The sequence below is a fragment of the Sorghum bicolor genome, chromosome 5 (assembly GCF_000003195.3).
Source record: "Sorghum bicolor cultivar BTx623 chromosome 5, Sorghum_bicolor_NCBIv3, whole genome shotgun sequence".
In the NCBI taxonomy this organism is placed as follows: Eukaryota; Viridiplantae; Streptophyta; class Magnoliopsida; order Poales; family Poaceae; genus Sorghum; species Sorghum bicolor.
The window spans coordinates 66,422,515-66,485,396 of record NC_012874.2 but is presented as its reverse complement, the minus strand read 5'-3'; the positions used below and the strand labels follow the sequence as shown (position 1 = coordinate 66,485,396).

The 62,882-nt window shown below is 43.5% G+C and overlaps 7 protein-coding genes and 1 pseudogene across 8 annotated transcripts; 3 read left to right on the top strand and 5 right to left on the bottom strand.

Moving 5' to 3' along the window:
* LOC8074384 (disease resistance protein RPM1) lies at positions 8,034 to 11,663 on the bottom strand. The gene is made up of 2 exons (XM_002449783.2): positions 10,296 to 11,663; positions 8,034 to 10,161 (listed from the first exon to the last, which is right to left on the bottom strand). Exons 1-2 carry the CDS (start codon positions 11,441 to 11,443, stop codon positions 8,175 to 8,177), a joined length of 3,135 nt encoding a protein of 1,044 aa, XP_002449828.2. The 5' UTR covers positions 11,444 to 11,663; the 3' UTR covers positions 8,034 to 8,174.
* Positions 13,738 to 17,333, top strand: LOC8066707 (disease resistance protein RPM1). Its single transcript, XM_002451051.1, has 3 exons — positions 13,738 to 13,950; positions 14,312 to 15,096; positions 15,206 to 17,333. Exons 1-3 carry the CDS (start codon positions 13,738 to 13,740, stop codon positions 17,331 to 17,333), a joined length of 3,126 nt encoding a protein of 1,041 aa, XP_002451096.1.
* Positions 21,244 to 22,137, bottom strand: LOC8066706 (BTB/POZ and MATH domain-containing protein 2). The gene has a single exon (XM_002449782.2). It carries the CDS (start codon positions 21,721 to 21,723, stop codon positions 21,280 to 21,282), a length of 444 nt encoding a protein of 147 aa, XP_002449827.1. The 5' UTR covers positions 21,724 to 22,137; the 3' UTR covers positions 21,244 to 21,279.
* Positions 22,470 to 27,475, bottom strand: LOC110436008. The gene is made up of 5 exons (XM_021462150.1): positions 27,460 to 27,475; positions 25,739 to 26,164; positions 23,568 to 23,630; positions 23,386 to 23,484; positions 22,470 to 22,901 (listed from the first exon to the last, which is right to left on the bottom strand). Exons 1-4 carry the CDS (start codon positions 27,473 to 27,475, stop codon positions 23,480 to 23,482), a joined length of 510 nt encoding a protein of 169 aa, XP_021317825.1. The 3' UTR covers positions 22,470 to 22,901; positions 23,386 to 23,479.
* Positions 28,086 to 28,745, bottom strand: LOC8066705 (BTB/POZ and MATH domain-containing protein 2). The gene has a single exon (XM_021462149.1). The coding sequence runs from the start codon at positions 28,743 to 28,745 to the stop codon at positions 28,086 to 28,088; it is 660 nt and encodes a 219-aa protein (XP_021317824.1).
* Positions 33,754 to 39,473, bottom strand: LOC8074383 (annotated as a pseudogene).
* On the top strand, positions 43,202 to 46,832 carry LOC8066704 (disease resistance protein RPM1). The gene is made up of 3 exons (XM_002451050.2): positions 43,202 to 43,328; positions 43,425 to 44,407; positions 44,535 to 46,832. The coding sequence occupies exons 2-3, from the start codon at positions 43,443 to 43,445 to the stop codon at positions 46,801 to 46,803; spliced, it is 3,234 nt and encodes a 1,077-aa protein (XP_002451095.2). The 5' UTR covers positions 43,202 to 43,328; positions 43,425 to 43,442; the 3' UTR covers positions 46,804 to 46,832.
* LOC8074381 lies at positions 54,621 to 55,751 on the top strand. 2 transcript variants are annotated; one of them, XM_021461607.1, is made up of 2 exons: positions 54,632 to 55,396; positions 55,478 to 55,751. In XM_021461607.1, exons 1-2 carry the CDS (start codon positions 54,897 to 54,899, stop codon positions 55,533 to 55,535), a joined length of 558 nt encoding a protein of 185 aa, XP_021317282.1. In that variant the 5' UTR covers positions 54,632 to 54,896; the 3' UTR covers positions 55,536 to 55,751. The 2 variants fall into 2 exon arrangements, with proteins under 2 accessions (XP_002451094.2, XP_021317282.1); XM_002451049.2 differs by having other exon boundaries at positions 54,621 to 55,751.

Here is a 62,882-nt window from a genome sequence, read left to right as displayed (position 1 = left end):
CCATCCAGCTGCAGCAGACACCTCCATTGCTGAAGTTCTGCAGCTCCCTCTCCTCTCCTTCCTTCCATTTCCCAGCTGCTCCTCTGTCCCTTCCGGCTATCTCCCTCTCTTCCTTTGTAGCTGCTGTTGTAGGAGCCCAGGCCTATAGATCCAACGGCTGCACAGGTCTTGCAGTTCCCTCTCCTCCTCCATTTAGGTTCCCGATGAAAGGCCAAGTTTCATTTTGGATAATTGATAAAACTCAAAGTACTAACCTCTATGCTAAGTGTGTAGATTAGATGAGATTGGTACATGCCAAATGGTGGAACCTAGAGGATCATGATGATGATGGTGATGACCACAATGTGATCAAGTGCTCAACTTAGAAAAGAAGAAAGAGAAACAAAATCCTATAGAGATCAAGGCAAAGGTATAAATAGGATTTTGGTTTTGATGATCAAGACACCATAAAAGGGTGTGATCATATTTAGAATAGATAGCCATACTATAAAGAGAAAAATTCTCTAGCTAAGTGGTTTATCGAGTGTCACTAGGTGTTATTAATTATGTGCATGCATTTAGAACCTAGTGAGAAAATATGCTAAGACACGTGCACAAGGTGGTACACTTGGTGGTTAGCACATTTGAGCAAGGATTGAAGAGTGGAGAGGAGTTGGGTATCTCTCTCCCTCCTGTCGAGCTTGCGAAGCGGGATTCAGTGCTTTTTGTGAAAATGAAATGTTGACGCTAACCTTGGAAGCTTCGGACATTGGGCCAACGTCTGACACGTGTTGGCATTTCTGCATGTTTCTAGTAGGTCATCGACGCATCCGATCCTCTGACACCGGACGTGGTCGGAACACTGTTGAGCATCCGGTGTGTGCAGTGATGTCAGCAGGGCCGCGAGCGAGGGTTTCAAGTGGTGTGCGCATCAGACGCTGGCTGTTTCTGATGACCTACCATCGGACACGTCCGACACACCTCTAAGAGTTTCTACAACTCTCTCAGTACCATCCGATGTGAGGGTGGAGCATCCGGTGCGTAGCACCTGAGCTGTTGTTGGAGCAGCGTCAGATGCTAGGCTACGTCTGACGCCCTCGATTTCTGTGCAGTGAAAGAGCCAACAACTCTATTTCTTTAAGGGTCTTATAAATACCTGGTGGACAGCTCAAGGGTGTCTCTCTTGGCACTTTGACATACTTGACATCCTTATAAGCCTAAGCAAACACCTCTCACTCATCTCCTTCATTGATTCATCATTATAGTGAGATTGGGAGTGATTCTAAGTGTATCTAGTGGAACTTGGGGATTGTTGTGGCTGCACAGTTCTTGTTACTCTTTGTGGTTACCACCACCTAGATGGCTTAGAGCAGCGAAGGAGCATTGGCACGAGTTGGTGATTGTTCATGGCCATCTCTAGGTGATTATGAGGGGTTCTTGTGCCTTATCTAGTTGAGCGCTAAAGACAACTCTAGTGGATTGCGTGTGCCATTGAGCTACCTCACTTGTGGGTAGGTTCTTATGGTGTCCTACGTGAACCTCAGGAGAAAAATCATTTTTCTCATCTCTTATGTTTGATTGGACACCTCTTAGCCGCTAAACCACAAGTGTTGGTCGATACAAGAGGGACTAGCGTGTCGGCAAGTATGTGAACCTCGGGAGAAAAATCATTTTTCTCATCTCTTATGTTTGATTAGATTTCTCCTAGTTATTGGTCTTCATCATATTGATTGGTTCACTTGCCTCTACACGGCGGCATAAAGGTCACATCCTCTATATTTATATTCTCGCAAAGTAGTGTAATTAGTTTTAGTTGCTAGCTTTGCCTTGTGTAGTTTAGTTCACTAGTGTAGCTTGTAGTGATATAGCTCTTGTGTGCCTAGTGATCTTAGTAACTAGAATTGTTGGGATAGGTGGCTTGTAAACCCTAGCTAGAGCAAAAAGCTTTCGCTTTGTTATTTACTAACTCCTTGCTCTAGTGGGTTTGTAGAATTTTTAAATAGGTTATTCACCCTCCCTCTAGCCATATTAGGACCTTTCACCTAGCTGCTACTCCCTCCCTTTCAGCTGCCTTGCCTCTCTTCCTTGCAGTTGTTGCAGGCGTGCCTACTATTGGTGTTTCTTAGTGAAAGCAAATAAGTCTGCAAGAGCATGGAAAATACCGTTGTAGTACTTCACCTGGAAGTATTCAGAGTATCGTATTTTCCTAAAGAAACGGTATTGTAAGCGTCTCTTCTGCTAGTATACCTAGAGAATTGGATAAATGATAAGTTGGTAGTGAGGTTAGTCTAAAGGTAGAAACCCTAAGCGAAGATAACTTTGCTACCACCAACTTACTTTGGGCACCGAAGTACACCTGAACTCATAGGCGATGCCAGCGTGTAGCACTACGTTGTACTATCACCACCTGCCGCCTACCCCTTAACCGTGGAGTATGGGTCAAATGAAGGTAACATGTAGCTTAGACACCACGTCTATGCTAACCATTACTACTCTAGCGTCGGCCAGGAACATCCGCCTCTATCAGGAGTCCTCTACTAGAGCATCTGCCACGGGAGACGGATGATGAACCCGCAAGTAAGTAGTAACAACGATAACTTAACTTAGTGATTACCCAATAAAAGAACACAAACTTCTTACCCCAAATAGTAAGATGAACACAGAGGTGCAAGTGTAGAGGGAGCTGACAAGTCTGGCACTCTGTCCACCTAGCTTCCCAAGCACCCTAAGTAGAGCGAGTACTAATCCGCTCTTCTCCACTCTTTGCCTCTCTCACTCCCTACTCTAGACTAAGAGCTAGTGCAATGGAGCCCTTCTCCTCTTCTCTTGTGTATGATGGTGTAGATATAGATCGCAATGGGCACATTACCTGCGGGTGCGAGATATATAGACCCGCACTCGCAGGTTGAATTCCAAACCCGCACCTGCACCCGTAACCCGCCACGGGTAGAAGTCTACACCCACGCCCATACCCCGGGCACAAAATACTCGCAGGCGTACCCGTAAACCTACATAATAATAAATTAATAATACATGCATAAATTATAGAAAGGAGTTTAAGTATGAAAATCAAAACTACCTAGCATTATACCAACATAAAAATGGTTCTCTTATATATAAAATAGATATGAGGGAGGAAATCATAAAACTATGTTGCTTTCTTTATATATAGTATAAGAAGGGACCTACGTATCACGAGGTTGGAGCGGGTTTGTGAAAGCCCTAGTTTGGTTTTGGATAATTGATGAAACCCTAGCACTAACCTCTATGCTAAGTGTGTGTAGACTTAATGAGGTTGGTACATGCCAAGTGACGGAGCAAGTGATGATCATGGTGATTATGGTGATGACCACAAGATGATCAAGTGCTCAACTTGGAAAAGAAGAAAGAGAAAAACAAAACCCTATGGAGATCAAGGCAAAGGTATTGCTTAGGGTTTTGGTTTTGGTGATCAAGACACCATAGAGGGTGTGATCACATTTAGGATAGATAGCCGTACTATAAAGAGGAGAATTCTTTGGCTAAGCGGTTATCAAGTGCCACTAGGTGTCATTGTTCTTGTGCATGCATTTAGAACCTAGTGAGCTAACTTAACTCCTTCGAAGAAAATGATTGTGAAAATGCTAACACACGTGCACATGTTGGTTTACACATATTGGCACACTTTGAGAAGGAGGTGGAGTTTGAAGGGTAGAGAGAGGATGGGTGTCTGAGCGTCCGGTGCAGACAGTGCCTGGCCCAGCTAGGGTAAGGCACCGAACGACAGGCACCGGACGCAGTTTGGAAAGTCCGGTGGTGTGAGTCCGGTGACCTGAGCATTTTGCAGAGCTCTCTGAGTTTAAGTCCGGTGAGCACCGGACGCAGCTTGGAGCGTCCGGTGGTGTGCGTCCGGTGACCTGCGCGTTTTGCAGACCTCTCTGTGTTTAAGACCGGTGTCCACCGGACGCGTTCGGTGGAAACTTGCTCAGCGTCCGGTGCTCTGCAGGTTACCGTTAGACTCTAACACGTGGCTGACTTTGGAGTACCGGACGCAGGTGTTGAGCGTCCGGTGTCCCTTTAAGAGCGTCCGGTGACCCCGTGTTCAGCCCAGTGAAAGAGCCAACGGCTCTATTTGTTTGAGGGGTCTATAAATAGTTGTTGGTCGGCTTGGGACTCACCCTCTTGGTATTCTAGCATACTTGACATCCTTGTGAGCCTAAGCATACACCTCCCACTCATCTCCTTCATAGATTAAACATCTTTGTGAGATTGGGAGTGATTCTAAGTGCATTTGCTTGAGTGATTGCATCTAGTGGCACTTGGGGATCGATTTGGCTGCGGTTTTCTTGTTACTCTTGGTGGTTGCCGCCACCTAGACGGCTTGGAGCAGCGGAGGAGTTTTGGCACGAGTTGGTGATTGTTCGTGGCCATCTCCCGGTGATTGTGAGGGGTCTTGTACCTTCCCTGGCGGAGAGCCGAAAGATAACTCTAGTGGATTGCTCGTGTCATTGAGTTACCTCACTTGTGGGTAGGTTCTTGTGGTGTCCTAGTGAGGACGAGGTTTGTGCTACACCTCTTAGCCACCGAACCACCAAGTGTTGGTCGACACAACGGGGACGTAGCGTGCCGGCAAGCACGTGAACCTCGGGAGAAAAATTGGTGTCTCAGTTGTGTTTGATTGGCATTCTCCCGGTGCTTGATTGTTTATATTGGTGATTGGTTCATCCCCTACACTGCGGTATAATTATCTCGTCCTATCTTTACTTACCGCAAACTAGTGTAATTAGTTTAGTTGCTTACTTTGCCTTGTGTAGCTTGGTTCTCTAGTGTAACTTGTAGAGACTTAGTCCTTGTGTGCTTAGTGGTTGTAGCAACTAGAATTGTTGGGTAGGTGGCTTGCAAACCCCCTTTAGAGCTAGAGCAAAAAGCTTCGCTTTGTTATTTACTAACCACTTGCTCTAGTGAGTTTGTAGAATTTTTAAATAGGCTATTCACCCCCCTCTAGCCATATTAGGACCTTTCAGTTTGCGGGTTTGTGGGCACGGGTACAAGTTTTCTATGCGCATAAGTTTTTATCCGTTGGGTTCAACTACAAACCCGCACCCATACCCGCAGGCACAAAGTTGTACCCGTACTCTCACTCTACACTCTACTAGGTTTTTACCTGCGGGTACGTGGGTAATCTGTACCCATTGCCATCTTTAGGTGTAGAGGTGTGTCTTGAGTGAGGGGGTCTCTGTGGGGGTATAAATCCATATACCCTCATGGCTCAACATGGGCCGCACCATCGGAGGTGGTTCAGTCCACAAGATGAAGACGTGTGGCGCACGACACTGGTCACCGTGTACCATAAGGCTACAAGAAGATATTGTACCAAATATAATACTTTACTTGTAACTCTGTCTCTTTACAGTATATAAAATAATACAATCAGACACATGACGTATGTATTACGCCATCACGGCGGCCGAACCTGGATAAAATCATTGTCTTTGTCTTGTGTCACCATCTAGTTCATGGCTTGCGCACCTGTCTGCCGACAATTTACTACCTTGGGCATACCCCTAGGTAGACTACTGACTATATTTCGTCGACTGTCTCCATCCTCTTATATAGGGAGCTTGGCAGGTCGGTTTGGGGGGAATATTCGACGGATACACCCTCGCCTATTCAATGCCAAAACGCCAGAGCGAGGTGGGCCTGAGGGGCGCCAATTAGGGTGCGGGCGCGCTTGGGCTGGCCCCCTCTGCCCATCCTTCGCTTGGCAAGTTGTTAGCTGGGTCTGGATTGCCGTGTAGTTGTGGGTTGGCCCAAGTTTGCATTTCTGGTTGGGCTTCTTTCTTTCTTCCCCTTTGTTTTGCTTTGGGCCAAATATGTTTTGTGATTTCTTTATTCTTCTCCACACTTTTGGCCCGCTTTTGGTATATTTCTTTGTATGTCCTACAGAACAAGAGAATTCACCAAAACTATAGAAATGGTTAGTTTAAATCCCTATCTATATTGTTTTTGGTGAATCATTCAAAGTTGGCAGGGTAAGATATGAATTAAGAACTGCCAACACATGCATATCCAGCGCGCAGAGCTGTAGATCCAGTCTACTGTTGTATGTGTATGATATAATGCATATTGTAATATAACTAAATAATATTATATATATGTTATATATTGGTCCCCCATATGGGACGAACAGGACGACTAGGGGACTCGTCCAAGGTCGACTAATCATCCTGGACGACAACTAATCGTCTTGGAGGGTCCCCAGGTGACCAGGGTCCAGGGTCAACCCGCCATCCTGAAAACATTGCTCCTATCAACATCGCATGATACTGATTACTGAATATTGATCGATATGACAAAACCTGCAGTTGCAAATTGTGGGAAATGACTGTGTTTGGTCTGTGACTAAACCAAAAATTGGTGCTGAACTGGGGGCGTTGTGTTATGCTTGATCTTTCCATAACTTTGGCTTTATATTAAGCTGTCAAATTTTGATTGGAAAAAGTCTACATAACCCCCCCAAACTATCTAGGGTGGACTACTTAACCCTCCGAACTATTAAACCGGATATTTTACCCCCTGAACTTTCAAAACCGGTCAAATAACACCCTCGAGTGGTTTTGGAGGGTGGTTTTGTCTTTTTCTTTTTTATTTATTTTTACTGAATCTTTAAAAATCATAAAAAAATCATAAAATGAAAATTTTAATTTTGTTGGACTCCTGATGAGTTGATCTACATTGTGAATATATAACATGGTATACTTTAGTACAAGTTTTTGCTGTAACTTTAAATCTATGTTTTACTGTAATTAGTTTGAATAATTCATATATGCAGTTCGTGTGGTCCAATTGTGGTAAAATTTTTATGGTGGGCTCATTATTATATGCTTGAACTATGGTAAAAATTTCATACTCATTGGATCACGTATAACTTAGTTATAGATAAAGCATAGATTTAACAAGAATAAAGCTAAATAAATTGATAACTAAGTTATACGTGATCCACTAGGTACGAAACTTTTACCATAGTTCAAGCATACAATAATGAGCTCACCATAAAAATTTCACCACAATTGGATTATAGGAACCGCATATATCAATTATTCGATTTAATTACAGAAAAACATAGATTTAAAGCTACAACAAAAACTTTATACTAAAGTATACCATATTATATATTCGCTGTGTATATCTACTTATCAGAAGTCCAACAAAATTAAAATTTTCATTTTATGATTTTTCTATAATTTATTATGATTTTTCAAAGATTTAGCAGAAATAAATAAAAAATAAAAAGACAAAACCACCATCCAAAACCACTCTAGGGGGTTCTTTGACCGGTTTTGAAAGTTCAGAGGGTAGAATATCCGGTTTTATAGTTCAGGAGATGAAGTAGTCCACCCTTAATAGTTTGGGGGGTTATGTAGACTTTTTCCAATTTTGATTTGGTACATGAGGACATCAGACCAAACAGCCCGCAAAGGTAGGCATCGCTGCATGGAAATTGACTCATGTGAGGCAGTCTGAAGAAAATGACTTTGCATGATTGATAACAGTTTGCACTAAATATGTATTAGTGTGACTCAGCCTTTCAAGGAAGAAACTAGTCTAATACTGTTATTTGGCAGGTAAGGACAGAGCTTGCTCCACCTAATATTGAGATGGATGGATACAGGCCAACAAATTCGAATCAACAAGGCAAAATGCTCTTTTAAGAGGTAGGCATGACACAACTGGACAACATGATGATTGCATCCTAGTAACAGCCTGTACCAGAAATTTTAAAGTTTTTTTAGTGTCCTCGGAGAGGTACCACTAATGGTACCTAGGTAGCAAATTTCAAGTTATAATTTTCATACTTTGTATGGATCGGATACTGTTCTCGAAAAGTGTGGGTTTCCCATGCTACTGATAGTGCTAAACAGCTCCCTCAACTCTTCTGGGAGCTGTGTTATTGCATTAAGCAGCAAAACAATCGAGTTTTCAACATAGACAATATATAGTTGTACGTGGCCTAAGCGAAACAGAAGCACACAAAGAACCATATCCAAACATGTTCGCTGGTATAAGCTTGCAAATTAGTTCGACGAGATCAGATCTTCATTTTTTTATATTCTGTAAACAAGCCTGCTGATTTTGCTAGTATTGAAACAAAGAGAAAAGGCTTAATGCAACAATGCATCTTGCACATATTAGGGATAGTGGGATACAATCATTTGTTATCCATAGTACTCATCAACTATGACTGTGGGTTTGTTTGGATGCATGCTTAGTGATCTTCTGATATCAGACACCTTTACCCTCGTAGTTTCATAAGCCTGTTGGCTGACTCTAAGAAGCACTTGCTGGAGGCTCTCAAGGTTTTCAACACCATAGCAACCTTCCAACACCTTAAATCTCAGCTCAAGCCTTTGGAGCTTTGGCATTGCACCTTCAAGGAAGCTTAGCAATGGCAGCAATGGTGCGGAGAAACGAAGTAGTTTGAGACTGTGGAATCCTTCAGAAGGGAACAGGACCTTCCCTCCTGAATCTGTCATGTTGTTCATCAGGATCTTTATTACAGTGCTCTGATGTTGGTGGCTTGCTGCATTTATCGAAAACGTAAGAGAGAATAGAAAAGGGAGCTGAGCAAGAACGAATAGGGTGTATGTACTCAGTGAAGTCAAGGATAATGTTAATTTCTCAAGGTTTTCCAGTTCAACCATCCATTGAGGCACTTTAGGCAGTTTGCCGGAAAGATCAAGCATGTGGATGTATTTTGGGGGAGTTGATAAAGAGGCCACTGAATCAAGAAAGCCAGTGAAGCCATCATCAATTGCAAGAGACCTCAGGGAGCAACCGCTTAGGTATTCGATGGCAGAGAGTAAGTCACTATATCTCCGGTTGCTATCATCGAAGTCTTTAAGGTTGTAGATGCTGAGCTTCTTCAAATTTGTAAGATTGTGCATGTCTGCAAGTGCTGCACCTGAGCTCCTGCAGATCCCGATACCGGATAATGTTTGTAGTCCTATCATCTTTGCAATTGCTTGTGTGAATGTCAAGGGAAGGCGAGTGGATTTGTTGCCTCCTAGTAAATGAACCATTTTTTGAAGGTCAGCAACAGATGCTGGCAGCTCCTGCACATTTGTCTCCCTTATATCCAGAGTCTCCAAATACTGTAGCTTCCCGATTTCCGATGGGAGGTTCTTGATGCTCGTCTTGCGTAAGTTCAGGTACTTCAGATGGAACATCTTGCAGATCTTACGCAAATGACTAACCATCAAGCCCCTGCAACCTTCAAGATCCAACACCTGCAGTATCCCAAATTTGAATGAAAAAGATTGCAGACGCTCTAAACTCTCAAACGCTGTCAATGATCTGACATGTGACAAGTTCATGCTCTCTATCGCAGCTTTTGCATGCTCTGGGTCACTGCTATGCAGGGAGAGCCGGCGAACCTTGTTGCTTGGCATTGCCATGAGCCAGTGGCCACCAGCTACGGTGATGAAATTTTCTTCACTTGACTTGGATACAATATATTCAAGGATCATGTCATGAACTTGACAAGTCTTCACTTTTCCATCACTGCTGTGGTCAACTGGCCGAATTATGTTCCTACTAATGAGTTCGTTAAAAAATTCCCCGGCAACTTCTTCAACTGTGTTGCCATGCTTCTCAACAATGAAACCTTCAGCTATCCACCGTCTGACCAAGCGCTTCCGGCTGATGATGTAACCCTTTGGGAAAATGCTCAAGTACAGTAAGCAATTCTTTTGATCGGCCGGCAAATCATTGTAGCAGAGATTAAGTATCTGGGTCACTCCTTCAGGGTTGAGATTCGTCTCCAGCTCTGATCCCAGAGAGTCCTGCACTTTCGTCCAATGTTTAATTGACCTCGGGTCCCTAGCCAAGAGCCCTGCTACTGCAACTATGGCTAAGGGTAGGCCTCCACATTTCTTAAGAACCTTATCCTTGGTGTCTCTGAATTCATCTGGCCATGGATCACTACCGCCAAATATCCTCTCAAAGAAAAGGCTTTTTGATTTGTCTTCAGAGAGCCGGTCAAGAATATAGATGGAACCCACTTGTTGGCGTCTGCTGGCCTCAGCTACAGACTTGAATCTTGTTGTAACCACTATGCTGCTTCCATTGCTATTCTTCGGCAAAGATACCCAGATGTTTTCCCAGGCTGATACAGACCACAGGTCATCGATTAAGAGGAAATACCTGTTGGAAGTTAGAACAACGTGTGTAAATAAATTGAATCAATGGCATACTAACATTGTTTTTCAAGGGATTATTTCCCTACTTAATAAATTGATTGAATCCTTGGTGTACTCTTTTTTTTTTTTTTGGTTTACCTCTTTTTGTCCAAGTGTATTTTGAGCTCCTCTTTAAGCTGTTTCTCGCTCAATCCTTCGATCCCACTGAGTGTGGTGGCGCCACCTTGACGGTCCTTGTCAGGAACCTGCGGCATGACCTGCCTGAGGATGCTTCTCAGCAGCGCTGCCAGATTGAGCTTCTGCGACGCCTGCACGCACGCTCGGGAGTCGAATTTCTCGCCGAACTTGCGGTGCAGTGCCAGCGCCAGCGTCGTCTTGCCGAGTCCGCCGAATCCCAGGATGGCAAGAACCCTCATGTCGGTCGGCTCCGCGGTCAGCCACGCGCCGAGCCTGTCAATTTCTTCCTCCATCCCCACCGGCTCCGGAGTGCCAACGAGCTGCCGGCCAGGCTGCGGACGGTCGCCGACGTGGTAAGATGGCGCGGCGGCTCTACTGCTTGCCGCGCTAGCGGTCGCGTCCGGGCCCGGCGGCCCCGGGTCCTTGACGCCGTACCTCGTGCGGCGCTCGCCGACGCCCTGCGCCCTGTTCCTGAGGTCGACGATCTGCGCGGCGATGCCGCGGCGCGCCCAGAGCGTGGCCATGGCGTACCACGCGCGGCGGAGGTCGGGCAGGAGGCCCTCTCCGCGCGGCTGCGCGCCCAGGCGATGCGCGAAGTCGTCGATGCAGTCCTCGATGTCGTACGCGACGTCGCGCACCTGCTCCATCCAGTCCTTGGTCTGCTCGTCATGGTGCTCGCCGGCGGCGTGGCCCAGGTTGCGGAGGAACGCGTGCATGCTGGCGAGCTCGTCCTTGATGTACTGGATCTCGCTGCGGACGCCGCTGATTAAGGTATACTCCTGGGCAAGCAGGCTGCCAAGCTTGCCCAGGAGGGACTTCATGGCGCTATCCGAGGCGCCCACAGCGAGCTCCATGTTCTTCCAAACTTTTTTTTTTTTGGCTCGTCGCCTGAGAAATTTTTCAGACGAAGACGGTGGAAAGTTGCGAGCTTTTCTCGCAGGCTGAAACGAGCAGGGCCCCGGAGCAAGCTCGATAGTGATTGCGGTAGGCGATAAGTGGAAAGGCAACTGTGCCAAGTTGCAAATAATTCTAAGTGTGCCAAATTGCCAACGGCGGACCAACGTCACAGACGTGCCTCGTGATAGTCCCAACCCAAAAACTCGCAACATTTATAACTTATTAGGTCTCGTTTAGATACGAAAATTTTTTAGATTCTGATATTGTAGCACTTTTGTTTGTATTTGGCAATTATTACCCAACCATAGACTAACTAGACTCAAAAGATTCCTCTTGTGATTTTTAACCTCACTGTTCAATTAGTTATTTTTAATTTATATTTAATGTTTCATACATATACTGCAAGATTCGATGTGACAAACTTTTGAATTCCAAGAGAAACTAAACAGGGCCTTACTACTAATAGATTATATAAAATATAAAATCATGTTTCTTAGGCTTGTTTAGTTTCAAAAAATTTTGCAAAATAGGAATAGTAGCACTTTCGTTTGTATTTGACAAATATTGTCCAATCATGAATTAACTAGGCTCAAAAGATTCGTCTTGTCAATTCCGACCCAACTGTACAATTAGTTTTTATTTTTCGTCTATATTTAATACTCTATGCATGCGTCTAAATATTTAATGTGACGGAGAATCTGAAAAATTTTGTAAAATTTTTTGGGAACTAAACAAGGCCTAAATAGATTCTTTTTATACTAACAGTGCCAAGGATGCAGCGTTCTGCTTCCTCTTCCATCTGTTGGTTGGCGTTGGTGGCGGCAGAATAGGAACTATCAGAATAGGCTCCAACGACAAGATGCCCGACCACTACCAGTAGGACGAGTCCTCGTAGATGACAGCCGCTGCGTGCCACCCGAACATGGCGAGGATGGCAGCGATGGATGCAGCCTGGAAGGAGTCGTTGGCCGACGGCATGGGTGCAGGCTCCGCCTCAGCGCCTAGCACAAGGAAGAGTAATTAAGCTTGTGAAAGAAAATAAAATACAAGGATTTTCTACAAATATAAACGTAGAACAAACGAAGGAGGGTATCGACTCTTTATGCACCGTTGATTAAGGTTTTGGACTTAAAAAATGCACTTTCAAAGCTGATGAACCAAATCGACACACCCTCACAAATTAATGAACTATCAATGCATTTTACTTACAGGAAATCAACACTAGAGATACAATATCATATAAAACATAATGATGAAAAATCCATAGTGCATATTCTAAAACAAAATACAATATATCTTATCACCTCATAAAATTTGAAACTAAAATATAATTTGTACATAGAGAAATAAAAAATAACAATCTCTTTAACGTGTTGGTTGGACAAACTGAAATAGTTGGAGGAAATAAATTAAACCAAATGTTAGTTTAGAGGATTATTTAAACATAGGCCAAACTTGGAGGGAATAATATGGATTTTTTTCCTAAGTTATACAAGCTGTGACATCAGTTATCCAGTTGCGTCATAGATAGCACCAAGCTGCATCAATCATTGTTCCTGAGCCAGAGCAGAAAAATACAAAATGCTGAAAGATGGCACCAAGCCGCATCACTCATTTGGCGATCGGAATCTGAGGGAGAAGGCTGTTAGGGGCACTAGACATGATGCAATTCGGAAAAGGCCCACCATAAGAGACAAATCCAACAAGAACAAGGATGGAAAGATATTTTTTTGGTGAAGCTGCCTGCTTCCTTTACCGATGCAGACTCGCCGATACACAAAATGTTATCTGAGTAGGAGTATATACAATTTCATGTTAACATGTCTAACACAGGAATATTCCATACAACCATGCCTCATAATAAAGAGCGAAAGTACATGTGTGATTGGTCAAACGAGAAGTCTAATATAATGGGGAGTCATCAGTTTAGACATAGAATACTTTTTATAATTTTATTATTTCCCACTCTATAAATTCTCTTATAAACAATGCTATAGAATTTCTGCAGCAACACACAAGTTATCATCTAGTAAATAAAGAGTGAAGCTTTATTAGGAACGTGTGGATGAGGATTGACCAGTGATTATTAGTAGATAAATAGCGATGATAATGCGGCTATGGCAGATCGACCAGGTTGCCGCTTAACCTTATATCCGGAGATTTAGAACACTGGATAAGAGTGTGGAAAAAGTTTAAAGACCCATCTTACACATTCCACTTTTTTTCTATAAATAAATTAGTAAAAATTAGATAAATTTTAGTTAATAAGGCAAGTTAGAACGGCAAGTTAGACAGGGGATATATAAACAACCCATGTGACGTGACTAGTAGGTGGGTGGATGGATACCTGATGTGTAGGTCCTGAGTCGAACTGTACTTTAAACAAGAGATTATAGCTCTACCTCTCCAGCCTCCAGAACATCATCCTCGCCAAGATTGTCCCAAACTTGTACTGCTGGGGGAAGAATAGATGAAGACACTGGATGAGAAAGAGGGAGACACAGAGATGTCGGCAAACTTGTCTCATATTTCTCTTCCAAGACACGATGATGACGAGAAAGAGATTCGGAGACTACTTGCAGAGGGAGATGAGAAAAATGATAGAGAGATAGCGCTTGTGCGAGCTCGGGTGCGAGCGAAAGCACGCGAGCTCCAGCAAAAGAGGGAGACTGCAGCGGCAAGGAAGGCAGCGGTGGTGGTGAAGGAGGAAATGATGAAGGTACTGGAGCTGATGGATCCCTTGCCTGCAGGGACGAAGCCAGAAAAAAATTTAGGGGGAGCTGAACAAAAATTCTACATCGACCTAGCTCTACTATTATCCCTCGTAATAAAAAAATATATTAGTTTAAAGTAGTCTTAGATTAAAAATATAGACCAATAATGAAATTCACAAAATATATCTAAAAAAAAAAAGTTCTCAGCCCACCCTACTTTATAAATTTATGTCTAAAATTAAAAGAAAAACACTAGAAATTTCACTAGGCCAGCAGCGGTAGGGGGGGCTGGAGCCCCCCTAGCCCTACCGCTGGCTTTGTGCCTGCTTGCCTGGAAGGATCTCTGAGTTGGTATCTCGTTCGAAGGTCCGTCCTGGGCACATCACAGTTGAGGATGGCGACCAGCGTGCCCTCGCCTTCTTGGAGAAGGAGCTGCGCACCATCGTCGCTGCGCTGCGCCAGCTTGCCGTGTCGGCAGTGCTAGGGCAGGAACAGGACCATCATATTGACCCCATCAAGGACCAGCTGGCGCACCTGAGAGACCTCGCCGACCGGATACAGGGCATCCTCAACGCTGGCCGCGCTCCCCGTCGGGCTGCAGAGCTTCCGGAGCTGAACCTCGCCTGGATAGAACAGCTCCTGCTGGCTGACGGTTTTGCTGGTGGTCATACTCATACAGTTGGTGGCTCAGATATGAGGATGACTGTTCTGCCAAGCAAGCATAATGACAACCACCCTGAGCTGCTGCTGCAGCCTGAGCCTGAGCCTGGCTGCAAAGGAAACCCCCATCTTATTGGCATCGACGGCCCGAGCAAGAAGTTGCTCAGATGGCTGGTCTCAGCCGCCAATGGCGAGCAAGACGAGAACAGCACCCTGAGAGTCATCTCAATCGTTGGGCCTGCCGGTGTGGGCAAGACGACGCTGGCCATGGAGCTGTACCGCCGAACAGGGGAGCAACACTTTCAGTGCCATGCTGTGGCAAGGATGTCTCGGCAGCCGCCTGACACCGGCAAGCTTCTCAAGCACATCATGTCACAAATCATCGATTCAGCAGCACCAGAGACGCCCAAATGCTCAGAGACCATAGCCGCGTTGGAGGGTGACGAGCACGAGCTGGCGTACGATCTGAAGAAATTCCTCGAAGATAAGAGGTATGCAATCAATGCTTCATCCTGACGCTGTTCCTTTCATCTGCACAAGATAAGCCTCCAGTGTGGAGCAATGTATATTATTGATCATTTGCAATGCTTGCCGGCACAGGTATCTCATTTTAATTGACGACCTGTGGAGAGAGACGGATTGGGAGATCATCCAGGACGCTTTCCCACATAACAAATGTGGCAGCCGGATACTGATAACGACCCGTGTTAGAAGCATAGCTCGCTCGTGTTCTTCTGACAAGGATGGGCATCCCAACTCGCGAAAAAGATGGGGCAGAGACGGGCTTCTGCATGAGGTGAAGCCTCTGGGCGAACTAGATTCTGAACGGCTGTTCTCTAGGGTAGCCTTTGGCTCTGGGGGCAGCTGCCCATCCGACCATTTCAGGCAGGCTTCAGATGAGATCCTAAGGAGGTGTGCTGGCATACCGTTGTTCATCATTGTGGTGGCTGGCTTCATCTCCACCTCCACGAGACAAAATCAAGCAGATGGGTTGGACAAGACGGCAACATGTTGGCTGGAACAAATCCCTGAACTCATACTGGCAGAAGAGGCACTGTCTCCGAGCTTTGACGATCTTCCTAACGAGCTCAAGCTTCTTTCCCTATACATGAGCACGTTACCTAGGGGCTACATAATTGACAGGCACCGCCTCATCAGGAAATGGGGAGCCGAAGGGCTGATTGCACCTGACATGTGGACAGCACCTGATGAAATGGCAGAAGAGCACTTTAGCAAGCTTCTCGATAGGGGCATCATTAGGCCAATGGACCGCGGATATGCTTCTGAGGTGGTAGACTGCTACCAGGTAGATCATTTTATGCACCTGTTCCTTGCCTCCGTATCGGCACACAAGAACTTGGCCATGATGAGCCAAACTATCAACTTTAAGGCCCTGGCGGCAGCTGAAGGTGACAACGAGGCATGGAAACTTCAACGGCTGTCCCTCCACCATCCCGATCCAGAGCTTCCACTGATGCTAGAAAGAATGGACTTTTCTCACACCCGTTCACTGAAAGTCTCCGGTGTGGCAAACCGGATCCCTTTTAACAAGTTTGTTCATCTGGTGGTCTTGGATCTTGAAGGCTGGGAGAAGTTGGACAATGATGATCTGGTGGAGATATGCAGCAGCAAATTCTTTCTGCTCAAGTATCTGAGTGTCAGAAACACCCGGGTCAGCAAGCTGCCACAACAGATCGCTAAGCTGGAGTGCCTTGAGACTTTGGATATAAGTCACACACAGATAAGCGAACTCCCATTTGAAGTGTTGGAGCTGCCAGAGCTACGGGCCTTAGACCTAAGAAGCACACAAGTAAGGTGCCTGTCCAGATATGAGACTTCTCGGCTGCCCGGCTTGAGGCATCTCCTCATTAATGGTGACACACCGGATGAAACAGTGACAGCCGTGGCAGAGGATATTGTGGATTGGAGGTTCTTAGAGACACTAGAAACTGTTGATTTAAACAAATGCTCCACGAGCTTTATCCAAGAACTTGCTAAGCTTCGATTCCTAGAGGTGCTTGCAGTCACCTGGTCTTTCCGCCAGTGCTACGATGAGGAATACCAAAGAGCTTTACGATTAGCTATCCAAAGATCAGTCTGCCTCAAGTCCCTGACGATTCACTGTGAAGTGGGTTGCTCCATGGAGTTTCTGGATTCACTGCCTGATGCCCCTCAGAGCCTGCAGCATCTCAGGATAACCGCAAGGTTTCTAACTGTACCCAAATGGATCGAAGGGCTGAACCACCTTGTTTTCTTGGATATCATAGTCTGCAAGTTAGCTCCTCATGATATAAATCTATTGGGGAGTTTGGAAAGTTTGGAGAGACTTGTGCTATACTTGGATTTCCTTCCAGAGGAAGTCATATCTATTGGACATGAGGGGTTTCATCAGCTGCAGAGGCTCTCTGTCCATTGCCGGGTGCCATGGCTGGATTTCAGCATAGGAGCCATGCCAAGGCTAACAGACCTTGATCTCATACTTTCCACTGGCCCTGTCGGTAAGGAGAGCAAGCCATCAGGTATCTCCAACCTGCTGGGCCTGGAGCAAGTGACCCTCCGCTACGACCCCTGGTACATCAACAGTCGCAGCGTTAAGGCAACACTAGGCACTATGAGGAGCCAGATTGCAGACCTTGGGCATACGATTAAACTTGTGAACAACGGCGTTGAAGAGGACGTGGGAACAATCCTTGCAGAAATGTGCAACAAGCAGTTATGCTTCCAATAATAATTCAGACTTCCAGAAGCTATGGATGAAATTCGCCTCAGCTGTCATGAAATGGAGAAGAGCACTGCCTTGGGGGTAAACGAGGACTTGGTCCTCTCCTCTGCTCAGAAATAAGTTGCAGCAATTTCAATTTGTCAACGAACATGCCAGATAATGTATCCATCTGGCCATTCTATGTGAACATTTATTGTTGCTTTAGCATAGCTCTGAGAGCATGTCACTACCTTGGTGTAGGCCATATTATGATGATGAGCACATTTAATCATGATGTACACCTGTAAGAGAATGATACCTGGGAGTATATTCAGTTATGATTGTATATCAAAAACTAAATAAAGAATCCAGATTTTGAAGTATATACAAAATTTAAATAAATTACTGAATAAAGAAGCAGATGATATAAATTGGTCTAAAATATCTATAAGGATCAAATGCCATTGCATTAATTGGTCCAAAATGTCCTTCAATACCAGTAATATTTTATTGCAGTTGCAGAATAAAAAAGAAACTGTGGTTCCCTGTTATCCTGTTCTGAATATTTCTGAATATAATCTGCACAACTATAAGTAATTTCCCAAAAATATGCATAGCAAAGAACAATGGTTCTCAATAAAGCATAAGAAAATTACAGACAAATTTACCTGTGAATGAATTTGGGCTCAAATTTACTTCTAGCATGAGTCATAGTTACTACATCCTGAACACCTCCAATAACCACTGAAGAACAGAGAAAAAGATGTAGGCTCTGAAGGAAGAGGAGCCGGGAGGAGTTAAAATTATAGTTTGTAGGGTTTCAGATCTGCAGAATGACCAGGTTAAGTGAACTTTGTGCGCAATTTGCAAACATGAAAAAGAATATGAAAGGATATTTCCTGTACTTGACTGATAACAAGAAAATATGGGAGCTATATAAAAGGGAACATCATACACAAACACAATGTGAAAAAATATAATCAGGAGTAGAAAATCTAGCAACTACGGTTCCATAAAGAATGAAAAACGGAAGCAGCAATAAATTCCATGACCTCTACTTAGAACATTTTATGGTGAAGAATTAAGGCAGTGTTTTTTAAGAACAAATTAAGGCATAATGTTTCAAACATTAAGACGGGTTGAAGTTTGTCCATATGACAATTGAAATGTTTTAACCATGTATCCATCAGCCTTAAGATTCTAGAGTTAAAGCCTACGCTCCTGAGTTGCCTCTGAAAAAACTACACTGCTAGGAATAAGCGCAAGATACAATGGTACAAGTTGAGATTACCTGCAATCACGGGGATACAGATTTGCTTGCTTGCCAATATATCAGTTTAAGAATTCTCGAAAGGTTTTGGCTTTCTTTCATTTGCTTCTATTCTCTGTATATAGAACAATAGGGATGGTGTATGCCAGTATGCCACCATATCAAAGTGCAGACTTGACTAGTGGCCATCAGGATCACCCTGCAATTACTTGAATCTGTGCATTCTTACAAACCACGTGTGTAAAAATTGAGAAGAAAACCATCCAACTTGGTCTTATTCGTCAATTCTAAGGTACGACCAGAGCTGCATCCTCTACTCTGTCCGTTGTGTCTAGTATACTTAGGGTGTGTTTCATTGGTGGTCTGTCAGGCAGCTCACCCAACAGGCATGAATCCCAGTCACCAGGCAACCGAAATCTATGGCCTAGGGCAGCTTCGCCCACAACCAAACAGGAGCTTACTGCACATGCCCACGCAATGTCCTTCCCTACCACACAACTCAGGTTGAGAAAGCTGACCCTCTTTGCAGTACAATCTGAATCATAGGAGTGTGGACATATATGCTTAGGCTTATAACACTTGAGATTGAGAAAGCTGGAATGCCCACACCTCTGTCTCTACTACCTTGCAAATCCCGGAAACATTTGGCTTTCAACCCATTGTCCAGGCGGAAACCCTGCCCCCACATGGCAATCACCAAGGCGTTAACCTCCTGAGACCGCCCCTCCTCCCAGCAGCACCCGAGGACCAGCGGTCATTCCGTCGAACACCTTGCGCGCGTCTGCAAAGCACCCGGCTTACCGAAAGGCCGACTTTGAGCTCCGAGCTCGCCATCTCCGCGAAATGCGGAAGCCCGTGGCGCCGCATCGAAACCACCGTGCCCGCGGCCTCCGGCCTCCGCGAAGGCGGCGAACATCGCGCGCAGGGCCTCGACCGCCATGGGGAGCTTCACCTCGCGCGCGTTGAAGGTGGTGGGCTGGTGGCGTAGTGGCGCACGAGGCGCGGACGGAGGTCTGGGAGCGCGCCGAGGGCGTGCGCGGGCGGCGCTGTACAACCGCCGTCGGTGGGGGCGGCATCGGCGGTGTTGTTGCACTGGAACGAAGTTCGTACGGGTGTGTTTGGTTGGCACCCAGCGTGGCTATAGCTTAGAGCATCTCCAACCAACCATTATGCATTTAAATTTATGCATTTTAGATAAATTGCGAACCGTCAAATGAAAATGGCAAGGCTAAAATCGAGTGATCTCCAACCGTTATGCAAAATGCCAAGTCCATCATCTTTTTTTTCCCAGAAATTTTGTTTCGCGGCACTCCTTCCCGCGCGGCCAATCGATCCCGCGCCAAACAGCCCGCCGTCGTCTCCCGTTCACCAATTCCCGCGCCAAACAACCGCGCAGTACCGATCGTGAGCTGCGCAGTTCGTCGTTCCCGTTCGCAGTACCGATCTCCCGTTCCGTTAGATCCCGTTCACCGTACCGTCTGTTGGCCATCAGTTCGTCGTCGTACAGGTTCGCCCCTTGGCTCCAGTACCGATCTCCATCAGGTCGCCGCCATCAGTCAAGCTGGCGAAGGAGGACGCGCGATGCTTCTCCTATCGCGCGAAGTGGTGGCGGCGCGAAGAGAAACTGCGCGAAGGGAATAAAAAAGCCCGCGAGGTGGAACCGAGAATCCCGTGATCTCTATTTGCATAGCCGGACTCCTTTGGCATATATGCCAAGTTTCCCCCTCCAAATGCACAGCTATGTAAAATGCAAAGTCCAAATGCATAACGATTGGAGCAGGGGCGGACCCACAGGGTATGCCGGGTGGGCCACGGCATACCCTGGGTCTAGCAGTCATACACAAATAATAGAAATTTTTTATGTGAAAAAAAGAAACATGAAGCAAGCGGCTGGCGGCGCATCTGTTCGGCTTCTGCGATCCTGCATGCGCACATGCAGCAGAGTCCACTAATTGCGCCAGATTGAGATTAACTGCACACGGGGACCAAGAAAAGTTGAGACGGGAGTCATTTGTCATTGTCTACTCGTGTTCCCATCGTCTACTCGTGTTCTCAATTTCTCATCTCTCATGACTCATCTGCTGATCTGCCGGCGCGGCCGCCGGCCAGTCACGCGCTGACGCCATGGAGGGTTGGCCGGTTCGGCAGTTCGTTCGTTCAGTCGACGACGGCAGTCACGCGCCGGCCAGTTCGTTCGTTCGGCGACGACGGCGCGTCGGGCAGATCGCTTTGCCACGTTGCCACGCCGACGCCGGGCATTGTTTTGATCGGCACTTCGGCGGTTCGGCCTGCGGCGTGCAGGTATTGATCTTGTAAAAAAATTATTTACTCGGATCAGCATCGTATAGTAATAGACTCATAGTTTTATTTTTTTACATATGAGTGATTTCTTAATTTTTATTATTTTAGTTTGTGATCGTTAGTTTGTTGTTGAACAGGCCTAGCAATTTAGCATCAATCCATCAAAGAAGTCTCAAGCTATATTTTGAACTATTTCTATTTTATTATAACAATTTATATCGAGATTTATCATCATTTCTAGCTTAATTTTTGAATTTAAGGCTTATCATGTTATTTAATTTATGTGGTTTTACCAAATTAATTATGGTTTTACCAAATTGTAAATGGTTTAGCGAATTATATATAAAAAAATTTTAGGCATACCCTATAGTAAAATCCTAGGTCCGCCACTGCTAGCAACTACTACACAGTAAAATCTAACAGCTGAATACTATGTAGCAATTGAACAACTGAAAATAATGCAACGACTTCATTTGGAACATATGGATACAAACTTCCATGATTTTGGCGGATTACACAGAATTCGATTTGAGCACATGCATGCAAAAAAGAAAAACAACCTTTTTCAGCTTTTTCCGAGTCGAGCAGGTCAAGGAGCAACAACTGCGAGCAGCTCCTGAGATGCTGGAAGCCATCATCAGTCGCCATGGCTGCCTTGAGATTGCCAGGAGCCCTGAGGAACTGAAAGCAGGCAGCCTTGAGCCCTTGGCAACCATGCTGCTCTGCCAGGACCAGTGTCGTCGCTGCAATGCTGACGTCCATGGAGCTGCGCAGCATGTCTTGGCAGATCAACTTGAGCCTCTGCAGGTCATACCGGTCCGCCGCCACGAGAAGATGCTGAGCCATCACTGCTTTGTCCGGCGCGTCGATTTCCGGCAACGTACGAGTCGGTGTAGATGAAGTGGAGCATGCACCTGAACACCCTGGCCTCCATGTCGTGGATGCGTAGTCGTAGGTGACCGTGATCCGTCGCAGCCGTTGGTTCCACTGAAATTCTGTTCTTTGCCGACTGCCAAAAACAGTCGGCAAAAGCCCTAAAACAGGTGGCAAAAACTTTGCCGACTGCTTTACACGTGGCAGTCGGCAAAGAACATGTGGCAAAGAATTCGTCGGCAAAGAAACCTTTGCCACCTGCCAAGAGAAAAGAGTCGGCAAAGCCTTTGCCACCTGCCAATATGGCAGTCGGCAAAGAAAACGAACGCCGTCGTGAGATGGCGGAGCGCATCCCCTTTGCCAACTGCCAAAAGCAGTCGGCAAAGGCTTTTCTTATTTTTTTTTTATAATAGAATTTCTTTACCGACTGCTTTTTTTTGGCAGGTGGCAAAGGGCTCTTTGCCGACTGTATTTTTTGGCAGGTGGCAAAAGATTCTTTGCCAACTGCTTTTTTTGGCAGGTGGCAAAGGGCTCTTTGCCGACTGCTTTTTTTTGACAGGTGGCAAAGGGCTCTTTGCCGACTGTCTTTTTTGGCAGGTGGCAAAGCTGGAATAACTAAAATTAATTTTGGTCTGTTTTTTTCTGTTTTGCATCACAGCAATCAAATCACACTAGTATAGTGCCCGTGCTAACGCTACGGCATCATCTATGAATGCAAATTAAAGAACCAATGAACTAATATCTTTTAGTAATGAAGCATAGATTGGGAAAATATTCATAATTCATACAAAAAGCAGTTTAAACAATTTCAAATAGCAAACATCACCTAGTCACACATGCTAGCTCTACAATCCTGAAACAGAAAGCCCCAATAAGATATTGCAAGTCCTAAACAACAAGATGGCTTTATGTCTTCAAACTCCACTGTAAGGTGCCTTTAGAGCTTCAATTAGATGGTGCTTTTTCTGGATGTCCAATGACTCAAGATGCACCAGTTAGTAGGTCCTCTCTACCCTTGGTATTAGAGCTTCAAACATCAAGCACCATCTTCTCTACTGATGCAGATATTTAATATGGCATAGTTGCTCCCAATCCCAGTTCTACTGCTGCAGATATCTAATATGGCATAGTTGCTCCCAATTCCATTTCACCTAGATTTTTTTCATAAAAAAGAAGGGCACATAAGAAAGCATGCCAGCAAATTCTGAAAAAATGAAATATAACCGCAAAAGAAAAGGTAAAACATATGTAGTATTTACCCAACCATTCATCAAGACTTCATAAGTAGACAACAAAGAGACTCTTATGTGTTTCTTTACCTCTTGCAAGGTATAGAAAAATAATTTCTCATAGCCATGAATCTATGTTGTTGGTGTGAAGAAAGTTCAGACAGCGACAATTCAATATTTAAAAATTCACTACATGAAAAGAACTAAATTTCTAAGAATTCTTAGATGTTCTGTCCTTTTGTCGAAAATCAAATAAATCTGACACACACTCACTAAATGTTTCAATACTATTTAATAAACTAAATGACAAATCAATTGCTGGCAAAACACTTATTAACAGCTAAATGCTTCAAAGTTATTCTTTTTTTAGGACTGAGTAGCAGTGGAGTTTATAAAGTGAACTTACAGTTTTTCTAGAACTTCTTGACAAAATCAACACTATATTGGTGTGCTTATCAAGGCACAGACAGAGAGGTATCCCGTTGTGACCCCTTCCTTCATCAATCTGGAGAACAAGCTGATGGTCAGAGGCTCACTTCGCAAGCCGCAGGGATTAAAGTTCTCAAGATAAAAGACTGCTCATTACACCTGTTAAGAAGATGACCATGAGGAAGGTGGATGGTAGATAACTAGGTACCTGTATCTGCATACCTAAATTATGCAAAGCAACATGAATTTAAGACCACAGCAAAATTAAGGTGCAGATTTCAATAAACCATTACATTGTGCGTGTAAAATAGGTATTGAAACAGCACATAAACCATTACATTGTGCGTGTAAAATAGGTATTGAAACAGCACACCACAGTAACATAAATATAAATAAAACTATAACAGATGCATGAAACAATTGTGCATGGCAAATAAATAATCACAACGGCGGACACATTTGTCCATGTGAACATTCAATGACCGAGAGAAACAACATATGAATTTATTAACAAAATGTAGGATTTTCAGCGGCTGCACGAACAAAATCAGATCAGATAGTGGCACTGGCACCTATGGTTGTAAGAGAGTTAGCATCACATAGGCATAATAATTGATTCATAAGATTCACTTAAGATGATCCAGATAAGTTTTGCTGAGGCAAGGCATGGGGAACACGAGTTTACTTTCTTTTTTTTACAAAAAATACTATAAGATTCACGGCAATATGTCTTTGCGTAAAAAGACTTGCAAGCTAGCTAGTGCTTGCAGTAAAGATTATGAACCCATGAAGTCTCTGGTAACCAAGTATTCAACATTGTTTAAGACATACTTAACTTTCTGGTTGACTTTCACGATATTTTCATTGTACAAATACTGCAGGGGCACACTGTATCTGTTCATGGCAATATTTACAATTTTTTTCCAGGACACCAAATTACAAAAACAAGAATTGTTTTAGTGTGAAAGACCAAATCTATTTTATGGGTAACATTTTCTCGATAATGGAACAGAAACATCCAGCCTGACCAAGAGATGCACCAGCTTTATTTTTAATATATTTAAGAAATCATGACTGGAATATCTAAGCCAAGACTTAGGACGCACTCAAGGAATCTGAAAACAGTCCAGGAAATGTTTAGTGCAAATCATCATCACATATTTATTTCCATTGATTAGCAAATCTTATCTACAAACACAATGAACAGGGTACGGTCAGGGCATCACAGAACACAGATGTTTCAATAGAGAACAATGGCAAAACTTCTGGATACTTAATGATAGTTGATGATGGTATAAAATTTCAGATGCCAGACCATTTCATTGAGCATGAAAAAGAAACTTCACTATGAAGGAGAAACAATTCATGATTAAGGAACAAACAAGTAAATTCAGTTAAGTAGCTTATGAGGCTACAATATTTATACCTGACATTGTATTGCCTTCTGAAGAGGTTCTGGGGTTACAAAGAGGCAGCTGGCATAATTGTCCTTGGCAACACAGTTGTTCTTTGGCGGGCGGAGGTATGTCTTCTTGCCATCTAGCAGCTGTTGCCAATTCTGGCGCAGTGAAAAAACTGCTGTGTGGTGAGCGGCTCACAACTTTGCCGGCCAATATAACCAGGAGGATTTTGTGGATCACTCGAGTCCATGCAAAGAACTTGAGGATCACTCGTGTACAGAGAACCCCATCCACTTCTTCTTTCAAGTACCTCCAGCTCATCGTCTTTGAAGCCCTCATAATCCTGGTGAGATACAAGCATCAGGTAATTCATGTTTTCCAAATGGAAGCAGTCGAGCAGGGAGAACACAATGACATAATCCCAGTAAATTCACCTATTTTATTATACTACTAGTCAAATGACGGACACATAATCTAAAAAAACTTCCCAGAAAATATGCAAGTCACAGAAAATATGCAGTGAAAAAATCATGCATACTTATATGTAAAACATGTACGTAGTTTTACATATATGATGTGAGTGTGCAGACAATGCAACACACTAAATTTCTAAGACTAGCCTTGTTGATTAAGCAAGACCACCCAATTGAAAACGACTAAAACAGTACAGAATGTTATCTTTTTTCTAACACCAAAATAAGGATTGTTTGAATTTTTTAAAATAAGAATTAGTCTATATTATAAGCTAGCTTATCAAGGTTCTTCCTTGACGGATCTATCTTCGTCGACTGGTCTAAATCTGAATAGATAACTTAAAGAAAAAACAATCTGAATTATACACGCATAAGAAGGAATGATTTCGTGCGTACGTAGGGGCAGGCAGCAGCAGTTTATGTTGGCGTGTCTAGCAGTCTAGCTAGCTCTACTCACCAGGAAGCCTCTCCGGATGCGTGTAGCAGATGCCGTTCTCGCCCTCGATGGTGGGGATGAACTCGTCGATGAGCGGGTGCAGCTTCCGGGCGTCCGGGCTCGCCTTCCCATCCAGGTGCTCCAGCAGCTCCTGGTCCGTCGGATCGAACTTCATGCCGGCCGAGGCGGTCGAGGGGCGCCGGAGCGGCCGGATCGGAGCGGTCGGGGCGCCGGGGCGGCCGGGCGGTCGACGGCGGGGGCGCGGGTGCAGGGGAGGAGGCGCGGGTGCGGGCGCAGGGCGCAGGGTGCAGGGGAGGCAGGTCGACGGCGGGGCGCGGCTGACGGCGGGAGTGCGGCGGCGGCGCTGCGTGCACGGGAGGAGGCGATGCGTGCGGGAGTGCTGCGTGCGTGAGGAGGGGCAGGTTGGCTTTTTTTTTACAAGATAAGCTTGGCACAGATGGGCTGGGCTTTTAGGTTAAAGTCCTTTGCCGACTGCTACTGGCCAAGGCAGTCGGCAAAGGCACGATATATTTTAATTAAAAAAATCCTTTGCCGACGGTCTAGAATTAGAACAGTCGGCAAAGCTTTTTTTTCAATTTATTTGCAGCCTCAACTTGCTTAAAAATTTTTAAAATTTTTATTATAGGCTCTAGATGTGATAAAATGACACCTAAAAAAGTTTCGTGATTTTCTTACCTTTTTGGCTATATTTCGTTAATTTATTTTGTTTAATTGAATTGTCCACTATATAATTTAACTTTGAACTGCAGGTGCATAAATTAATGAAACCTAGGCATTCGAAAAATGATATTCATGTCGAATAATGTATTTTTAGACCATATCCAAAAACTGACCCGAAATTTTAAAGTCCTTGTCCACAGAACATGATCATCCAAGTGCGGTACAAGTGACTTTTAATTATATAAAACTCAATCGAAATCAGAAAATTACGAAACTTGTTGAGGTGTCATGTTATCACATGAGGAGCCTATGATAAATATTTGAAAAAATTTGGAGCAAGTTGTGACGTCAGATGTACAAAACACAAATACTTGCGCATGTAATCACATGTGATCATATTGGAAATGTGTGGTTTTTATTCATCTGATACTGCAACTTGCTCCAAACTTTCTCAAATTTTTTCTATAGGGTCCACATGTGATAACATTAAACCTCAAAAAGTTTTGTGATTTTTTGACTTTTTTTGCTATATTTCATTAATTAATTTCTTTAAATTGATTTTGCCGCTACATAATTCTACTTTGAACTGTAGGTGCATGAAATAGTAAAACTTAGCCATTTGAAAAATAATATTCATGTTAAATAATATATTGTTAGACCATATCCCAAAAATTGACCTAAATATTTGAAGTCCTTGTCCACGGAACATGATCATCCAAGTGTGGTAGAAGTGACTTTTAATTATATAAAACTCAAACGAAATCAGAAAATTACGAAACTTGTTGAGGTGTCATGTTATGACATGAGGAGCCAATGATAAATATTTGAAAAAAAATTGGAGCAAGTTATGATGTTAGATGTATAAAACCCAAACACTTGCTCATGTGATCACATGAGATCATATTGGAAATGTCTGGGTTTTGTTTATCTGATACTACAACTTGCTCCAAACTTTCTCAAATTTTTTTTATAGCTTCCACATGTGATAACATGACACCTCGTCAAGTTTCGTAATTTTCTGACTTTGTTTGAATTTTATATAATTAAAAATCACCTCTAACACACGTGGATGGTCATGTCCCGTGGATAAAGACATCAAAATTTTGGGTGAGTTTTGGGAAACGACCTTAAAATAGACTCTCCAACATGAATATCATTTTTCGAATGGCTAAGTTCCATTATTTGATGCACCTGCAGTTCAAAGTAGGATTCTGTGGTGGAAAATACAATTAAAAAAATTTATTTACAAAATATAGCAAAAAGGGTCACAAAATCACGAAAGTTTATAAGGTTCACTCTTATTGCATGTGGAGGCTATGAAAAAAGTTTGAGGAAGTTTGGAGCAAGTGACGACATCGAATGTCTAAAACCTAAATTCAAATTTCAAAAATAAAAAATTTTGTCTTTGCCGACTGCCTAACGGCTTGGCAGGTGGCAAAGGGGACGGAGATGGAGGCCGTCAACTGGCCGCCACCTTTGCCACCAGCTTTTCTTTGCCACCTGCCAGGCAGCCACCTTTGCCGACTGTCTTTCTTTGCCACCTGCCAGGCAGTCGGCAAAGGACGTCTTTGCCGACTGCCTTTCTTTGCCACCTGCCAGGATTGTTTGGCAGTCGGCAAAGAATCCTTTGCCGACTGCTTTTTAAAGCGGTCGGCAAAGAAAATCTTTGCCGAGGTGGCAAAGGATTTTAGCAGTCGGCAAAGCCCAGTTTTCCTGTAGTCGCCATAAACACGGACGACCGTGCGGCCAGCACGTACCGGTGTGCCGTGAATAGCTCGCCGTCGACCTCGAACTCCACGTCCCCTCCCACCTTGCTTGCAAGGAGGTTGCCAAGATGTCGCTGCAGGTCAGGCGGCGGGGCCGCCGGTGCCGCCGCTAGAGTAGTCTCCTTGCGGACGACGTCCTTGAAGACGGTGAGGTCACATTTGATCTGGAAGCTATCGTTCCGGAGATAGGACGACTCCAACTCCTTCCTCTCTATGAATGTACGGTAGCCCCACGATACATTGGTGGACGAGAAAATGCGTGTTTTGCTCGTAAGAGTGTACCTGGACACCGGCTCTCCGGCATGGTTGAGTAAACTGAAGCAAAATCTTGCTTTCACTTCGGCCTTAGCGACAGGATTTTCTATCTGTACAAAGATAGAGATGTGATTGGCGCTCTCCTCGTTGAAGCCATCTGGGTAGTATTGAAGGATCCACCTGTGACCGGCGACGCTGAAAACACCGGAATCGATGCTCTTGCCGACGCCCAGCTGGACCTTGCTTACGGAGTATCCTTTGACCTCCAGCACGTGTGAGCCAGTCACCGTCTCGGCGACAAATAATGGTGGTTTTGCTGCTGCCATCGCCGGTGGAAGGAGCTGAAGAGTTGGGCATACTGAACGCAATAGATTTTACCGAGTAGCTAGATTGGCAAACGGGGCGTCGGGACCTCGGTTTTTATGGTGAGAGATCGATCGAGTTTCTCGCTCATGATCAGTCATCAGGGGTTGGCAGTTACTACGTTCGTCGTAGGAGGAGGTGCGTCGGTTGGTGAATCGATGTTTCTGCTTCGTTACCTGAGTCGAGGACCGAGCTGCATGCGCGACCAATCCGCTGCCGCCCTTGAATGAGGATATTGTTGGAATATACGGGAAGCATGGCTTAGGTTTGTGCCTTTTTAGGCCTTGTTTAGTTCCAAAATATTTTGGGCAAAATGGAAGTAAGGCCAGTCTCAATGCATGTTTCATAGAAGTGTCATGCACATTAAATAGGGTGTCACATAAGCAAAATTGCTGACTTGGCAGGGTCATTAAATGAAGGAGTTTCATCAGATGAGAGAGGAGATTCATCCTCATGAAACTCTTGTGTCTCGGTTACCTAGTTTATAGTTTTGGTAACTGTGCCATGAAACTATGCATTGAGACTGGCCTAAACATGCCCAAATTATTTTGGTCCTAAACTTTTTGCAAAATTAAATAGGGACATTGGTCTTGTTTAGTTTCATTTTTTTTTACAAAATGGACACTATAGCATTTTCGTTTGTATTTGACAAATATTGTCCAATAATACAATAATTAGGCTCAAAAGATTCGTCTCGCAAATTACATATAAACTATGCAATTAGTTATTTTTTATCTATATTTAATGCTTTATACATGTGCCGCAAGATTTGATGTGACAGAGAATCTGAAAAATTTTACAAATTTTTTTGGAAGTAAACACCAAAATCAAAATTTTTTGATGTTAGAATTTTAGTGGGCTGCTCAAGGTTTTGGGTTTTTGGATTTTTTGCAAAATACATGAGGAACTAAACAAGGCCTTACTTTTTTTTGAGTGGTTGTGCCTCCTTTACTTCGTCGTTTACATTTCTGGACCTTTCGCCGTCGGCCCATCAAACGTTTGGGCTGAACAAAACAGAGACATCTGGGATCCGGTCCAGCTGCACAAAGGACACATCTATACCTACTAATGCCCCATCTAGCCCGGAATCGGTCTCTCTGTCCTTGTAGGAGAGAAAAAAAAAATATAATATTTTTTAGGATTCCCAATACAAAATCTTCTTTTACGTTTTCTATCTCGGAATCGCTGCCCTCGGCCGTCCGCTTGTAGAAAAGCAAAAAAAAAATAATTTTTTTTCAAGGTTTCCAATGCAAAATCTCCTATATTCTATTAATTTTCTTTTCTTTTATTCTTTAATTTGGCTGAAAATTAATAAATACGTAGTAATTCATAGAAAATCTAAAAATTACAAACAAATTTTGTTCAGCTCCACATATGTAGATCCATACAGTAAATAAAAAATAGGTGCAAAGTGTTTGTCCTATTAATTTACTTTTCTTTTATTCTTTATATCGGCTGAAAATTAATAAATGCGTAGAAATTCATAGAAAAATTTAAAAATTACAAAACAAAATTTGTTCAGCTCCACATAAGTAGATCCATGTAGTAAAGACAAAATATCATAAATTTTAGTATATTTTTTTTCTGGAGATGCTTGCCTATGCTTTTTAGTGTAAAATTGAAATTATAGTTATCTTGCTCCAATTATTATAAAAATTTTATGGTAGCCTATTTAATGTGATGCTTGATTTGTGGTAAAAGTTTTAGCACCATTCCTGCATATCTCACTGATTTACTAATTTACCTAAATTTATGCTTGCTAAATAATTGAGCATCAATTTAAATATATAAAAATATAAAAAAGATGCTTCCACTACCTTTGCACGATGTGTTGTTATATATGACACTTCATAAGCCCATGTGTTTATAATCTACATACATTTAACTGATATATCATATTTTATAGAAATCCTAATCTAAATAAAAAAAAGCTAGCATCAAACTTCTCATGTTTTAATATAATACTATTTTTATTATTAAATAAATATGTCTCCAAGCTACATAAATATTGTAAATATTAACTATCTCATACCATAGATGTCATGGTTATCAATAAAATAAATTATGGACTTTAAATTTTATAAAAAAGATAAATATAAATAGATATTCTCCCGTTGCAACGCACGTGCGTACTCCCTCCGTCCCAAAAAGAGTGTCGTTTTAGAATTTCAGACATCTTATTTGACCATTCGTCTTATTCAAAATTTTTATATAAATATTATATATTTTGTTAAGACTTATTTTATCATTAGAGATACTTTGCTCATGATTAATTTATTTTGTATTTTACATAAAATTTTTGAATAAGACGAACCGTCAAACACGATATCTCAAAGTCAAAAACGTCACTCTTTTTGGGACGGAGGCAGTATTTGCTAGTGAATATATATTGGTGTGTTTGGTGTGGCACGTGCCTCTCGACTCTTGTATCCCTTGTGCTACAGTAACAAGCACAGGGCGAATCAAGTGTGACTTTAATTTGTTTCCGGCGTCGATTTTTTCCGGATCCCTCTGCTCACCTCCAACATCCATTGTGGCACCAAAGGAGGAGGGGAGCCATGAGATTAACGACCAATGTATATATACTCTCTCCTAGCTTAAGTTTAATAGGGTTAGGTTGTTGATGGTAGAGAGGTCGTGTGGATCTACTTCCTCAAATTTCGCAGAGGTAACGACAGGGACACGGGGGAGGCGACGACAACTTTCCCCACCTCCATATGCTCGGTTGGCCGCTACCGCCGCCTTGGCCGGTGACGGCAGGCAACATAGGCCGCCGCACCAGCTCTCTGTCTACTCCTTGTTCCCCTTCCACCTATATTCCTCCCAATTCTTTTTCACCGCGGGACGCGTGGGCCGCTAGACATTGGGAGGCCACCAACCGTGTGGGCAGGTCACTGGCCATAGGGCATGCACGTGTGTGCCTAGCTACAACCGCTGACTGTGGGAAGGTGCACACGTGTCTTCTTTAGGTGGTTGTGTTGACATCCTTGCGAGGGGCTCCAATAAAGACCAATGGGAAGAACAAACTTCTCGATACCTCCAGAAAAATCACTATACTTATTCTTATGCATTTTATTGTACCCTTGTGTGTGCATTTAGTTTTACCCTTGTGTGTGCTTTTACATTGCTTGTCTAGAATGCTAGTTCAGTCTTAGGACGGGAACCTAAGGTGCAAAACTATTTGGTGGTAGAGTTGGCAACACTTAGTAAAACCTAAATGGATTACATATCCTGCATTTATTTTGGTAAAGACAATTAGAGACTAAGTTTAGAATTAGTTTAAGTTGACTAATTCACCCCCTTCCCCCCCCTTTAGGCGTCATGGTCCGTTCAACCATCTAGGCTATATCTGAGGCTGCACACAGGCTAGACACGCAACAAGAGTGTGGTAAAAAATAGGAATGAGTGAATGACGACTAGCAGGAAAGCTATGCATATTCAATGCTTGTTCGTCGCCCAGAAAGTCCACAAACACAGTAAGACTCATCAGGGAGGAGCACAATGGGGTTAACTTCAAAAAAAAAAAAGCTTAGGGTCAGCAAGACCACGTAGAATGCTAACAAATCTTTGAGGTGCTTGACAGCAGGGGTTTGGAAGAGCTAAAGGTAGGAGAAGAGGTTGGCAGAAAGTTTTTTTTATCTATTATGTAGGGTTACCTCAATCAGCTGTGATCCTCTATAAGTCTAGAGGGAGAATGGTTTTATCTTAGTAGGAAAACTTTTGCAAACAAGATCTACAAAGTTTCCTAGGCAATTTGTCAGATGCCTATTGAATTAGAGTCAAATTGGACTTGGACTGTGTAAACCGGGCAGACTGAAGAAATTGGCATGTACCAGTTTTGCCTGTTGGAGGCCCATTAATAGCCAAACTGGCCTTCACCGGTTTTTGCTTGTTTTCGTGTAGTTTGAGAATTATTATGATTTTTTATTTTATTTAATTCTCTCAATCGAATCATGACTCTTTAATCATATTTTGTTGTCAATATATGAGTTGCTAACTCGCTGCATGTATGTCCTCTTCCCTGACGGGCTCCTCACAACCATCGCTAACCTATGCGCTGGAGGCCACAACCCATAGAAAAGGTGAGCGTCATCTCCCATCCTCTTCCTGGAGATTGTTGGCAGTTGGCATTGCCGGGAAGGGACAGAAAGGACAAGCCTAACAACGTTTGAGGAGAAAGACGCCACCCTCCTCCCGCCGCTACCCCTCGACCCCACCCTCCCCTAATCTCTGCCGCGACGCCTCCGCCGATGTCATCCTCGCCCCCCCACGGCGGCTCCCATCGCCTCACCGCGCCACCCACCTCATGTCCCACACTCCTCGACCTAGCCCTCCCAAATCATAGGGCAGGTTTCCGACGAGCTCCGCCGCGACGCCCCCCCACTAGCCCTGCCCAACTTTCATATCTCGCCATTCCGGTAGCCCCCACCACCCTGCCGCCTCTCGAACCCCCTTCTAAGGCTGCCAATGAGAAGATATCCTTACCTCAAAAACCTAACACCAGCAAGGTCCTGGCCGGAACCCTAGTTATCCTCTTTCTTTCTCTCCGACACGGGCGCCATCGGGCGTGAGCGCATGGGCCGGCCCGCGTCACATGCTCGGCACGTTGCGTGACGGGTGGCGTAAAAAAGTTTACGGAGGAAGAAAGACGAGTTGCAACATACATGGAGTTGATTATGAAATGCATAGTTCAAACTTGATAGTTTCTCGGCGGAAGTGTACAGAATTAAAGGGCACACAATAAATTCATCAACATCTGTGTCACATATCATTGAAGTCGCTTGAACTTCATGTAATGTGGAGTTTTCCATGTCATACACCAACTTGCCAGCATTGTACAGTGAGCATCAAAACTCGGCCTGTAAATATAATCGTGTTTATAAAACAAATAAAATCATCCATAGTGGAGTAAGTTTACAACATAACATCTTACATGAATGTGCAGTGCACATTCCTTTAATGAAACAAGGGAATAAACTAAGCAGAACACTTACACGACCACACATGCCTGGGAATGATAAAGAATGAACAAGTTAACAATGAACAAACCATATTGCACATTTTAGAAAACTACACACATACATAGGAGGACGAACAACTTGTGCTGATACACAAAAGTAGACTATATATATATAAGCAATAATCATGACGAGCTCACTTGGGTTTCAATTGAAATGTGTCTTTTTCTCTTATAGCTCCTTGTACTCATCGACGACCACGCTGGGATGCTTCGGATGCATGCTTGCCAATGTCTTGATCTGAGAAACCTTCACCTTGGCAACTTCTGGCGCCTGACTGCTGACTGTCAGGAGCACCTGTCGGAGACTCACAAGGTTTTCCATGCCATACACACCCTCCGCCATTATAAACTTCAGCTCAAGACTCTCCAGGTTTGGCATTGCTCCTTCCAGAAAGCTCAGAGGTGGTAGCACTGGTGTCACGAAGCGTAGCAGCTTAAGCTTTTCAAATCCTCCTGCTAGCACAAAGATTTCTCCTCCAGACTCCACTGCATTCCGACGCATAATCTGGAGAGCACTTGTTTTCTTCTTTGTAGAGTTCAGGGTAAAAATGAGAGCGAACAGCTCAGGCAGCTCACTGAGAACCAGCAAGGCACTTGCCGTGAGTGAAGTTAAGGACAGCGTTAGCTTCTCAAGGTTGTGCAGACGGCTGATCCAGCCAGGCAGTTGGGACAACTTGCCCGAGAGCCCAAGGCTGTGCAGGTGCTCCGGAGGGGCATGTGAAGCACTGAGCGAGATGTCGAGGAAGCCAGTGAAATCATCATCAATATCAAGAAACTTGATGGAGCAGCTGCTAAGATGCTCAATGGCTGACAAAAGTAGAATGTTATCCTCTTTGGTGAAGTTTCGAAGCCTGTAAACAGTGAGCTTCTTCAGGTTCGTGAGGTTCTCCAGGGCACGCAATCCCTTGGCCAAGCCTGTACTAGCAGCCTTGCATCTGAAACGATTCTTGCCTTGCCAGTGCCAACAATAACCATCTGTTTGCTTCTTGGTGCTGACACTCATAACTGGTGCCTCCGGCTTTTCAGCTTCCTGATCAGTAGACCCACCCCTAGATGCATTAGGAGAGCTTCCACAGATTTCAACCCCAGATAGTGTCTGTAGAGCCATCATCTTAGTGATCTCTTCAGTTAATGTCAACCCAACCCGCTTGCTCTTGCTGCCAGCAAGTAGATGTGTCATATTTTGTAGCTTCCCAACTGATGGAGGCAACTGCACGATATTTGTATCCCTTATGTCAAGTACCTGAAGATATTCCAGACTACCTATCTCCTTTGGGATCTTGCCGATGTCTGTCCTTCGCAGGCTTAGGTACTTCAGCTGATGCATATCACATATTTTCTCAAGCTGATTCGTCGAGGATAAATCCTTGCAACTTTCAAGATCCAGCACCTGCAGTATCTGAAACTTGGACAGAGTTGAATGAAGAGTTTTGAAACTCCCCAATGCTGTCAGAGATCGGACATGAGATAGCTTCATCCTCTCCACTGTTTGTTTCTCTTGCCGATCACTCTTTTGGACAGACAGTCGTCGCACCTTATACGATGGAAATGGTGTATGCCAGTGGCCACCAACAACAGTGATGAAATTCTCATCACTTGACTTGACCACAATATATTCAAGAACCATATCATGAACTTGGCAGCTCTTCACCTTGCCATTATTGCTGCTGTTCACTGCTCGGATTAGGTTCCTGCTGATGAGTTCATTAAAGCAGTCCTCAGCAACTTCCTCAACTGTCTTCCCATGTTTTTCAGTGATGAATCCTTCGGCAATCCATCTTCTGATTAGACTCTTTCTACTGATCAAACAACCCTTGGGAAACATGCTTAGGTACAATAAGCAAGTCTTAAGGTCAGCAGGCAATTGGTTATAGCAGTGGTTCACTATGTGTGTCACTCCTTCTGTGGAGAGATTTTTCTCCAAGTCTTCGCCTAAATCCTTTCCCACTTGTTCCAAAATTTTCTCCAACCGTTTACTCATATCATTGCCCGCTTGGGCCTTATCCTTCTCCAACTCTTCACCTACATCCTTGTCCACAAGAGCCAGATGGTGGTCTTCTATTTGGGTGATGTCTAATGCTGACCTCAATTTACTAGCCACAAGCCCAGCTACTAAAATTATGGCCAAAGGCAAACCTCCACATTTCTTCAGAAGAGCTCTTGCATCTTCAGTGGGAACTTTAGGAGCACTCGAGATAATCTGACGGAACAGTTTGTAGGAGTTTTTATCACTAAGAGGCTTGAGCTCATGGACAAGACCTCGTTGACGGCGACACGCTTCAGCTACAGATTTGAACCTAGTTGTCACCACTATGCTATTTCCCTTCTTGCTTTTTGGTAAAGTATCCCTAATGCTTTCCCATGCTGATACAGACCATATGTCATCTACCAATATATGGTACCTGTTACAAGCATTATGTAGAACTAAATTAATACTCCAAGTGATTAATATGGCATGAGTATACTTTTACAAAATATGCTTATCTAGAACAAAGTAATAAGAACTCTGAAAGGTTAACATGCTTAGTTCACTATTACACAAACAATTTTTAGCAGCTTATCCATTTTTAGGTAGAGGCAGCTCTATCAAAATCTGTCTCTAAAACTGGTTCTGAGTGACCCATCTCTAGAAATTGATATTTCTACAAGTAATTAGGTTTTCTAGCCGCCTCTAGAATACCTTTTGTTTTTAGAGGTGGCTAGCAAACCAAATCGCGTCTAAAAATGCTATTTTTAGAGGTGGTTCGGCTTACCAGCAACCTCTAGAAATGGTGGTATTCCTAGAGATGGATGGAAATTGATTTTTAGATGTAGTTGACAATTGGGCCTGCCTCTAAAAATAGGTCTAGGATAGTAAAATTATAACATTTTTAAATCAAATTGGATGAAGATAAACTTTATATCAAAATTAAGTATCGACGAGATCAATAACTTTGTAGTTGATAACTTTTTTGTTCAAAATTATCTAAGGTGTAAAAATTATGTTTTAAGTTTTCATAATTTCAAGTTCAACTTTTTAAGAAAAAATCAAATGACCTTAGATAGAGAAACTATCTAAACCAAAATTGTTGTACTCTAAAAGTGACATTGTTGTTGACTACTTTTTTATTTAAAATCATTTAGTGCTCAGAAAACAATGTTGGGTATTGAAATGGATGTTTAAAACAAGTTATATATGACTTAGCATAATCTATATATGTATATATTTATATTTATACATCTATAAAAAAGTTAATCCCTACTATAAGTTCTATCTTCACATGCAAGTCATCCATATCATTTTTCACTAACTATCCACATCATCTCCCACTAATAGGCATGTCATCTCACTAACTTCCAACCTCTTAATGCAACTAATTTTGATAAAATAGATGTAATAACATGTAGATGATTTAACTCATATATACAACAGTTTGGACCATATGGTGGCTGTCCACATATATGAATTTAAATTACCTACCTAAGATATTACTATAAAAGATAATAATCTAGGGTAAACCTAAATGTGCATATTAATGAGCCACCTAAATCACTATGCAAGATAACATTATTTTACATTTACATCCAAACTACCCGCTTCTGCATCGAATAAATCACTCAACTCATTCCCTTCATTATTAAAATAAACTAAAATATTCTTTTAAATACAAACATATTACTACAAGATAATAAATAACTGTAAATATTACTAAATACTAATAACACTATTACTATATGTTTTTTAATTTAACTAAGTAAACATGCGGGCTGTGTGTTCACCTATAGACGAACTATACATACTCCCTCCGTATAGGATTTAGATGTCGTTTAGGACAACAACACAGTCACCAAAATATAAATTTGACCTCTTATTTTTATAAAATTATTTAGAAAAAATGGTATATGTATATTTTTATGAAAGTATTTTTCAAGACAAATCTATTTATATAATTTTCACATTTGTAAACTCAACAATTTAAAAGTTATTGATGATTTATATTTCTAATGTTTGACCTAAATCTTTTCCAAAACGACATTGAAATCCTATACCGAGGGAGTATGTGTATGAGCAATATTTTTTTATTTCCGAAATTCAACCTCGATCTAGACCACGAGAACAATTGTGTATGGCATTGTAGAAACTAAAAGCGCATTCTAGGATGTTGATAGATGTTCAAATAAGGAATAGATGTTTCACTTGAAATATAGATAAATAAATTGTAGTGTCTAATAAAATTAAAATTTAAAAGCGCATTCCATTTTTAAATAAAATACTAAGGAGATTTTCAAGCAAATTATATAATAAGGAATAGATGTTTCACTTTAAATATAGATAGATAAATTGTACTAGTGTCTAATCTAATAAAAGTTAAATGTAAAAGCTAAAATATATGTTGACGACGTTATGACACAAGAGCTACAACAAGAAGTTGATATAACTTCGGCTAAGGTTAGCATCTAACCACATATCAAAGATACACAGAATCACACAGATGTGCGATCCAAATGGATTTTAACTATAATATGGATAGAAATATTTGGTAAATGATCTACCACAAATATATATATCGAGATCGTAAATAAAGTATACCAATAATAGTAGTGTTGTGTTTGGAAAAAAGAAAAGAAAAGGAGAGAGAGAGAGATGGAGAGAGAGAGAGAGAGATGAACCTCTTATCTTTTAGCTGTTGGGCGAGGAGGTTTTTGAGTTCTTCTTCTTTGAATTCCTCGATCCCGTTGACGTCATTCTTGGAAGCCCCATCCTGCTGGTCATGGAATTGTTTGATAAGGCTTCTGAGAACAGTCGGGAGATGGAACTTCTGTGACGCCAAAACCAATGCCCTGCAATCAAACTCGTCGCCGAACGTGCGGTACAAGGCCATGGCAAGAGTAGTCTTGCCAAGGCCACCAAACCCAACAATGGCAAGGAATCTCAGCTCATCATTGTTGCTGTGCTGTTTGGCGTCCATGGACGACGACAATGGCTTGAAGTTGAACTCCTCCTTGGTGTTCATGGCCTGGATGAAGCTTGGCTGATGATTGCTCCTCTGCTTATTTGCCTGCACGAACCATTCTTTCAGCTCCTCCTTGGCATCCTCAATGCCCACAGGATCCACAATGCCGATCAGCCGAGGAGGCGGCGCTGGGCGGTCGATTGGAGCAGCAGCATCCATAGCTCCGTCGTCTGAGCCCCTTTCCAGTTTTGTCAGGTTCTCCACCCCGTACCTGGTGCGCCGCTCGCTGACGTGCTGTGCCCGGGCCTTGAGGTTGCCGATCTCGGTGGCGATGCAGTGGCGCGCGTACAGCGTGGTGAGCAGGTACCATTTCTGCTTGAGGGAGGCCAGCCCTGCCGCTCCCGCGGGGCTCACGGCCGAGGCGGTGGCGCACTTTATCCACGCAGTCTTCGATGTCGTAGGCCACCTCCCGGACCTGCTTCATCCAGTCCTGCCGCTGCTCGTCGTGCTTGGCCTCCTGTTTAAGCCTGTTGAGGAAGGCGTGCATGCTGGCAAGCTCGTCGTTGATGTACTGGATGTCGTCGCTGACGCCTCTGATGAGGGTGTACTCCTGGGCTAGGAGGCTCCCGAGCTTGCTGACGAGGGATTTCACGGCGTCATTGGAAGCGCCGACGACGAGATCCATGGCCGGCCAAGGGTCTCACTCTTATTAGCTACTCGCCGGATATATATGCCCGTCGTTGATGCAGCTAATAATATAACGGGGGTCAATAATAAGCTTCAATTTTGTGGTTGCTCCATGGAAGCAAATAGATGTAAGTTTGCTGCTTGTTTCGTTTCCTAATAATATGTACGTAGTCCTGTTTCATTCAAAAATTATAATATGTACGTAGTGCTTTATCTTTCTGATAACCGTATGCTAGAAGCTTGAAACACAAATATAACTAGTTATTAGAAGAGGATGGCGTGGCTTTGCGTGAAACACGAGGGTACGCATGTGAATAAAAGTACCCAGAGAATCCATGGAGGATTGGAGGTACACGAATGGAATTTGATGAACACGCCGTGCCGTGCGGCATGGGTAACGAATCAACGGGGTGGAGCACGTTCCTGCCTACCAGATGCGCCACTGGATTTCGATATAATCCATAGTCTACAAAAAAAAAAAGATAAATCCACAGTCTAAATGGATTCGGCTTTGAATACATTTTGACCAGGTTTGTTTGGATTGGATGTCCCTGTATATTAAAATCTAGGTATTTTTATGTCTGTCATTACAACTAGCTCTTGACCTTTAGAGATCTACCATTTACAATTCATCTATTGTCAAACTTGTCATTATAATTCTTCTTCTACCTGATCCTTTGCCATTTTCCACATCTTCCGAATGCTTGGGCCCACTATCAAACCGTATATGTGTACACATCTTCCATATGGACCAAACAACCACACTGCTTCTTATCTCCATCCACTCCCTATCATGTGGGCCCTATACGTCAGCTTCTCCTTTAACATGCAGAATACACTGCCTTTTATCCCTGAGGTCCAGCGCTCTCTCTATCTCTCACTTGAACGCATGAGCAGAGGAGGTGGATTCCGGCCGGCGGTGGTGCTCACCAGTGTAGGCGAGGGGTGCGGGAGCAAGGCAGGACCGGGCGCACGCTAGGTGGCCGCCGAGTGTGTGCCGGTGCAGAGGAGAGGAAGAGGTGGAAGAGGTGTGGATGGAGGCAGCAAGGCGCGGTGCTGTTAGAGAGGAAGAGACATGAGAAGAAGATAAGAAAGACAAGGGGTCTTTGTACATTAGCTTTAATGACCATTAGTCCCTTGACTAAACTTTAATACAAGGACTAGTGGAACCATACAGGTCCTAAGTTTCAAAAGCTTTAAGTTTAAGACCTATCTATATCTCTTATCTCTTACACCTATTCCCTATCATTGTACAGCGGGAGTGCTAGGGCGGGGAGGTTTCGGAATGCCGCCGCGCATACTCGATGCCCGATGGCGGTGGTGTTGTCGAACGCGCCGATGGTATTGGTGGGCGCGACGGCGACGACGAAGGTAGGCGAGGACATGCTCTGGCGGCCGCGGTGAGGAGCACAGCCATGGTCTGCGACAGCGACAGCAAAGGCGGGCGTCAATGGGCTCTGGTGGACGCGGTGAGGAGCACACCCATGGTCTGCCCCGGCGAGATGACTAGTGTCAAGTGTGGTTGTTGGGACAAACGTCCTGAACAGGGTTGAGAGATGGAGGCTCCTGGGGGATTGCTAGCTTAAGAAGCTAGGTCTTGGTGAAGGTCGGTGGGAGAAGGTCTCCGAGAGAAGGCCGACGAGAGAAGTCCGATGGGAGGAGGTTTGCGACGAAGGCTCGATCAGAGGAGGCCGGTGACGAAGGTCGGCGACAAAGGCCGAGCTGGAGAAGGTTGGCATCGAAGGCTTGGTCGGAGGAGGCCGGTGACGAAGGCCGGATCAGAGGGGGCCAGCAACGAAGGCTGAAAAAGGCTTCTCGATGAAGGTCCGAGACGAAGGCCTGGCTGGAGAAAGCTTCTCGACGAAGGTCCAACCGGAGAAGGCTTCTCAACGATGGTCCAGGACAAAGACGTGGAACAAAAGTCTCGGATGGAGGTTTGATGATTGTTCTCTATAAGTGCTTCGTGGAGAAGACTCCATGACGGAGGCTGCACAGAGAAGGCTACATAACAATGGTCTAGCGTGGAGATTCTACGGAGAAGGTCTACCATCGAAGGCTCCAACAGATGAGGGGGGAGAGTGAGGCGGCAGCTAGGGTTGTATGAAAAAATAGGGGGAGTGGAGAGAGAGCCCCTTGCCGTCATGATCATGGCATTATATAGGCAAGCAGAAATTTACAGGCGACCCCCCTATGAGGATGGATTTTATATGCCACTTCAATAGCTTGAGTTGGGGCTCTTCTAGGGAACTTGGCCCATGTGAATATGACATGTCGCAACAGTGGTGGCCGACTGGCCGCTGTAGACCCCGCATGCCGCCCTGCACTCTGCCTCCTTTCGAGGAGTTCGACCTCTTCGGCTCTAGATCGGGACGTTGAGGATGAGCAAAACAAGCCTCGGTGTCCAACTCGGAAGGAAGGGCTGACCGCTGGCTGCCCAACCATTTTCTCTCACTTTCTTTTTCTATTCTTTTTTCTTTTCAACTTTAATATTGAAATTTAATCTATTACCATGTTGTACAAAGGGAAAGAAATAAAAGAAGTCACGGCTTGCCCTCGGGTGGGTGAAATAATTTTGAAATCTTTTTGAACAAATAATTTTTGAATTCTTTTCGGCTTGCCCAAGACGTGGTCTCTCTAGGACCATACTCCGTGTTCGCTTGTCCGAAAAATCATGCATGTTTATTAATTTGTTCGAGAAAACATTGTTGATTGACTGACACATTCGGCAGATAAGTTCAAATAAACAAGATTATTTCATTCTTTCATTCCAAAGTATTACTATGGTTGTACAATACAGTTAAGTTTTGTATAACGCCTTTTGATCCCAATTTACTAATTAGTTACTCCGTACAAGGGAGAGCTTAGGTTAGGTGGAACCATGATTTATAACATACTCCTTCTGTCATATAATACATTGTGTTCTAAAAATTTTAAGATAATTTAAGAGAACAGTCAAATATGGCATATGGTTATAGATTATTTCAATTGTTTAGTTTCTCCTCAAATCATGGCTTCGTGGTTAACAAACCTTGCCAAATCGAAATACAGTTATTATATAGAACACATTATATTGTAATACAAATTTTAGATGTCATAATACACTCTATTCTAGGACAGAGGGAGTATGCATTTGAAGGTAACTTTTCATGATTGCACAAGCATATTATAACATGGTTTTCTAACACAAAACCATATATTTATAACTGTATGATATTACATGCTAAAAGTGTTATAAAATTTCTGTAGCAACATGCGGGCATCATCTAAGGCCTTGTTTAGTTCGCAAAAAAAATCAGTTTTTGGCTAATGTAGCACTTTTGTTTTTATTTGACAAACATTGTCCAATCATAGAATAACTATAGACTCAAAAGATTCATCTCACAAATTACAGATAAACTGTGCAATTAGTTTTTATTTTTATCTATATTTAATGCTCCATGCATGCGGCCAAAAATTCGATGCGACGGAAAATCTTGAAATTTTTTGGGAACTAAGTAGTATATATAATGTAGGGAGCCAAGTTGGGAACATTTTTAGTACTCGAAAAAGGAGTGCATGCATGCATGTGTGTGGTCCCTGCTGCATATAGACAGACGTAAGAAAGGAACTGGATTTGGTGGTGGCCGTACGTGTGGCGTGCGCGTAGGTTTTGGAACCGAATCAAACGGAGCACGCTCCTCATCACGGCCCTTTGCTTGCTCCATACATGCGGAATTTCTAGCTTCCTCGCTTCGATCTATATATACTACTCTTGCATTGCATGTAGATATGATGTAGGTAGGAACGAGAGCATGCAGAGCTTTGATGCTGTGCGACGTGTTCATCAATCACCATCCAAATTAAACTCTAGCTAAAGGCGGAATATAATAGCAGAAATCGTCCATCAACCGGCCATCACTGATCAAGTAAGTGGGAAATTCATATAATTACATTAAAACCCTTGATCGACATTCTGCCACCTGATATTGGATCATTATTTAACAATTCATTCAACTGCTCAGCTCGCAGGGTGCGCATGCATGGACGACATGGCGCCTGGAGCTTCCGAGGGGGAGCAGCAGCAGGCGAGAGATGTCACGGCGCATCAAGGTTATTCCGACGACGGGGCGGCGGCGGTGGCGGCCATGATCGAGGAGGCATTAAGCAAGCTGCAGGCGCTTCGTGAGAGGATCTCCCTGTTGGGGCCTGCTGGCCCTCATCGCGTCGTCGTCTCCTCTAGTGACCCTGGACGGCGCTGCGTGGCCTTCATGGAGACAGAGCTGAGCATCGTCATGGCGTTCTTGAAGACGCTGAGTCCGCAGCATTTGGACGATGCCGAGACCAAGCAATGGCTGGGAGCCTATTTGTCCCATTTGTTCCCTGTTCTCCTCCATTGGGTCGACCTCGTCCTCGTCCTCAGTGAAGTCGACCCCTCACGTCACACACTGCTCCCAAGAGCTTCACAGTGCTTCCTCCATTGTCGTAGGAACTCATACTCACATTGGCTTCCTCTTGACACCATAATGCTTTACTATTTCATCGAACATCGATCCAGGCATTGGCATCTTCTCCACACTACGAGCTCTGGCCTTGGGCTTATTACATCCCAACTGGACGAGGCAGGTGCCCTCCTTCCTCTTGTCGGCATCAATCGCCCGGCGAAGAAGATCTTCAGGTGGCTCGCCGCACATCAGGGGAAGATGGACATGAACACGAGAGTCATGTCTATCGTTGGACCTGTGGGGATTGGCAAGACAACTCTTGCTGTTGAGCTCCTCAATCGACTCATCAGGCACGAAACTAGCAGTGGAGGACGCTACCATTTCCAATGCAATGTTATGGCTCAAGCGTCACGGGGGACTAGTGATAGAAACATTCGTCTTCTTCGAGATATCCTCTCGCAAGTTTCACCAGCAGCAGCAACAGCACTGTCATCTTACCCGTCAGATGCCAAGACAATGGAGGTCCTAGTCTGTCTTGTTTCAGAATGCTTGCGAGATAAGAGGTATGGATAATAACAACTTAATTACTAGCTTTAATTTGGCGTGATTACAGTATTCTTTAATCTGAAAATATGTATATATATGTTTAATTTGCTCATCTCTTTTCTCATAATGCTCCTGGCTGCGCAGGTACTTTGTCATTATCGATGATATATGGAAAGCATCAGACTGGGAAGAAATCAAGGGCGCATTTCCTAATAATAATCGTGGTAGCCGAATATTGATTACAACACGCAGTACACGCACAGCATGGGCATGTTGCTCCGATTCTTATTATGGCCTCGTGCATGAGATGAAACCTCTAAGTGAAACGGATTCAGAAAGGCTGCTTCTAGCAAAAGCCGTGGGTTCAGTGGATGGTTGCGTGCCAAATAATATCAAGCTACATTGTGATGAAATATTGAGGAGATGTGATGGTATACCATTGTTTATAATTGGTATGGCAGACTGGCTGAAGGAACAAGGACTGCAGCAGCTGCACCAACCAAAAGATGAGCATCAAGGATTTGCAACGCATTACGAGGAACAAGTCCCGCGGCTGCCTGAACGGTTAGAACAAGCACTGTCCTCTGCTTTTAGTGACTTCCCTAATGATGATGACTCGAGATTACCATTATTGTACATGAGCATGTTTCCTTATGGGTACAAATTTGAAAAGGATCGTCTCATCTTGACATGGGGCTTTACTGAATGTGTTCCTCTTTCCCTGGGTTTTAGTAATGCTATGTTAAAAGCAGAGCTGTTCTTCTCCCGGCTAGTGGATAGGAATGTCATCACCTGTGTAGCGTCAAACTGCAAGCACAAGCAAGATGAAGCCGAGGCCTGCCAGTGGCAAATCAATCATTTTATGCACCAATTCCTGGCCTCCAAATCTGCAGAGATGGGTTTCGTTTTCACCACTACTACGCTCAACTTACTGGCCGCATCAGCATCAGCAGCAGCAGCAACAACAACAGAGTGTGGCAACCAAACTAGCAGCAGGATGCCACGGAGGTTAGCCCTGCACCATCCAGATCCCCTGCTCCCATCCCTGCTTGAAACTATGGATTTGTCCCAGACTCGTTCACTAGCTGTTTCTGGGACAGTCTGCAGAATCCCAGTGGACAAGTTTGTCAATTTGGTGGTTCTGGATCTTGAAGGCTGGGAAAATCTCAAGGATGAGGACCTACTGCAGGTATGCACAAGCAAAATGTTCTTTTTGTGCTATTTGAGCGTCAGGAATACTCAAGTCCACAAGCTCCCATACGAGATCAAGGAGCTGCGGAGTCTGGAGGCATTGGATGTAAGTTACACACAGATAACAGAGCTCCCACTTGAAGTGTTCGAGCTAATTTTTTTGAGGCACCTAGACCTAAGAGGCACACGGATAAGACAGCTGCCAAAGCAAATTGTGGGCCGATGGAATATATCTCATCTTCTCGTTGGTGGCGAAGGAGTGATTCATTCCATCGAAAAGGCAGCAAGGGTGCCAAACAATGTGCGGCGTCTCAGCATGCTAGAGACACTAGCTACTGTTGATCTGACCAGCCACCCTGCAAGCTTCGTCATGGCTCTCGGTGATCTACGAAGGTTGACCGTGCTTGCAGTTACATGGTCCTTTCACCAGTCCACTGACAGAGACTACTGTGAAGCGTTACTGTCATGCATCAAAAAGTTGGAACGGCTCGAGTCCCTGACCATTCACTGTGGACTCGGCTGCTCCATGGAGTTCCTGGGCTCCCTTGAAAAGTCTCGTGCACCTCGGGAGCTTAAGATGTTCAAGGTGACAGCCGGAAGATTCGCAAGTGTTCCACCATGGATCCAAGGGCTCTGGTTATCTTTCGTGCAAATCACCGTCTCTAACAAGCAAACAACGACGGATGACCTGAAGATACTTGGAGAATTGTCCGTATTGCAATGCCTAATACTAGGCTTGGACTTCATCCCTGGACAAGCCATAGTGATTGAAAGTGGAGGATTCAGTGAGCTTCAGAGATTCTTGGTGTACTGCCCAATACCATGGCTCAGTTTTAGCAAAGGAGCTATGTGGAAGCTGACATACCTCCAACTGAAGTTCTGTTCGACCCCAGCGAGCCAGATCTGTGTTCCTTCAGGTATCAGCAACCTCAGAAGGCTGACAGAGGTCGCCCTCTGCTACAACGAAAAATACATCAACAGCCCCAGCATCAAGATGACAGTGGAGGCAGTGACTAAACAAGTTGCCGAGCATCGCAACCCGATCGACCTTTTCATCAATGGCATTGAACAAGATGATGTTCAAGAAGCTGACGATGAAGTCACAGAGATTACAATTGGGACTTCAAGCAGTACCAATGCTGGAGCTGAAGATGATGCTCAACCAGTTGGTGAGGAGGCTACGGCAGTGGTTCAATGTGAGATTACTGAAGCTGAAAGTTGATCCAGTTAGTCCAGGCTTAGCTCTACAAGACATGGTAATCACTACTACTCTGTTGCTTGAAATTCTGCTTGTGGTCGACACCATTTTCTTGACAGTTTCCATATACTACACTCTGACAGTTTTCATATACACTCGTTCCACCAGGAATGATTAGTCGTCTCGTCTCTAGAGGCAACTCAATTGCCGGAGGGAGATGAGACAACAAGAGTTACAGCTTGGCAATCCATACCACAGGATCCTGTGTACGGCTTGGTAATCCGTACCACAGCATGTAATCTGTATATCTCAGGTCAGAATGTCTGATGATGTGCTCCCCCTGTCGTTGCCACATTACTTCTAATAAGACTGTCGTCATGTAGTAGCCCATTGGTTCCTGTGTAGGAGTATGTACTCTGTGAAATTTTCGGTGTTGTTTGTAGCTTTATTTACAGTCAGTGAGGCCTGTGTGGAAATCAGTTTCTGCCTATTCCTACGGAAGTTGAACTATTCCACGCGGATCTGCAAGTGTTGTCTATATGCATGTGCAATGTGTTGTTGCTTCAATGTCTCAAATTGGACTTGCTTGCAAGACATTGCAATTATTGTGTAATAATGCAAGACCTGGAGCTGGAGTTATTTCATGAGTCTCTTCAACTAGTGTACTACAGTGTGTATGTGTTTGGGTTTATGAGTCTTGTGACATACCCAGCTTTGCACCTCCGTCCCTACATTCCTCAACGAAGTCCCCAGTGAAGACCCCCAAACATCCAAGAAAAACAGAGCAATCGTGAGGGAAACAAGCGACTCACAGTCATCGGCCCGTCAGTGATGTGCCTGACCTGCAGAGCTTTTTTTACCGGTATGCCATTATAAAAGATTGACCAAACCACCATGCCATTAAAAAGTTGTTTCGCACCGCTGTGCCCAACTTCATCTTCGACTATACCCGTGTGCCATTCCGTCCCCATTCCGTTTGTTTCTTGACGTTTAAGATGTCTGACACGTGGGTCCTGGATAGAAAAATGTCCTTTTTGCCCTTCCCCTCTCGGGCTGGACGGCACCGAGCAGAGCGCGCTGAGCGACGGCATCGCGGCGCCGGCGGGGGTGCCGCTCCGCGACTGCTCCTGGCTCGCGATCAGCGTCATCTCCGTCCCGACGTCGCGCATCGACACGGACACGGCCACCGCCGGCGCCTGCGAGTGGTCGAGCGACACCTGGCGGCGCTCGTCCAGCATCCAGTTGTACACGCGCACGGCGCCGCCGTGCGCAACGCAGCACCCGCCGTCGGGCGACGCGCGGATGGCCGTGCCGTCCCCGGGCGCGCGCCCGGGCACGGACGCGGCGAGGCGGAGGCGGTCGCCATCGAACGCGCCCCACCGCGCGGCGCGCACGTGGACGAGCAGGCCCTAGTAGAGCGCATCGCGGTAGAGCAGCTTCTCGGTGCGGGGGCACGTGGAGGCTGCACGTGCGGAGCAGGTCCAGCGGCACCAGGCCGGGTGCGGTCGACGAAGTACTCGGCCACTCCGCCGCCCGGGGACGAGGAGGAGACGTTCCAGGAGGCGTCGAGTAGCGCGCCGAGCATGGAGTCCCGGCCGGCGTTGGCGAGCGTGGTGGTGGTCGTCTCGAACAGCTGCCCGCCCACGTTGAACCGCACGCGCCTGCGTTAGCATGGAGTCCCGGCCGGCGTTAGCGTGGTGGTTAATCATTGCATATGCAATTGGTTTTGAATTAGTTGACATCTGATCCTTCTAATCGGCATCATGCTAGCCTATACTACATCTGCTATGCCAATTAATATTTGTTGGAGTTTGATGTTTGATAACCCTTTTCCTCCGTTGCAACACAGGATTTAACAGAGCATTGTCATATTATTACCAATATTAATTTATTTATATAAAATAAATTATAAAATAGAAATCTATCAAAACATATATCTTTTCGTAGCTTATTTCTCCTGTGGCAATGCAGGGCATGTTTTGCTAGTATGAAACTTAAGAAGTATAATTTATTTCATGATAACTTTGGCATCCATAATTTAAGACAATGACGGCAATAATTTGATAATGTTTTGGTCAAAATAAAATAATTTGACAATGTGCCATTGGAGAGACTAGATTTGTCAGCATAAACATGAAAGAAGAGAATTCAATTCGACAAAGAGTAACCATTCGCCATGGAATAACAAGCTGCAAATAACAAGCTTTTCTAACAAGCTGCAAATATTCCAAAAGAAAATGCATGGCAGTGCCTACTACACCGGATCCTTTTCTATTTTTGGTAGTAAATCATTAAATATTTGCCGGTATATGAAGGTGTCTTCTCGATGGGTCGGTCCAGGTCCATGGCAGTGCTGCCAGCAGCACCTTCCTCCTCATGTCGAGCTGGATCATCCATGCGTTTTGGTCCCCGCGGTGGCTCCTGCCGACCTTGAAGCAGACGACGTCAGGGTTGTCCAAGCTAACGACGGGGGACTGCAGGTGCACGTGTGGGAGACCCTCATATCCCGGCATCGCCCAGAGCTCCTCGCAGTCGGAGGGAGCAGCAGCACACCTTCGTCAGTGGCATTGGGGATAATTTTTTTTTTTCTCGAGACCAAGTGACCTAGGGGTATTGAAGTCTATTGCCAGGCCACTTAACTGCCGTTAGGCTTCAAAATGGACGGAATGGCACACGGGTATAGTCGAAGATGAAGTTGGACACAGCGGTGCGAAACAACTTTTCAGTGACTTGGTGGTTTGGTCAATCTTTCATAATGGCATACAGCTAAAAAGCTCTGACCTGCACGGCGGGCAGGTGGTCCATGGAGTTGTCCGTGGGCCGACGGAAACGACTGTTGGAAAGGAGATCGTTCCCCGAGCCTGCTGGTGGTGTGTTCTAAATAAAAAAAGAGCCTGCTGATGGTGTTGGGCACTTGGGCTCGCTTTTGAGTTGTCAACTTTTAAAGGAGGGGCCGATGCTAATTCCTATGTTGTTTTTGTCATGGTCACCCATCATCCACAGTACAGGCCTATTGGGCCGTGAGTGTGCTAAGCCCTCACAAAAGTCTTCACTACTATATAATCACCAGTTGCGAACTTAACTAAATGCACCATATAACTCTACTGCTACAGTCATAAGCTACACTAAGTACACCCAGATAATTGCACCCAGAAAGTTCTATCTTTTGAAATTAAGGGTCAAGATTAATTAACTCTAATCTCTCATCTTCCTAACTCGATGACATCCAACGGTCATAAACGCTCGGATCAAACTCATCACTCACCTCATTCATCGCTCTATCCGCCCCCACCTCCCTCTCACGCACGACCGTGTCTCTTCCCGAGGTCGCGTAATTATTTAGCTTTCTCCTATTCTTCTACGATGCACTCCGCAGGGGAAGACAACGAGACGCTGCCACGCCGCCAGAACTCCACGCCTGGCAGCCTCTACGTCGGGGCACGCGGCCAAGGGGGTTCGTGGCTGGGGCGCATGGCCGGGGGCTCGTGGCCGCCTCCACGCCGGCCGCCTGACTCCGCGACCGACCGCCTCCACGCCGGGGCGCCGCCAGGACACGACGTCGGAGCGCGGTCAGGGTGCGACGCCGGATCGTGTACAGGGGCTCGACTCCTTGGCACCGTAGGACTAGGCCTGCTGCTCGCCTTCTGGCCGCCGCTTCTTCCCCACCTGGCCTCGTGTGCAACTAGCTGCTCACCTGCGGCAGCGACGAGATACGGCCTCAGGTCGCTCGCAGCACGCGTCGTCACGTTGATGCGCCGCCTGTCCTCCTTGACACCAGAAATTGAGATTTGGGTTTATGTTAATTCCTGCTCCCCTCTACCTATTTCTCTTCTCTCCACCCGCATCTCGCACAGCCTTTGGTGGCGGCACGACCCTGTCCGCAGGAACGCTGTCCGTGACGGTGGTAGCCCCCTGCCCCCGGCGTTACCGCAGCCAGGCCTTCCTATCGCCTGTCGCGCATCCGTCGCTGGATTTGCTCCGTCTTGCGAAGCCACGCCGCACTTCAAGGCGGCGCCGCCATCCCGCTGCTCAGCACTCGCCTGCGCCTGCGCCTGCCCGAGCAGCGACCTGGGAACGAATAGGTTTGTCTTCTGTTCTTATTTACTTGGTCTGATATTTTTTCGCAGTGTGCTCTGGTTTCCATTTGTGTTTTTTTGTGAATGCTTGTGAAAGTTAACTTTGCCTCAGAATGAAATACGTAGTTCTTTATATGGAGTTCTTCTTTTTTGTGCATTCTTGTGGTGTGACATGTGTTCCAAGCTAATTTGGGTTGTATCTGATGCTCCTCTATTCTGTCAAGGTTTGAAGGACAGCTTCGGTATAAGCTCAAACCAAGGAAATTTGTGCAGCAATGGAGGAGGCTTTCCCTTGCTGAACCTGGTTCTTCTGATCTCAAAATGGATTAGGTGTGCTCCCGCGAAAGTCTGTAAATGAACAGTCTGACCCTAATAGCTTTCAGGAAGAGGCGGCTGCAAATAACGAGCATTTTGGGTACACGTTGAATGTGAGACCTCACATGCACTTCAATGGAAAAAATTTACTGAAATGATAGATGTTTGCTGCAAATCTACCTTTTTTGTTGTGTAAAATCTATTTTTTTGCGTGTTTTGTTTTTATTATTTCCAAAATAGTTCCACTGCAACTATGTTTTAGAGTAATTTAATCATGACTTATACATTTGTTTAAACTCCAATCTTTTTGTTGTAGTTGCAATACTCTGAAAGAAGTGTCACGCACATTACAGAAATGGTTTCCTACTATGATTTTCACAGGTAACATTTTCTCTGTCCACTATCATTTTATGAGTTCGTGTAGCATGATTTGTTTCAAGCTTGTATGTGTAATCACCACTACAACAACGTCCTGAACTGTTGGCCTTTCGCTTAGATGTAGTTAATATTCCATATGCCAAAAATGAAATTTGCAGGAGAAACGAAAAATAGAAGAATGGTATAGTTCTTCTCTCACCACCCAAAAAGCCTACACATGTTTTCCTTGGCATGTAGAACTGGTAATATGTCATATGCAACTCTCAAGAATGTATGGGCTGTGAAGGCTGATTTTTTTACAAGACTACAAGCCTAAATACTTCAAACTTCTGTTATTTCCTATATACGATGAGCTACATGATTGCATACAAACCAACCTATTTACTACGAGATCTAATATGCATCTCCGTTGTCCAATATGCATCATTCTCCGTTGCATACAGGATGTGATCAAGTTTCCATATATATAGAAGAACATGAAGTGAACATTGGCAGCATTGGAGAAGAATGTGAGTTGCAGCTATCCCAGTCACCTCATAAGAAACAAAAGAAATCACACACAACTCAAACTAAGCTCAAAAGTTCTGGTGGACATCGGATCAGTTCAAGTAGAAGCCCAAACTCATGAGACACAAAAAAATGGTAAGGTTATCTACATTATTGTACTCTTTCTTATATAGGTCTTAAGTGCATATATTATCAGGGATGAAAAGCATCTACTTCGTAGAGAAGGTGGTGTGATCTTTTTGGAAAATACATTTATTTACAGCCTACTTGAGCGTGATGGTGACACTACGGTGACATTATCTTATAAGTCAGATAACATTACGGAAAGGGTGCAAAACTATGCTGACATGGTGAAATATAAATTCTGCCATTTATTAGATATAATTGGACTATTCCTTTATATATTGATGGCCAGTAGCCCAGTATTTAAATTGTGAATGTTTGTTGCAGGCTTTCCTTCCAATAAATATAAAAAATGCAACTGGTACCTAGGAGTTGTTCGAGCTGAACTAGAAGAGGTATATGTACTCGATTCGTTGGGACTAATGTTGTCAAGCCGTACATAGCTCAGGATTGTAGTGAGTAATTATGCCTTTTTGACATATTTTCTTATTATATTACTATTAATCTTAAAAAAATAATACATATTATCATATAACAGTTAAAAGGACTAGAAAGACAAACGAAATGTGCATTGGAGCATGATAAAAACCTTGACCGAGGCAAGTGGAAGAACCTAGATGTCTCAACATGGCGTAATATTGAGAAGATCCAAGAGCCAATGCAAAAAGATGGGTAATTAATGCCATACAACCTGTAAATGCCATGAGACTTGTATTATGTTTGATTTTTTTTAATTATTAAATTAATGTACAGGATATCGTGCGGTCTGTGGATGGTAAACTTCATGAAATATTGGATGCAATCTTCCCTCTCCCATGAAGTAACTCAGGTAGTTCATATATGATGCATATTGAGTAGACACTTATATATCATCTAAACATATGTTGTCGAGGATTTAATATTAAAACTTAATCCTTATAACTATTTTGTAGGATGATATCAATAATTTTAGGTTGAAGCTACTGATATGCCTAAACCATCTACTAGAATATTCATGAACAAAGAGGAATTGTTGCATCGGGTGAGCACATACATATGGTCAATTGATAATCAAGAGTGGTTAGAGTAAGTATTTTTTATTTTTAATTGGTCGATTGATACAAAAAGATGTGATCAACTAATTCTTGATCGCCGTCCTTGTCTTTTTAGCAAAAAATGTGTCTTAAGCACCACACCGTACCCGATCTCTATAAGTCTCAGGACAATTAGAGATATTTTAGATAAAAATAAATCCATGGATAGCGGATGCTTCAATATGGCTGTTCGGACTATATTAATTATCATATGCAATTGTCTGAGACTATAAACTATGAAAAATATATTGTTGTTTCGTTGAAAATAGTTGTTTTTATTAAGTATATCCCTAGAATAAAACCGCAGCAACGCACGGGCACTATACTAGTTGAGAGTAATGGTCAAGTGGTCAAGTTTTAGTGCTAGGAGAGCTACAATTTTGGACCTCTAATAGTAAGTAAATTCTTGGTATCCTTTTGTGTCGACAAGCACCTTGGATGCCTATCTCACACCAAAACTAATCCTATATTGATTGATTTGCAAATGAATAGAAGAGAAAAACTATCTTTTTGTCCTCTATTTTTTTCTCATCAAACTCCATAAATTGGATATCCTATCCTCTGAAGTCTCAAAACCATTTAAATTGCCTTTGTGTTGGGTTTAGAAGTGGTTTTAAGATGATTTCATCATTTCTATAGGTGAAAGAAATATGATAAACAAATAGGTCTTTAATAAGCTTCTAAAACTTTCATGAGTCCTAAAAAGAGATATTGGGACATGAGAAAAAAATCTTTAGAACTCATGAAAATATGTCCGTGAGCTTCCAAAAATTAGATTTGGTTCTAAAAATATTGAAGGTTTTTTTTTCTAAAATATTGTAACTAATATCTAATGGTGTTTTAAAAAACTTATTATAAATAAAATTTCCTTGCCATGAAACAAAAATGTGGTGGCATTGTTACATCAAGACAGTACACAAATGTTCATTTTAAACATTCTTGCTTGATGAATCTTAGCATAGAGTCTAATAATAAGTAACAAATGCACCACTAATTTCACTAAAAGCATAGATATTTGTAGCTTTTTAGAGGAAATAATATTATCAGATTTTTTTAGTGGAAATAATATTATTCGGTTTTTTACTGGAAAATAATATTATTAGATGACTTTATTATTAATTATAGGATCGAATATCGGAAGCCTTTTAGTTACTTCCCACGTTTATTTTTTTCTCATCAAACTCTATAACTAGGTATCTTATTTCTCAACTCAAAACTACTAAACTAATATTTAAACGTGTTTTAAAAACTTGTTAAAGTATGTTATTTTTGACGTATCCATTGTTACATCAATGTTAGTAGAAAAAAAAAATTAATTTGACACATTTCTTGTTTGACGAATTTTAATTCGTGAAATGTGTTGAATGAAGCTGGAAAACCTTGTCGTTACGTTCCACGTTGGGCCCGGCCCAACTGGCGCGGAGGAGCCGACCGACGACGGCAGCCTCCATTTTCCGTCCAACTCCGATTTGGTCTCTCTCCCCGCTCGAATCCGACCCGATCAGCGAGGTAGGGTTCGCCTCCGCCCATATAGATCCAGCCACCCCGCCGCCGCACCGTCCATCGACAGCTAGGGTTGCCAGATCGCACATCCAATCGCTGTAAGCTTCGAGGTTTCCGGCGAGAAGGATCCGATTTGCCGCGGATGGCCGCAGGGGGTGAAGGTTCCGCCAGGTGGCGCACCGCGAATAGCTTGGAGGCCGCGGCGACGCTGAGGAGGTGCTCCACCAAGAGGAAGTCGGGGAAGGAGGAGGCGTCTGGTCGGATGCCTCGTCGAAGGAAGGAGAAGGAGACAGCCTCGGCGGCGTCCGCCTGTGCAGATGCAGAGAAGTCGGCGGCAGGGGCGGCGAAGAACCGGTTGCCAGCGAAGGATATCCGGTGGATCCTAGCGCAGAAGCCGGAGGCTCCGCCGCCAATCTACCAGGCCCTGAAGCGGAGCAACCCGGAGCTGGTGCCGCGGCCGGAGGAGGAGGGGGACGAGAAGCTGCGTGTGCTGTACGTCCTGGCCAGGGCGTTCTACGAGGTGGAGGAGATGCAACCCAAGTTTCAGCAGTGGGTGCGCAGTGAGCTCAAGGAGAAGGGGTACGTCGAGGTGGACGATGACTATATGAAGCAAAAGGCTGCAGCGCAGGCCGGTATCGACAGGGACTGGCCTATTCTCAAAGCCAAGATCGATGCCTTCTCGGGTCCCTCGGAAGATGGTGATGAGACTACTAGCGTCGACAGCGACGACTCAGCTGACGAGGAAGAAGATGATGATCTGGATTCGATCATGAAGGATTAATTAATTAGCTGCTCATACATATAATAATCTATATATAACGTATGCTTGCATTGCATTGAGTTATTATATTAATTATTAGGTCCTCTTTAATTGTGATTCATGCATGATGATGCTTGTCCTAAGTTCAAGTGCTGTCGAAGGATATATATGGTATTTAACTAAAATGTCTTATATATATATAGTAGTAACATGATTATTAATTGTCTCGTGTTTGCATGTGATTTTGGAGGTGCAGTGAGCTTGGAAGTGGTTTTGAGGGGGAAAAAAAAGAAGCAAATAAATGCATATCTGTTTGGCTCTGTGACTGTTAATTCGGTGTCCTGTGCCCAAACACTGAAATGCATTATTGGCTTGTTCACCACTGAAATGCATAGTTTGAGATACTAGCTTGGACTACCTCATGCCCCGGTTACTCCAAAATATGTGTCATCGCTTTTTTTTAAAAAAAATTTGTGCATTTGAACTGTACTATATTGGTTCAAACTCAGCTACTGCAGGTTATTTGTGCATTTGGATTAGTATATTCATTCATCCAATGCATGGCTGTCGAAACTTTCCCTTGGTCCAGTCTTCTTTGGTTATGCTTCACCTGAAGCACAGGCATCTGGAGGTGCCTTTCTAATGTTTATTTCTGTCCTGTAACCCAATTCGTTTTTGATGTAGTATAATCTGTAGTTGTCACATTCTGTGTGAATGTGTACTTAATTCAGTTGTTCCTAGCTACATTGACTTGTTGGCTGATTCATATAGTTATTACCCTCATTCCTTCTGTATGGATGTGTCGTTGGCATGCTAAGATATGCACACTAATTCACTAATGGCATCCTAAGATCACTATTCATTAGTGGTGATGTTGATGTTGCCGTGATGCTATCATATTCTTGTCTCACTGTGCAAGGTATTCATGTATGGAAATTGTGCAGGGATTGTGTTGATCTTAGGATATATATCTTCACATTTTAAGGGGATTGTCTTAATCTTAGGATATTTTACATTTTAAAAATAATGTGCAGGCTACGCCACACCATGTAGGTCAATGTGGATGGGAAATGCATAAGATATATGTTTTGCTGTTTTGATCTTCCTCTGGACGGTAGGGGGAAAAAAATATGTGAGCATACATAGTATAGAGTGGTGCTGTGATGAAGAGAAAAACATAAGAGTTTAAGAGAGATCTGGATGGTGCTGAAAAATCATATGCAAGCATAGATGCTTTAGAACAAGTGAAGATAAATGCGCAATTATTACATATATATAATCCTTAAGGTGAAAAAAGTGCAGTTGTGTCTTTACTGATTGAGTGGGCGAAGCAAAGTCTCTCAACTGTAAGTGTACTTGTCTGGATTAGAGTTAGAGACTTAGAGTTACAGGGCAAGAGCCTGGAACTAGTCACACATCATGCATATAAATGTCGCCTGGATGAACGCTTGAGCCTCTCCTGGTTCAACCACGCCAACCTTTCTGATAATTAAATTGGTCTTGTTTAACATTCTTTCTTAGAATTGAAAAGTGAACCAAAAAAAGAACAAGAAACCTTTCTGATAAATTGGTCTTGTTTAGCATTATTTTTTATGATGAACTTAAAAGTGAGCCAAAAAAAAACTAGGATCTGGCATTTGTCCGGGAGCGAGGAGCATATCTCCTCTGACACCGGCGTTGGTAAAATAAATTTATCTATGCATATAAAATCGTTGGTTACATAAATTTTCCCGTGCTCGAAGTGATTTTGGAGAGAGAGAGAGAGAGGGATGCATACTTTGGTTGTCTCTGTACCTGTTAATTCGGTCATGCCTCAAGCAGATTTATTGAAACACTGAACTGAAAATGCACACTTTTGTTTTATTATTGTCTAGTGTTGCAGAGGCTTCGCTTAGAACTGGCGATGCTAGTTGCCTTGATTTTGCAGGTGCCATGACCTTGGCGGTGCAAGTGATTTTGATGGGACAAAACGCAAAATGCATACACTTTCGATGGCTCTATATTTTTTGAACAAAAAAATATTAGGTACTCTTGGACTTGGAGATGCTCTTAGCGAGGTCGCACGATGGTTTCCGGATTTTTTTTTGTCATGGGCACCCCTCGTCCATAGTACGACCATGTTGGGCTGTGGGCGTGCTAAGGCCTCACAAAAGATTGAGAGTAATGGGTCTGAGTTGTCTAGTTTTGGTGCTAGGAGAGCTACAGTTTTACATGTCTAATAAATAAATTCTTAACATCCTCATGTCAACATGCCGCTACCTTTGGTGCTCGTCTTGCACCAAAACTAATCATAATACTGATTGAGTTACAAACAAATGAAAGAGAAAAAGTATCTTTTTTTTTCATCTAAATTTTCTCATCAAACTCTATAGACTGGATGTCTTATGCCTAAACTCTCAAAATTATTTAATTTACTCCATGTCGGATTAGAAACGGTATTAAGATGATGCCATCATTTTTATGGTTAAAATAATCTGATAAATAAAAAGGTCTTGATTTTGAAAAAATCATTAAAAAGCATAAAAAGAAATATAATGGGACATGACATATAAAAAAAATCAGAGGTCATGAAAATATCTCTAGGAGATTCCAAAAATTAGACTTAGTTGTAGAAAAACGGATTCTATTTTTCTAAAAATATTCTAATTAATATCTAACTATGTTTTTAAACACTTGTTCAAATATATATTTTCCTTGCCATGAAAACAAAAGGTGATAGTTTAAAAAAAAATAAAAAAAGTGATGTCATCATTTTACATCAATACATTACAAAAATGTTCATTTAAAACACTTTTGGAACAAATGATCCCATTAATCCCACTCAAAAAATAATATTTTTAGTTTTTTAGAGGTAATAATATTATTGGATTTTTTAGAGCAAAAATAATATTATTGGATGACTTTGTACTAGGATCGATTAGCTGGAAGCCTTTTAGTTACTTCCGACGTTGGCGCGGAGGAACGACTCGAAGACGGGCATGACCGACGACGGCATCTTCACCCTTCCGTCCGACTCCGACTCCGACTGTCTCCCGGCCGGAATATCCTACCGGACCAGGGAGGTTCTCCTCCACCGTTATAAATCCAGACCACCCTGCCGCCGCCAACGACAGATTTGTCAGATCTCACTTCCAATCGCTGTAAGATTCGAGGTTTTCCGGCGAGAAGGTTCCGATTTGCCGCCGATGGCAGGTGGTGAAGGTTCGCCGAGGCGGCGCACCGGCAAAAGCGTGGAGGCCGCGGCGACGGGACCGCCGGCTCCGGCTCCGCTGAGGACGTGCTCCAGCGCCACCAAGAGGAAGGCGGCGTCTGGTCGGATGCCCCGTCCGCGCGCCTTGAGAAAGAAGGAGACAACCTCGGCGGCGGCGGCGGCGGTCTCGGCCTGCGCAGACGCAGATACGGAGAAGGCGGCGACCCGGTTGCCGGCGAAGGATATCCGGTGGATCCTAGCCCAGGTGCCGGAGTCTCCGCCGCACCGCTTCCAGGCGCTGAAGCGCAGCAACCCGGAGCTGGTGCCGCGGCCGGGGGAGGAGGAGGACGAGAAGCTGATGGCGATGTACGGCGTGACGAGGGCGCTGTACGAGGTGAAGGAGAGGTTGCCGAAGCTTCAGCAGTGGGTGCGCAGCGAGCTCAGGGAGAAGGGGTTCGTCGAGGTCGGCCATGAGTGGTTCAAGCGCACGGCTGAATCGCGGGCGTTGAGCGAAAGAGAGTGGCCCAGTATCAGAGCCAAGCTGGATGAACTCAGCCTCATGGATGGACCCTCCCTTGATGACAGCGAGAGCGACTCCGACGACGACGAGGAAGATGGAGAGGACGACGACGATCTGGATTCGGTGATGAAGGATTATATGTAATTAACTGCATGCCATGCACTGATGCACATATAATCTATTTTCTATAGATATCTATGCTTGCTTATTGTTCAAAGTTCAAGTGCTGTTGAACAACATGGTCATGTACTACTGTTTAACTTAAATATCTTATATAATAGTAAGGCTTTGTTTAGTTCATCCCAAAAACTAAAAAGTTTTTAAGATTCTCCGTCACATCGAATCTTGCGGCACATGCATAAAGCATTAAATATAGACGAAAACAAAAACTAATTACACAGTTTGCCTGTAAATCGCGAGACCAATCTTTTAATCCTAGTTAGTCTATGATTGCATAATATTCAAACGAAAGTGCTACAGTAGCGAAATCTAAAAAGTTTTCACATTTAAACAAGGCCTAAGTTAGTAACACATGATGATTTGTCTTGTGTTACAGAGGCTCCGCTGCTTAGAACTGGCTATGCTATAGGCGCCTTGATTCTGCAGGTGACCTTGGAGGTGCAAAATGCATACTTTGGTTGCATTGGCTCTGTGACTGTTAATTCGGTTATGACAATTGTCTTGTGTTGCAGAGGCTTCCCTTAGAATTGGCTATGCTAGGCGCCTTGATTTTGGAGGTGACCTTGGAGGTGCAAAATGCATACTTTTGTTGGCTCTGTGACTCTTAATTCGGTCATTATGCCCCCAAGCAGACTTATTGAAAAACTGAAACTGAAATGCATACTTTGAGATACCTCATGCCCCTGATAATTCAAATTCTGTTATTGGAGCATTTTATGTGCATTTCAACTGTATTATTATATTGGTTCAAACTCAGCTATCGCAGCTTTAGTTGTGCATTTGGACTATGTTAGTATTAACCCAATGCTTGGCCGTTGAAGCTTTCCCCTTGGTCTAGTATTTTTTTTTTGTTATATGCTTCATCTGAAGCACATGCACTTTGGAGGTTTCTATTGGCTATAGTAATGTTTATCTCTGTGTGCTGTGAGCCAATTCGTTTCAGATGTAACAGTCTGTAGTCGTTTCTTCTGTGTGAATGGGTATTCAGTTGTTCCTATCGACCTTGCTTGTCTGATTCATCGATCATTCTCTCTTCATTTTGTGTTATAGACTTATAGATTACCCTCAGTAGTTTTGGTGGCATGCTAAGGATTAGAGTAGTTCACTAATGGCATTATATTCTAGCCAAGATCAGTATTCATTTATGGTGATGTTGATGTTATTCTAGGATTAGTATATTCATTAGTGGTGATATATGTTGATGTTGCCGTGGTGCTGCCATGTTCTTTTCCCCTTATGCAACGTGCTCAAGATATTCCTGTATGGAAATTGTGCTGGGATTGTGTTTATCCTAGAATATCATCGTATTTTGAGTTGATCCTAGAATTGCTTTCATATTTTAATGATGTGGCGTATTTGGGTCAATGGGTGGGAAAAGCATAAGATATATGTTTTGCAGTTTCATTCAATCTTTCAAGTGAGTCTATTGTGTGGGAAAAAATATGTGAGCATGCATGATTTAGAGCTATACTGTGAAAACAAGCTATTTATTTTGGGATGGTGGGTATATGTATTATTAGACAGTTACAGGGCAACTTACTAGCAGGAGATGATCTGCTTCCTTCCTAGCCTGGGAGTAGTCATCATTCTTCCTATATATAACTGTCGCCTGGATGAAATTCTGAAAATCTTCTGCCTCTGCCATGCCTCTGAGAAACACTGTCTTGTTTATTTGACATTCTTTCTTATGATGAACTGAAAAGTGAACCAAAAAAAAAAGAACAAGGAAAGGACTAAGATCGGGTATCTGCTGAGCATATGTTGTCTGACATCGGCTTTTCTCTAAATTCATATACATATATAAATCGTTGTGCTACTCAGGATCCTGGGAGAAGAGAGAAGAATTGTAAAAGCATTGGCCCAAACTCCACACGCAACACTTATTGTGCAAAAGTTTTAACAAGTTCATATTTTTTATATTACATAAACACACTTGTTCTATGCCACCATGGTAAAGTTTATTTTGTCCTCAAGGGCATGTGCCATCACTCTCCTACCCATTGGATTCGTTTTGAGAAGTGCGCAAACAAGCATCTCAATGCGAAACTGCTTTGAGATGTGTGTTTGCACACTTCTCAGAGCGAATTCAATGAGTGAAAGAGTGAGGTATGTGCCCTTAAGAGAAAAAACCCGCCTTCATAACACCATCAAGAATCTTCTCTCACTGTCCATCTTTAAAAATATATTTAAGAGGCAGTTGGTGTTTCTCGCCATCCCTACAAATAATTATTGTTTTGAGAGACAATTTGCAACACCAACAATCTAGAAACAGAGGCATTTCTAGACCTAGTTGGATACACTAGCTCCAGAAATCGATTACTAGAGGCGGTTGAAAATATGAGTTGGTTCTAAAATAGGTGCAGCACAAAAAAAATCATAACTTTTCCAAATCAAGTTGAAGATAAGTTTTTTTTATTTTAGAATTATTTAGGGTCTAATTTTTTTTAAGTTCTTAGATTTATTTTGAACTTTTGGTTTTTATTTTATTTTTATTTCAAATGATCTGGTATAGGCACCTTAACCCAAGTTGCAAATCTAGACGAGAATTAAAACATTGCATTTTAAAGTTTTTTCATTCAGAAATGTTTTAGGGCTGAAATAGTCAATATAATATTTGTGAAAGTTAATACAAAAGGACCACATCCTTAGTGGTAGTTGATTTTGTGGCACGGTGGTAAGACAGTATTGCGCAAGCCTTGAGGTCTTGAGTTTAGTTGGACTGCATGCACACAAAAGATGCATGACTTTTGATGTGTGACCACAGATGTCCCTGGCAGAAAAAATATTTCTTTTGATATTTAACGTTGTTTTCCATTTTCTGTAAAATGATTTTTAGAGGCTGGTCATGGTACCAACCATATATCTAGTAAGTGATTTTAGGGGTGGTCCGAAATTGACCCATCTCTACAATAGAAATCAGTTCCATAATAGTGTATGACTTTTAATATTTTGCAACGAGAATGCTACATTCCAAAAGGTGCTTTTTATCAATTTGATTGTGGCTGTTTAAGTACTACGATGCAAGCCAATAAAATTGAAGGGTTTCATAGATTCGCTTGAACTATGGTATGCTTATTGCTTCATTGTGCCCGTTAAATTAGGTAATGATTTGATCCGGATCTAGTCTAAAGAGAGAATTTTTTTTCTTTAGGGCCCGTTCGGTTAGGCATTCCTGCCCTGGAATGGCCCGCAACATTTCCAGCCCAATATAAAATATCGAATAGTTTTAAGTCCAGAACAGTTCCAAACCATTCCAACCCAGAAACGAATGGGCCCTCAGAGAAATGTTGGCTTCGCTTGTGCAATGACCGCTAACAAGTTTGCAAGAGAGTTGATGTGGTATCTTGTTTTGCTTCCTATGTTTATGTCGAAGGACGACAAGTATCATCTTAGCTAGACTAAGTTGTACTTTGAACCCATACTCCTCAAGAGATGTATGGTATGACTGAGATCGAAATGTTTCATGGGTGTACAGGAT

Excerpts from the sequence above, each read along its gene's own strand:
- LOC8074384 (XM_002449783.2), bottom strand. The coding sequence starts at position 11,443 with ATGTTGCGAGTTTTTGGGTTGGGACTATCACGAGGCACGTCTGTGACG. Across the intron at positions 10,162-10,295 it reads ATACACTTGGACAAAAAGAG|GTATTTCCTCTTAATCGATG; the intron begins GTAAACCAAAAA and ends AACTTCCAACAG.
- LOC8066707 (XM_002451051.1), top strand. The coding sequence starts at position 13,738 with ATGTCGGCAAACTTGTCTCATATTTCTCTTCCAAGACACGATGATGAC. Across the intron at positions 13,951-14,311 it reads TGAAGGAGGAAATGATGAAG|GTCCGTCCTGGGCACATCAC; the intron begins GTACTGGAGCTG and ends TCTCGTTCGAAG. Across the intron at positions 15,097-15,205 it reads AAATTCCTCGAAGATAAGAG|GTATCTCATTTTAATTGACG; the intron begins GTATGCAATCAA and ends TTGCCGGCACAG.
- LOC8066706 (XM_002449782.2), bottom strand. The coding sequence starts at position 21,723 with ATGGCTCAGCATCTTCTCGTGGCGGCGGACCGGTATGACCTGCAGAGG.
- LOC110436008 (XM_021462150.1), bottom strand. Across the intron at positions 23,631-25,738 it reads GCATCCGGAGAGGCTTCCTG|GTATGCAGATACAGGTACCT; the intron begins GTGAGTAGAGCT and ends TGCATAATTTAG.
- LOC8066705 (XM_021462149.1), bottom strand. The coding sequence starts at position 28,745 with ATGGCAGCAGCAAAACCACCATTATTTGTCGCCGAGACGGTGACTGGC.
- LOC8066704 (XM_002451050.2), top strand. The coding sequence starts at position 43,443 with ATGGACGACATGGCGCCTGGAGCTTCCGAGGGGGAGCAGCAGCAGGCG. Across the intron at positions 44,408-44,534 it reads GAATGCTTGCGAGATAAGAG|GTACTTTGTCATTATCGATG; the intron begins GTATGGATAATA and ends CTGGCTGCGCAG.
- LOC8074381 (XM_002451049.2), top strand. The coding sequence starts at position 54,897 with ATGGCCGCAGGGGGTGAAGGTTCCGCCAGGTGGCGCACCGCGAATAGC.